The sequence below is a fragment of the Antedon mediterranea genome, chromosome 8 (assembly GCF_964355755.1).
Source record: "Antedon mediterranea chromosome 8, ecAntMedi1.1, whole genome shotgun sequence".
Taxonomy (NCBI): domain Eukaryota; kingdom Metazoa; phylum Echinodermata; class Crinoidea; order Comatulida; family Antedonidae; genus Antedon; species Antedon mediterranea.
Genome location: NC_092677.1, coordinates 18,477,197 through 18,533,838, shown reverse-complemented (window position 1 = coordinate 18,533,838; position 56,642 = coordinate 18,477,197). Strand labels below are relative to the sequence as shown.

The 56,642-nt window shown below is 32.7% G+C and overlaps 3 protein-coding genes, 2 long non-coding RNA genes and 1 pseudogene across 5 annotated transcripts; 3 read left to right on the top strand and 3 right to left on the bottom strand.

The window, feature by feature from the left end:
* Positions 1-3,712: 3,712 nt before the first annotated feature.
* On the top strand, positions 3,713-19,641 carry LOC140057680 (acid-sensing ion channel 5-like). The gene is made up of 11 exons (XM_072103399.1): positions 3,713-3,828; positions 4,975-5,142; positions 5,412-5,630; positions 5,715-5,830; positions 10,191-10,375; positions 10,911-11,037; positions 15,284-15,346; positions 15,651-15,825; positions 18,239-18,709; positions 19,159-19,250; positions 19,487-19,641. Exons 1-11 carry the CDS (start codon positions 3,713-3,715, stop codon positions 19,639-19,641), a joined length of 1,887 nt encoding a protein of 628 aa, XP_071959500.1.
* Positions 19,642-24,321: 4,680 nt separating this feature from the next.
* Positions 24,322-25,624, top strand: LOC140057073 (uncharacterized). The gene is made up of 3 exons (XR_011846866.1): positions 24,322-24,396; positions 25,003-25,170; positions 25,592-25,624. It is a non-coding gene; the product is annotated as an uncharacterized lncRNA (long non-coding RNA).
* LOC140057074 (uncharacterized) lies at positions 25,250-49,362 on the bottom strand. The gene is made up of 3 exons (XR_011846867.1): positions 49,335-49,362; positions 25,922-25,965; positions 25,250-25,403 (listed from the first exon to the last, which is right to left on the bottom strand). It is a non-coding gene; the product is annotated as an uncharacterized lncRNA (long non-coding RNA).
* LOC140057009 (uncharacterized) lies at positions 32,879-39,399 on the top strand. The gene is made up of 6 exons (XM_072102542.1): positions 32,879-32,918; positions 33,255-33,314; positions 33,547-33,721; positions 34,253-34,732; positions 38,889-38,980; positions 39,245-39,399. The coding sequence occupies exons 1-6, from the start codon at positions 32,879-32,881 to the stop codon at positions 39,397-39,399; spliced, it is 1,002 nt and encodes a 333-aa protein (XP_071958643.1).
* LOC140057064 (cytochrome b5-like) lies at positions 41,060-46,658 on the bottom strand. The gene is made up of 6 exons (XM_072102609.1): positions 46,449-46,658; positions 44,907-44,943; positions 43,914-44,005; positions 43,579-43,605; positions 42,847-42,887; positions 41,060-41,599 (listed from the first exon to the last, which is right to left on the bottom strand). The coding sequence occupies exons 1-6, from the start codon at positions 46,560-46,562 to the stop codon at positions 41,515-41,517; spliced, it is 396 nt and encodes a 131-aa protein (XP_071958710.1). The 5' UTR covers positions 46,563-46,658; the 3' UTR covers positions 41,060-41,514.
* A 3,480-nt stretch (positions 49,363-52,842) lies between the features above and the next one.
* Positions 52,843-53,359, bottom strand: LOC140057679 (uncharacterized; annotated as a pseudogene).
* Positions 53,360-56,642: the final 3,283 nt, after the last annotated feature.

Sequence of the window (56,642 nt, the reverse complement as noted above, 5' to 3'; positions counted from 1 at the left end):
ACTACGTCTTTTTTTATTCGTTTTGTTAGTGGGAATGTAGGTTAAATAGGGCAAGTGTTACTGTGATCTACACCAGTTTCTACCTGTGACCATAATATTTGTAATTTACAACCTCTAGCTTCTTTGGAAAGTACACGCCAAATAATGAATTCGGTCAATTGATAGCACTATTTGAGTGGTCCAGTATTTTTTTTTTCTCTTTTGTGGCGCAAACACCACTTTTATTCACATTCATATTATCTCATATTACATAAAATCGTATTATTTAACTTGTAAATGTCGTTACAGTTCATAAGTAACATTTTTACATATATGAATTCTGTATTACTCTTTTTTTCATTAATTTTCTTATATTTTGTTATACACTTGACAGGATCATCATTATCATCTATCCCGTTTTAAAATAGTAGTGGTCCAGTATTAAAAAAAACTTCCAGCAATATTGTTCTCAGTGGTTGTTGATACAATAGAGAAAAATGTTAATGTTACTTCAAATTATACAACTGTCAAACAATTATATTCCACTTTTACCGATGTAGCATATAAAGTGTGCATAACAAAAACAAAAAATAAATGGGAAAACCAACTTAAAAATTGTTTAATTAGAGACTGGAATCTATGTTGGAAAAACAAAAAAACACATAAAAAGGGTAGCTTTTTTAAATTTTAAGTTGCTATATAAAATTTTACCAACTAAGTGTAAGCTAAAATTATGGAATTTTTCCAAATGCAATTATTGTGAATATTGTAATGAGGAGGTTGAAAATGAAAAGCATATATTATTTACATGCAAAGAAATACAAAATTGCTGGGTAAAATGTTGCGCTATGCTGAAAACATGTTTTGCATTTACTCAGGAAATTATATGGGAGAAAATTGTACTGAAAATATGATGTCAGAGTTAATGAAATATTTTCCATTTTAACTTTCTGTATTTATAAAAGTAAAGTCAGTCATAGACTTGGTCTTGTAAAAGAATGTCCATGTTTACTGCTGAGTTAGAAGTTAGAATCAATAGTGAGTTGCTGATAAATAAAGAAAAGGCAAATAGAATGTGGTCAGATATGAACCGTAAACATTTAGCATGGTATTAAAAATAACGTTTATAAAATTGATATTTAGGTTAAGTAAAATATAACTATTTTTTGATTGCCTGAAAGAGATAAAAAGAGTTATAAAACAAAAGAATTCTGTGCTAGATTATACGTACATTGTCAAGGATTGAACACTGGGCATAGTTTACTTACTTGGTGCACAAACAGTAATGTAAACGTGTATAAAATAGAGGAAAATAATTGTTGTCTTCTCTCCTTACTATTATAATAAAAATACAATGGTAGGAGTGAGATATATGATGTATTGAAAGTTATTTAATGTCAGTTGTATTGTATAATAATACATTTAATCAAGTGCAATGCATTGTAAACGAACATTTTATTGATGAAGAAATAAAAGTGGGTCGAAACTACATAAGCCAAACAAAAAAATATTCATTTAGGACTATAATAAGAGGAAAAGTTGAACATTTAAAATGTAGGGTGCCCGGAAGATGCCATTATTCAGCAAATACCAAACCTCACTGGAACCAGAGAGGAATAGAATAAATAGTGACAATGAGTATAATGTTTCTGAAACCTTGGTGAAAATTATATCAGCTATCAAGTTCCTTATGAATGGAAATTCCATAGCCTGGATAACCTACAGGCAGAGCTGCACAGTTGTTCAAAGCACATTCGGAACGTACAGCTAAATTACTGAAACTATGCACAGCTATTTTTTAAAGAGAAGAAGATACGACTCAGGAGACACCATCATAATCAAAAAATTCATGCAATTTAGGAGAACGTACGATTTGGTGAGAAATCACCATCGTGTCGATACCAAGCAAGATATACAGAACCATTTTAACAAGACTAGAAATGCTATTTTCAGCTTGATGTATATTAGTCTTAGTTCCAGGTGAAGGTCTATTTAGGACTTATTTAAAGGGTTTTGCGTGTATCCTTTTGTGCATTATCGTAGTTACGTAAACAGTTTATTTAAACAGTTTTATTAAACAATTTGCATTTGTCACACAATGTTACATGCTTTCTCCTTTTCTAGATCTTCTATTTGTCAGTCTTCGATGGCTTTACGTTTTGTTTGCTTTTTCACGCTGCTGCTCTAGCCCGCTACGTCACACGAGATGACACATTTATTAGATGAAATCAAGCAGCAGTTATAGTACTACACTTTGACATTTTTGCTAAAATGGAAACTCGACTATAATTTCTAGGTACCAGCTGAATTTCTGGTATTTATGAGTCCCATGACAATACTGTATTTCGCTGTCAGATAATCATTGAATTATTATCAAAACAGTTCATGAAAGTTTTTGTTTGTAATAATGATACTTCAAACTTGAAGTATCTAAGGCGTGATGTAGTGACCCCAGACTTGACCTTAGCAATAAAATAAACTAAATTGAGTCTCATATCAAAGTTATTCACTTCTGTAACAACATTCACATTATAAAAAGAGAAAAGAAACGTTTAATTATAACTCAAAAACCATTGTCCGACAGACAATTGAAGTATTTTTTGTTTTTAATTACATTTTTTCAGGTAGAATAACTATAATGTGACACTATAAAATGACACATTCAAAAACAAATTTGAAATAAAAAATATTTTTCAGAGGGACAATATATCTTTAAAACTGTTACGTCAATAAGCGAGCAGCGTTTTTTGTAAGAAATATTTCTTGTTTATACTGCATTTTGTATCTACCACCATTAACCGTAAAACAAAATTAATGGCAAACATGATAACAGAGTAATGCAAGACGATGTGAAGAAGCACAGTTAAGCACAAACAAGTTTTTTTATGTTATTATGTTATTTTGTAGGAAAATTATGCTCACTATGTCGGTCGGTTGGTCGGTAAATTCCACAGGTTGTACGCACGCGCACCAGAGATCAAATTGATACGCCCTCATTTTCAGTATTTTTATTCACGAGGCGGGATCTCTTTTGTTTATATAAACATCACAGTCACAGAATAAACTCTAAACCGCTGAGATTTGTTATTATGCAGATATTGCCTGCTTAGAGTATAAATATAAGATTTGACATCCCCGAGGTAATGATATTTTGTTCGAGGGAATATTTTCACCGGATTTTCAGCGCGCCGCATACCAGGTTCCTACCGTTAGTATTGACTAATCACAAATGGTCTTTCATCGCGTCTAGAGAGGGAATAACAAATGAGGGGGCTATGTATGCATAGTTTAAGTAGTTTAGTTGATTAATTTCTTCAAACGTGGCAGTAGATGACTTTTGTTTCTTTATCGCCAAACGCGAGTGTTGCCACACGAAAATTACAGTTAATATCATCGTACTCGAGAATTTACTGGATTTTATATGTTTAATGATAGGGACACGATAATTATGTGAAAATTACTCGTCAATATCATCGTACTCGAGGATACGATTTACGATCCTCGCGTTAAATTCTCGAGTACGATGATATTGACATGGGATGCATGAGAACTATAGAGCCATTAAATAATAATAAATTTATTACGTCCAGCAATCACTTTGACAGATTATTGGCATTCTTGTAGGCGTAATTCACACAAATTAAACATTTTACCGATATTGATTTTATAATTAAAATTTCTGGTGTAAAGAAATTATACTTTGCATTTGGTTTTGCATTTAAGACGAAGAAACATGGTTTCACTGGCGACCACTGACAAAATATGGAAGAAAAATGTGAGTGAGTTCGGTGAAAATACAAATTTTCATGGTGTAAAACATCTAATAGAAGGAACATCTAAAATTAGAAGGTAAGATACATATAGTCTGATAGTTCTTGTAGTTATACATACGAAACATTGGCATATGTGTATACTGTCGCTTTTACGCTTGATGCAATACAATTTAAATTTATTTTAGGCATGATCACAACGCGAAGATCGTTTTTCTTTTGATATGACCATATATGTATTATCATGCTTGTCTGGTAATGAATACTTGTAATTGCGGTGTAGGGCTATTTGTCTTTATTTGGTATTTTTTTTAGCTAGCATTAGTATTGTGGAACTAAAACTCCAATTTGAGTATTGTAAGCACATTAATAATAAATTGCTCTCAAAATGCGGGGATGTATACAAACTTAAGTAATTAAAACAATGTGTTACTTTTATATGAAAATGTGGCGATACAAATCATTTATATTTAATGATATATTAAATTTAAACTTAATGCGTTTTCAAAGCCTAACTTGGAACAAGTACAATTCATTAGCCTCACTCATTCAATTAAACTGACGAACATTCATTATTTTAATAAGCTGCCGGTACTACTCTCTAGAGTAAACAATAGAATAATATAAACTAGATATAATATGTTCAATAGTTCAGTTCAATTCATGAACCCAGTCAAATGGATTTTGTGACCTTACTATCCTCTTTCTAATTAATACGTAAAAAAGATATATGATTCAAATTTGTTAAGATAGATAGATCATCCTGTTTCATGAAAATGTGCATATGCAAAGGAAAAGACTGTGCGATAAATTCATATTAACAATACATTTAATCTCCATTGAACAGTCCCTTAAGAACCCATTCTTACCTTGAGCTGACCATTAATATACCGACTGAGTATGTCGTGTATTGAAAAATTAATCAATGAAATGTCAAACTGATAACTCAACTATATTTGCCAGATTACAACTAAAAGTTATAGTCTCTCTCAGTAGTGGTAATAAATAAACATAATTAATTCAAATCATTTTATCTTGAATTTATCGTTAACAAATGTCAAATTTGAGAATACATAAATACGTTGGTGCTGGTCTGTACTGTGTGTTTGTCATGAGTCCTGTCGTATTAATAAAATAATGGTCCATTTAAAAATATGACAGTTGACCTACACATAACATATTTAAATATAGATACATGATAATTGTATTTACTTCTAATAATTAGGTTGTTATGGATTCTGCTAATTGGTTGTGCTTTTTGCGGGCTGCAATATCAGCTTTTTAAATGTATTACAAAATACAGAAGTCGACCAACTAATACTAAATTTTCGTACCAGAATAAAGATGAACTGGAATTTCCAGGAATCACTATTTGCAACATGAACATGTTTGCGTAAGTAAAAACAATGTATATTGTATAGTATAAATGGGCTTAAAGATATCTTCAAACAGTCTCCAGTTTGTTTTAATCAAATATGCCTAAACTATAACAACACAGTCGAATTCCTAGATTATGTCATGCTCTTTTTGGGCTGAAACCCCTCACTTTAGAATGTATGTATAGGATTATGAGCATTTAAAAAGTAGTGATATTAAGACATATTTCAAAATATGAATTTACAAATTAATATTTGGAAATGAATAGTTTATTTATTTTCTTAGTTTTGAAAAGATTTCCGAACAATTCGGAGGTATATTATACTTCATTGACCATGGCATAAGCTCACTTCGTGTGTTGTTTCCCGACGCTGGACTTACCGAAACTGGCAAAGAGGCAGGATACTCGATATTTGACGGGAATAGTTCAAACTACTTATTCAGTGACAATCTTATTGAGTTCATTGAAAACAACGCACCTGACATTAGCGATACGATAGTAATGTAAGTAAATGCAATAGAACACAATGAACTACAGTACAATGTTTTCCTTTTTTATATATTAATCGATTTATTTATGAATTTCAGGTGTCGATTTAAGCAAAGAGATTGCAATTTAACTAATTTCAAACCAATTTTAACAAGTTATGGATTCTGCTTTCAATTTGCTGTTGAAGATTCAGACCGATGGATCAAAGAAAGCGGTTGGTAAATTAATTTGTAGTTCGTTGGCCCTTTAGATTTTTGTTCCAATAATCGAACGATTGATTGATTGATTCCCTATGCTACTGTATGCGTGCGTTATAAATATCAACGTATATCGCGAGGTTTTCACACCGGTTGCATTTCTTATTTGTAATAGTAGTATTATATTTTTGTATATAAGATGATGTGATGTTTTTACATATTAAACAAACAAAACAAAATTACAAAAATACAATATATTTTGCTCGTATTCTAACTCGTATTGTAACCAACATTTTTAAAAACACAAGCTATTTTGTTTATAGACCATAGACCTTATTATTACATAATTAATTAATACACCGAATCATTGCACCAAATTAAACATTGATTTTCAATCAACTGTCGTGATAATTTGTCACCATCCGAGTTTTGATTATATTTAATTTATATACGGAAACTTTCAGCAGTTGAATAGCAGTTTATACAATCGATTAACTTTTTCTAATATGACATTTATTCGGCATACGTTAGAAATTAAAATGACCAAACATGATGGTATCAATATCGGGTTTTATACAATTTTTAAACTTACAATTTACTATTGAAAATAGTTCTTTATAATTATATATTTGCAGACACTAATACAACATATATGAACTATTTATTGACAAACTATTACAACATTACATTATTATTTTTACTGAAGCGCTGTGTTTTACTAGCTGCTATTATCTTGTTCAAAAACAGCCTAATTTGCTTTTTTAAATTTCTGCTACGCATATTGTTTTATTTTATAGTGTTTGTTCTTTATTTGTGAAGTTGTTGGTGGTCCTCAGATGTTTTGTTTCACATAAGTTTCTTACTTTTGAACGTTATTTTGCTAGGCCACATCCGGTCACTGGCCAGCTTATGCTGATACACAGAATCACCCCTTGGAAGCCTCCTTAGGCCTGGCAGTATTTTGTAAACAATGAGCCTAGGTCTAAGCCTACCACATATTTTCTTATGTTATTCAAAAATCCTGTTAATCGAAACATTCCTGATTCAGCATACTAGGCGATTAAAGAATGCGGCATTCTGCGACCCCGTCGTGGACATAGAGCTGGAAGGCGTGTAACAGTTCGTGAACGAATTCCTATCCTAACAAGGCCAACAGCCATAAGTCGCGTGCTAAAACGCATAGTGATACCGGACCAACAGACAGACCGACAGACCGACAGACCGACATAGTGAACTATAGAGTCGCGTCCGCGCGACTAGAAATTAAAAAACCATTACGTAAGGTTCCTAACCGTGGAGTAAATGAGAAAAATCTTCTTTTTCCTGTGGTCAACCAGTGCGTTACACCGTCATCACAAAAAAGAATCAACTTCGCGACATGGAACGCTAGATCCATTAGAGCCAAAAACAAGTCTCTGGCTCTCTGTGACTTTGTTATAGATAACCACCTGGATGTATTGGCCATTGTTGAGACGTGGATGACTGGTACCACCAAAGACGACCATGTCATCGCAGACATCAAAACGACTCTTCCGAATTATAGCTTCTTTCACTCGCCATGGACCCATGGAATAGGTGGTGGAATTGCGATCATCGTACGTGATGGAATCAAGTTCATATAAACAAATCAGTCCAGTTTCAGTCCATGGAATGCATGGACGTTACTATGTCATCTTATCACTTCCTGCTCACAAGATCCTCTACCACTTGCCATTTACCGTTCCTGCATCCAAACGCTCCTACCAGCCATAACAAAGATAGTGAACGCATCATTGATTGTTGGCGTCTTTCCATCATCTCTCAAACATGCTAGAATTATTCCATTGTTGAAGGGTCAATCCCTTAGCACTGAAGAGCTATCAAGCTATCGTCCAATATCAAACCTCCCTTTTCTGGGAAAGATCATTGAAAGGATTGTCACTAAACAGCCGCAATCGTATCTCGAGGAATATGATCTATTCGCTCCTAGACAGTCAGCTTACGACCGTCGAGGTAAACATTATTATTATTATTATCTTATTGATAAAAATATACCCACAACAAGTATTAAGCCTAACGCTAATCAAAAGAAAAAACCTTGGATTACAAAAGGAATTCTGAAAAGAAGAGAGAAAAAAACTTTATAAACAATATCTTATCATTCCAACACTTTTATTAAAAGAAAAATATAAAAAGTATAAAAATAAATTAACTAATTTAATTAGAATAAGTAAATAACAGTATTATTCAAATAAACTTGACGAGGTTCGACACGATTCAAAGCAAACATGGACTATAAATAAAGTTCTTAGTAGGAAAAAGCCAAGTGTTTTATCTAATGAAGTCATCAAAAGTAATAGTAGTAAAATCCAGGCAAAACATTATCTGCCCTTACTGGGTGCACATGTACAATTGACTAGAACTAAGCACAGCCATAAGGCAGCAGTAAACCACTTCTGGTTAAAATTATATGCAAAAGAAACTTACAAAGTACAAAAGTCCACATGAACTTGCTCAATCATTACTTGCACTTGTTTATTTAAGCTACAGTCTATCTAAACTACAGTTAAAAGCACATGAACTTGCTTTCTCTCTTCCCTCTCCACCCATAGGAATTATTCATAATAACATGAAGATGGCCAGAGTTTTCCAATATTTTAAAAAATCAGGTGATATAGACCAATCTCCATACTGCCTACCATAAATGTCAGGTTAGAGTTAATAATTATATCACAAAATGTGACGTACCTAATAATGCGCAATTTGGTTTCAGAAAAAATAGTTCCACTTTTATGGTTGTTATAGATCTCGTATAATAACGAATAACCGATGTGCATGAACAGAAATATTTATTGATTTGAAAAATTCTTTTGACACAATTAAAAATAGATAAAATTGGAACACAATGGAATTTAAAAATTGTTAGAAATTATTCAATGTATATTTATATTTATTCATTAAAAAAAATCATAGGCCTACAGGCAGTCTACTGTGACTACAATGACTGCCGTGCAATTTTATTTGTTTAGATATAACAAATTAATATAGACTACATTATACAGTAATTAAAAGCATAAAAAGACAACTAGGAAAGTTTTTTATAAAAAACATTCAACGACTGATTTATTATGTATCTACCATATATGGTAGGATTGTAAGAAAACCTATTGGTACATGCTTAAAGGGGTCAATATTTTCATTTGCTACCATCAATGTACTAGAAATGATTACCAAAAATTATTGTGCATTATTAGTATTCAACAACTGCTTATCAAAACGGTTAAAAAATGATTAGCATTCACCAACTTAACCATATATTATGGCATAGGATTGTTTTAGGTTTCAAATTACACAGTTTTCTATTGCACTTCTCCGAGTTGCCTACATAAATCTAGAGAAGAGTCTTCTGGAATATAGGCTCATTTATGAGTTTATTGGCGAATTGGAAGCGAAGTTTTCTCGACGAGTTTTAAGAGTTATAAATTACATTCATCCAAAGCATAACAATATAAGGTATATTTAACACCTAACATTATTTTAAAAGCTCCTTTTTTAATCTGTAGAATTTATATTGGTTTACGTTAAACGATTCATGAATACGTTTGAATGCGTTCAAGTGCATTATGTTGAATTTCAGTGAGGCCTGAATGACATGTATATAACGATATATTTAATTGCTCTAACTTGTACTATATTTGATTTGCTGACGACACTAAAATCTACATCTCACGAAAACTTAGATACACACATGTAGCTGGTTAATGCTGAATTAAAACACGTTATGGATTGGTTCATGAATAATAAACTATCAACCAACATTAATAAAAACCAATATTACACAATTTGTTCGTAACTAGTTAAATCTAGGCACTGTAACTTAGAGAATATAAATATTAATGTCAACAATAAAATGATAGACTAATTTTCTTAGAGTTTAGGCCCCATATCGATGAATTTATTATGATACTTGTTTTTTTTTCCTCGTAATAAATACAACTAAACTGGAAACAACAAATCTAATAAATGCACATTTTAGTAGAATAGAGTTAAGAATGATAACATTGTAATGTAATAGTAATAGTCATAAAAATACTGTACAACAAAGCATGTTATGCGATAACTAATAGCAAAAACAATAGCACGGTCTAATATATGCTTGAATGGCGCACCATAGTAATCTGTTGTGGCCAAAACTGTCTGTGGTCAAAACGGTCATATGCCGCATGGTATGTTTTGGGGGACAATACAACTTAGAGCTTAATAGAAACAATGTTTTCAAGAAATTTGGCTGACGATTTTCGTAGATACATTATTAATGGATTATCTTAATGTTTAAATATTAATGGTAGCTATTTTGTTATTGTGAATTTCATACAATATTGAGTTTGTTTTGTATAGGCAACGATCATGGACTGAATTTGATATTAAATGCTGAAGAATCTGAATACATTTCGGCACCACGAGAGAGCATTGGGTTTAACCTAATATTACATGCAGCAACTGCTCTACCTGACAGTCACACAGCAACACAAATTCAGTTATCACCTGGCTTCCGTACGGCCATAGCCGTAAGAAAACACAAGGTAATAGTTAGCTATTGGAACAATTTACTTGAACAGTACATTTTTTATTTTGATTAGGCCTACCACTTATAGAAGTACTACCTCTCAATAAAACGCTTCTTTTTCAAATAACAACCCGCTGTAACTATGTGGCGCGACCGTAACTTCCAATTAGAAAACTACGTTCTGATTGGTCCGATCCTCTTCGTCTGGGGAATTTGAATCTGTAAGCTATCCGACTTGTTGGACAATGATTGGCTTCTGTTTACTAGTCGCTAATGCAACGTTTATATATTATTTTACTGACACGAAAACCACTCATCGAAGAACCTTTTTTTTCCTTCTTTTTATTATTATTTTTTTCCATTCATATTTTTTTCTCATCAGTGTCTGAAGGTGAACAAAAATCGTTTAACCTATCCTTTTTGGAGTTCAGTATGCTATTTTGCATGCTATCGTTAGTCGTGAACACATTGGAAACGCTCCTTTTGACGTGTTTCTTGTTTCATCATTGAGTATTACTCACTACAGTAACTTTTTTTCCGATTGCTGACAGAAAGAAATACTCGAGCGATCAAATGACTGCAATCCTGATATCAACTATTCTCAGGCACAGTGCTTTCTAGATTGCGAAGCTGACGAAATGTATAAACGATGTGGTTGCAAGACATTCTATGTTTCTGGTAAAGTTGTTTCCGGGGCAGTTTCAGGGTGTTTTCTGCTTACAAACTCCCAAAACAAGTTCATTTAATTAATAAAAACTTGTTTCGGTTACAGAAACGAGCACCAATTTCCAGGCAGTAAAAACAAAGAATGATGGTTATTTTCATAATAATTATGATTATCACTTTTGTCATAAAACTCAATTTCAAACAAAGGCTACCTGAATTATAGAATAATAGTATTACACATTGTTTTTGTACATTTTATACAAGCTTGTTGATGATAATATATGTATTTTTATAGGCCCTATATAATTTATTTTTATTTTAACCATATTTAATAAGGGTGATCCTATCCAGAATTTGCTGATCATTTGGGACCCTCAGAACAGATAAAATATACAAAATATATAACAAAAACATAGAAGTAAAAGAAAAACAAAAATTAAAATTAATTACGTAAGACTAAAAATCTGAATAAGAAAATATGAAATATATAAAATAACTGATATGTTCAATTAAGCAAAAATATATAATATATATATATATATACATATACATATACATATACATATATATATATATATATATATATATATATATATATATATATATATATACATATACATATATATATATATATATATATATATATATATATATATATATAAATATATATATATAAGGCGTTTTGCCTGGAATTTGTATGTAATTTAAAATACATGCGTCGGCTCCTTCTTCGTGAGGGATATTAGTATACAATGATGAAACATCTAGTGTAGCCAGAACAGAATTATTAGGTAAATTTTGAATTTGGTTAATTTTGCGGATAAAGTCCGTGGAGTCCTGAATGTACTGTATGAAGGGAGATCAGTCACATATGGTCTTAGTAAATCATCCACATATTCAGAAATTTTCTCTGTAGCAGTGCCATTACCCGAAATAATGGGTCTACCAGGATTGCCTGCTTTGTGGATTTTAGGTAGGAAATAAAATCTGCCTGGAACTGGATTGACCTGTGCCAAATGAGGTCCAATCTTAGGATCGATGGAGTGTTTTTTTACCATCACAGAAACAGATTTGGCCACCTTATCCGCAAATTCCGGGGTGGGATCCGTTGTAAGTTCACGATAATGAAGAGGATTGTTTAGTTGTCTTAAGGACTCCTCTTCATAAAATTTGATGTCCATGGCAACAGTGGCAGAACCTTTATCAGCTGGTTTAATGATAATATCATTACGCTGACGCAATTTGGCAATGGCCTGCCTCTCTTGTTTTGAGAGATTGTCACGTTTATCTGGACTCGGGACGTAGTTTTGTACATCCTCCTCAATAGCCTGAATAAATGTTTCTAAAGCTGGACAACGATTTTTAGGTGGATTCCAGGAACTTTTTGGTTTAAATTTGTTAGCGTTGCCTTCGTTTTGCGTGGTGCTGCTGTCTGAATCAGCAAAATGTTCACGTAATCGTAATCTTCTGGAGAAAGACTCCATATCCAAAGATAGTTGTTGTGCGCCGACCTGCCTTGGTTTTGGGCAGAATTTAAGTCCTCGGGAAAGAAGTTTTTTCTCTCCTCCGAAAGTCGGCAATTAATTTCAACAACTGAATCAGAGGTGTTGCTCCGAACGAACCTTCTGCAGGGTTTCCTAAAAGCCCTAAAATCATCCGAAGGTAGAGTCATTTGTGTTGAAATGACCAAATCTGCAGGTAGACCAAATTTGTGATGTCCCCTTCGGGCCATTGCCGTTGATTGCTTACGGCAATCATTGGCGATAATCCTGAGTTTGTTTTGAAACTCGGATGCAGGAAGTTCTCTTTTCAACTTCTTAGTTCTAGAGTGAATTTCAACGTCAAACTCAGTGAGGATTTTGCGGCAATTGCCAATTTAGATCTCATTGAGTTGACAAGCATTTTTGTAAAGGACAGCGTTCCAACGAGAACGCATGTCATCATCTGCAAATCGAATACCAGTTGTGACATAAAATTGAAGTCCTTTAGGGGCCGAATGTTTAGAACGATGTAAAATAAAAGTATGTAAATGGTGACGATACCTGACACGTTTCTCGGACAGGCGACGTAATTTGGTAAAGTTATCCAAAGTACCCTCCATAATTACAGCAAACTCAGATCAAAATTGATACAAACAGTAGAAAATATATATAAATCCAAAGGCAAATTACTGAAAAAATGACAATGCTGTGGGTATCAGTGGCTGGATCTCAATGGAGATACAAAAATAAAAAGCGAAAAGCTAAATCAAAACGATAAAGTAAACAGCCAGAAAAGTTAGCAGAGCTTTCGGGCAACACTAGCCCTTCATCAGTGCAAGTGAAGGAATTTGGATAACGTCAGAGTATAAAGCTGGCAAGTGCTGCCTGGGTGGACAGGAATAAAATAAATATAACAAAGGGAGCCAGGGTGGAGTCTGAATAAGAGTGGAAAACAAAGAAGGTAGCTTGGTAGAGATATAAACAATTTTGGAATGAGACTAAAAAACAGCTTAAATGGTGGTTAATATTGAAACTTAAATTTTGGTAGTCAATGGAATAATTTTACCGATCTGGGAGTATGTTCCTAATGTTAAGTCCAAAAGGTTTTGTGGTTTTAAGTAGTAATTCCCAGTGGTTTTCTTTGTCTTTGCGAGTTTTGTCGCTCCATTTGACATCGTGGTCTATTGCAATAACTCTGAAATTTGCAATCGAGTGACCAGCTGAATTAAAATGTTCGGCTACAGGTTGATCAAGCTTTAATGTTTTGATAGCTGATCTATGTTGTGTCATTCTCATACGGAGAGTGTTTTTTGTTTCTCCGACGTACTGTTTGCCACAAATATTACAGTATATGAGATAAAATATTACAGTAAATGAGACAAATATTACAGTAAATGAGATATATATATAAATATTATATACTTTATCGTTTTGAATCGTGAATAAAAATACTGAAAGATGAGGGCGTATCAATTTGATCTCTGTTGCGCGTGCGTACAACCGAGGAATAGTGCTGTTCCGCCGTACCACGCCGAGAGTGTTAAAGAGTCGTTATCCAATCGAGTTCGAACAATACCATGAAAGCCCCAGTGGTCTAATGGTTAGGACATCTGCATATCAAGCAGGCGGTCCGAGTTCGAGCCTCGGTTGGGGCGACTTTTTCTCATTCTCACAGATTTCCTCATCTTTATCGTTTCAAATTAATTAATTAAATTTCAGTATATCACCGGGCGGTTTTGAATTAATGTTCTTTGCCTCTTGTGTTTATATATATAAAAGTATCTCTTCGGAGATCCCGTCTCGTGAATAAAAATACTGAAAGATGAGGGCGTATCAATTTGATCTCTGTTGCGCGTGCGTACAACCGAGGACTAGTGCTGTTCCGCCGTACCACGCCGGGAGTGTTAAAGAGTCGTTATCCAATCGAGTTCGAACAATACCATGAAAGCCCCAGTGGTCTAATGGTTAGGACATCTGCATATCAAGCAGGCGGTCCGAGTTCGAGCCTCGGTTGGGGCGACTTTTTCTCATTCTCACAGATTTCCTCATCTTTATCGTTTCAAATTAATTAATTAAATTTCAGTATATCACCGGGCGGTTTAGAATTAATGTTCTTTGCCTCTTGTGTTTATATGTATAAAAGTATATATATATATATATATAAATATTTAGATCTACTATTTTACAATTTAAAATCTGGAAAAGGATTACATAGTTTTAAGAAAGTCTAGTTTTGAATGAGGAAAAGGATAAGGAATTGCGGATAGATAGTGGAAGATCATTGTAGAAATGAGGGGCCTTGTAGCTGAAAGAGAGTTTACAAATTTCAAGAGAGGGTTTAGGAATGTGAAGATTTCTTTTTAAGATTTGACGAGTAGTCATCCTCCCATTGGCAATAATTTTAGTGAGGAGAAGGCATAAGCCTTGAGGAGCAAGAAGCGTTAGGGTTTTGAAAGTAAGACAACCAAGTTGGTTGGCAGTGGAGTCTTTTCTGAAGAGGAATGTATGGGCTAGTATAGAGTGATCATCAGAGAGGTGTGACATAGGATAAAGTTTGAGAATAATGCATAAAGCTCTGTTTTTTTTTAATTTTTTGTAGTTTACTCGGGATAATGATTTTGTGTTGCTTTTGTTTTATTGTTTCTGTATGCTTTTTAGTGAAATGAACGAGATATAAATAACAACAAGGTGTCAATACGATCTTTAATTGATGGTATTGAAACGCTGGTTTAGATATGTATTAGTTTAGCATATTATTTGTTTTTGTTTCTTGCCAGGTAAAGAAAATTATCCTCTTTGTAGTCCATACTCACTTACCAGATGTTACAATGAGCAATTCGGTTAGTACATTGTGTCAGTTGAATAGTTAGGATTGCATATAGTACCATTTCCAAGTCTGTATAGCTGCGCTAGAATAGTTTATTTACCATACACCCTCTAAAGCATATGTCTCTAGTGTGGCACAAGTCAAAATTATTCATTTCCCTATGATCCTCACTTCTTGTTTTCTAACATACATAATATAATATTTTGATATTATAAGATACTTTCTGTGACCAGATTCAAACATATGGTGTTATTATTAGTATTCTAAGTGTTTATTTCACTATTTTCAAGCTGTGTGATTTGTATTTCATATTCCAGTACATTTTACTGAGTCTAGATTTAAATTATGTCCATCATGTGTACAACCATGCACAACAGAAGAATTCAGTTACTCATCGTCATATTCAGTTTTTCCATCCGCAATAGTTCCATTAACGCTGGAGAATATGGAAAACTATGAATACTCAGCCCGTGGATTAGGTGATGAGATATGGTAAGTGAAAAATATTTATGATTTTATTGTTTCTTTCAACAAGGCAAATTTGAATTGAATAGAAAACCATCTTTCAACAAATCAAATAATTTATTCTATTAATAGTTGAATATTCCCTTATTTTGTAATTTAAAAACTTTAACAATCTATGATATTCATAAGTCACAAAAATGTTATGTTTAATTTTCTTAATAATAATCTACCAAGTAATTTCAATACATTTTGGTCTAAACACATAGTATAATATAAGAAGTCAACTGACTTGCGTTCACAGAATGTCAGGACAGACCCGGGTATGAATACCATTAAACGGCAAGGATATGTTATTGTAGAATGATATAAGCACTTTCATTGAGAATCAATGTGCCTTTTAAGTTTATTTAAGAATAAATATATTGATAGTTTGTTATCTACGTACCAGTAATAATCTATATATAAATTATGGTTAATTCTGACATAGGCGAGCACAATGCAAAAACTTCGGTACAAATCTCCGCCTTGGATACCTACCTTATCTATCTGAAATGTACCGCGAAACGTAGATTTGATAACATTAGTGTTCACAGTTACGCTATTGTTTCATATTTCTATCTTAAGAAGATATTATAAAGAGTTTTTTAACAAAATTTATGATTTCAACATTAGATTTTCCTCTCAATTTCAATTCTTCCCGGTCAAAGTAATTTCCGGGTTTAAGATAAGTTCACCTTGCAACAACCTGGTTTCAAATATTTTCTCTCTTTTATACACAAGGGAGCAGTTAAAATAATAGATTTGACCCTAAAGGTGACTGGAAACAGGCACTTTCCATCAATCTAAGCCATTTCAGTTTTTTGTTTATTTTAAAACATACCGCGCGTGTGTGAAGGTACAGTAGTTAAATAATAGAAATTATACTGCAAATTAATAAAGATCAAATTAAATATACGCCATAAAGAATCAGAATATATTGCGGGGAATAGTATTATAAAATTACATAGGGAGATTTGATGATAAGACATTTTTCGAGTGAAATCCCGATAGCTGAGTTTTATTGAGTAAGCTTGCAGGAATAACTGTAGGCTATCTTCCTGTGTCCCGTTAAGACCGAGATGTCTGCCCATGTTGCAAGCCGTAATGTCTTCTTTCTTTGGCCCACTCTGTCAATAAACGCCTCTCCAATAAAACATCACTTTGAATAATAACACCCCCCCCCCCCGCAACCCAACTATCTAATAAACGTCCATCCACATATTTATAATAACACAATTATGCTATTTTTAGTAGAATTCACCGCACTGTTATCTACAATTTACCAAGCATTTGTTATTCTCTTTTACCACTTTTCATCTATTAGAGGATTTCATTTGATTATAAATGTTACCATATTATTAAAACTAAAAAATTTAACATATATCCCTCGAATAAGCACCTCCCTCAAATGACCTCCGCTTCCCCAAAGGGCCCTACCAAACAATAAAAACTATACTTTAAAATGTTATTAATCATCTAAAACACTGTGAAACAAAGTAATTTAGTTTTACAAATGTCAAGCATGTTCAATAATGGTAAACGACAGAAAAATGTATAAGGAGAACATTATCATTCCGAGAACCATCGTCTACACTTCATAGAGGGGGAGCGAGCGAAGCGAGCTCACCCTCTAGTATTTTAAATTATTAAAATAGTGTAGTAACATTATTTAGGTTTAAAATATATATATTTTTTTCAATCAAACACTATACTATTAAATGTAAGAAATACAATACTCGCATACTTATTGTTTTATCTACACCACTTATTTGTTTTATTTATACCACTATGTTAAAATTACTTAAAGAAGTAATCGAAATTATTATTTTATATTTAAAAAGAAGTACTGTATAATCTAATTTTCCCATTTATGTAAAATATATTATTTAGTCCAATGGGTTGCCAACACAAGTGTTTGACATAGTTTAAGATGTCACATGTCTTGTTATGTATTACACCTGTGTCCTGTCTTTGTGTTGTATGTAATGTACTGCACTAATGGGTGACCCATATCAATACAAGCATTTGTTGTTTATCGTTATACAAAGTATTTGAAATGGTAAATAAAATTGCAATTGAAACTGAAATATGCATTGATTGGATGCCAAACGGTCAAACAAAATGCCAATTCATGCATCTATAAAGAGAAACTACCAACATTATTAATTTTAATATCACGGTGAATATACTTTTTTTGACTATAGTGAGACTAAAGTAAAATGATCATGTTTTAAAAATGTTCTACATTAACTGTGTATTGTCTGCATCTCATAATTGGACGATACCACATATTCCCGAATTGACTTGCGGACACCAGTACACAGTAAATGTAAATTAAATGAAAAAAACATTTTACATTATAAATAAGCCTAAACAATGCGATATTTCATTGGTTCTATAGGAAAGAGTTTCTCAAATCACTTGATACTATTTTTGCTCGTTTGACTGTTATTGATGTGGGTGTTCAGAAGATATTGGATTATCTAAATACCGACCTACCGATTTTCAAACAAATTTTTAAATCATTTGCAAAAGATACAGTAAGTGCTATTGTCCGTCTGCTATCCAACAAGGTATACTACGAATTATATCACATTAATGACATAACAGCGGAATGGGGATCAGCAATTAGCATCGATGTGGCGGCTGAAATTAAGAACATGTCTCTGTTAAGTGGTTCGGATGTTCAGTATTGGAACAGCCTTGATGAATCTATCCAATTTGACCAACAAACTCTTACTGATACCATCATATTTACAACTTCGACATTTTTAAACCTGTTTTATAACGATACACGCGATGTCACCTTGGCTACTGCAGAGAATATTCTGAGTTTTCGACGTGGAACTGATTTAGCAGTTGATTACATGAGGTGAAGATGATAAATATGTTTGTAAATTTAATTATTGCAAATTTCCGCATTTTTTATGTTCAGGTATTCAATAAGGTATTGAGTTGAAGATGTTTAACTTATAATAGTACGAAGAACAAAATATTAAATAACATAATGAAATAATAAAATAATAGCTGTTATTTTATGAGGATTTATTTAATAAAACACATTCATTATTTGGTTTTATAACACCCACTGTCAATCCGGCTAGACGATTAAAAAGAAAAAAAAAACAGCTCCGTATTTTTTCCGGAGATAGACGGCTCTCAGTGCTTGCACACAATTGTCAATCGTTTTCAAAACGCAATATATATTTAATTGAATTCTAACCTGCTGTTGAACTATTAAATGGCACGTGATACGAAATTAACCAATTCATTGGCAAGTATATATGGCAAGTTATAAAAGCAGTGATATTTATTTTGTAGATCAAATCTCGTTAAGGTTGAGGTGTTTTACAAAAAGTTGGAATTAGAAACAATAACGGAACAAGAAGACTACGATGTATTCTCGTTTATTTGTGAGTTATTTAAAATGTGTTAAGGGCCTCTAAAACTAGATACATGTATTAGGTTCTTTCTTTAATAAAGTTGTTAATAATATTGCTGCGAAGTTAATCTCAATATTCATAGTGCTGCATTTAGTAGATCTCTGTTAATTACAAGTTTGTTCTGATTTTGTTTAAATTGAAATGATAAATAAATACTATTATATATTGTATTTCATATAAAGTTTGTTTTTTTTTGTTTTCAACAGGTGATATAGGTGGTGCCCTAGGACTGTTCTTTGGTGCAAGTTTGTTAACATTTTTAGAAGCCCTCGACTTTTGGTGTAAAAAATGGCAGGAGTCAAAAAGATCATCACAAATTGCTGCTGTGGTTGAACCAGCAAAACAAGATGAAACGATATAAACCCAACAGCTAAATTTAGTTACGGGTTAAGTTGTAACACTTTTTCTTATGAGAAAATATAACAAAGCTTCATTAGAAAACTAAATTTGTATGACTTTGCTTTTGATAAGAGTATTTTTTGTAGAAAGTAAAATAATAGGTTCCAACAATAAGCTTAAACAAGGATAAATCTCCTATGCCTTACCGTACAGAACATTTGCACTCTATTCTGTTTGTTTACATCTATATATAGTTTATGGTTAATTCTGACATAGGCGAGCACAATGTAAAAACTTTGGGACAAATCTCCGCCTTGGATACCTACCTTATCTATTTTAGATGTACCGCGAAACGTAGATTTGATTAATTTTCACTATTTCTATCTTAGGAAGATATTATAAAAGGTTTTAAATAAAACTTCTGATTTCATCGGTAGATTTTCAACTCTGCGTGGTAGAAGTAATTTCCGGGTTCACGGTGAGTCAACGGGTTCACCTTGCAACTTCCTGGTTTCAACTAAGTTGACCGTTGGTGGTGAAAGTCATTTTACTTTTTTGTTTATTTTCGGACGGCCCGTGTGAATGTGCAGTAGCAAAAAAAAATATACTGCAAATTAATAAAGATGAAATTAAATAGTCATCATAAAGCATCCGAGTATATTGTGGGGAATAGTATAACAAATTACATTGGGAGAACTGATGATAAGACATTTTGTTTAAAATCGAGTGAAACCCCGATAGCCGAGTTATTGAATAAGCTGGCAGGAATAACTGTGGGCTATCTTTGTCCCGTTAAGACCATGAGATACTTCTGCCCATGTTGCAAGCTGTCTAAAACGCCATTCTTAGACCGAAACGGCCCACTCTATCACAGAAGTTAGTTTTTAAAAGATGTTTTATTATCTTTGATTATATTTATAACACAAATTATTATACTATTTAAGAGTGTGTGGCGCAGTGTGTTGGACTACTGATCGTGAGATCACGGTTCGAATCCAACTCTGCCGCATTGCTTGTATCCTTAGGCAAGATAATTTACTTACGTTTGCCTCTCTCCACCCAGGTGTATAAATGGGTACCCGGTTAGATCAAGAATTAACTGATTAATAGCTGCATTATGGGAGTATGTTTCCATACGTGCAAAAATGACCGGGGCTATAATGTTCAGTGCTACGAGGTTCACAACATAAGGCGCTATATACATCCAGGAAATTATTATTATTGTAGTATTCATCGGATTGTTATCTACAATTGACCAAGCATTTGTTATTCTTTTTTACCACTTTTCATATCTATTAGAAGATTTTATTTGATTATAAAAGTTACCATATTATTAAAACTAAAAATTAAACATAACCTTCGATTAAGCACCTCCCTCAAATGAACTCCGCTTCCCACTTCCGCCCTACCAAGGCCCTACCAAACAATAAACACTATAGTTTAAAATGTTATTAATCATCTAAGACAATGTGAAACAGAGTAGGTTTAGTTTTACGAATATCAAGCATTTCAATAATGGTAACCGACAGAAAACGTCCAAGCCAGAATCTTTTTACCAGAGTCATTATCAATCCGAGAACCATCGTCTACACTTCCAAGAGGGGGAGCGAGCGAAGCGAGCTCAACCTCTAGTCATTTTAATTAATACTATTTTTATGGCAGGTTTTATATTAGTTATGTTCAAAAGTCTATATATTTCTTATAAATATGTAACGTATTTTAAAATAAAATTGATGTTTTAGAGTCAGAGAACATTCAGCTGTTCAATCTTGGTGTTTTGAATTATGGAGTTGTTTAAAAATGTCATTCTTCCCTGATTTGGGAATTTTAGAACTATAGGATACCAATTTATACTGTCTTTGATAAAAATAATATTTTTTTTATAGTTTAAATACGTTGCTAATGGATTTGATGTGTTATAAAATTCTAAGAAATCTATTGGAATGTCTCAATAGTAGAAAACTTGATGGTAGTTTTGTAATTTAATTTTGTAAATTTAAACTTTCAATATTGAAAGAAAAAGTGTAACTTTATTTTTAGTGGTTGTATTAAACGAACATTTATCATGGAAAATCATCATTACGTATTATTAGCAAAATATCAAAATGTATAGGTATCTTTAATAAGCTCAAATATTCTTTTACCCAACGTATTTTAATTAATGTTTATAACTCATTAGTACTTCCCCATCTGCAATATTGTAAATTAATTTAGGAAGCAGGCTAACGAAGTAACATTGTATCCTTATTGAAATTACAAAAGCGTATAGTTCGCATTTTTTTTAGCACCATTTGATTCACCTTCTGTACCTTTTTTTAAAACATTAAATATTTGATCTTCACAAAATTCAAATTTTACACTTTTATGTTTAAATATATTAATGGTTTGCTGCCCTCATTAATTTATAATATTTTGTTTACCAAATATCAGCCAAATCTCAAATATAATTTAAAGAATCCACGCACACTTCATGTTCCATTTACCAAACTTACGAAGATTCAATTATTTATAAGTGTTGCTGGTCCTAAACTATGGAATGAGCTTGATGCAAATTTACTTATATAAAGAAATATTCTAATTTTTAAAAAAGTATGTTAAACGTCACATTTTATCTAAGTATAATTAATATTATTGAGGTTATAGTTTTTGCGCAAAAATTCTTTTTATTAAATCTTTTTTTATTCATTCGTTGAATTATACGTCAATCACATAAACATCAAATTAGTATTATATTGTATCCGTCCCTGTGTCATTTTGAGAAAGTTCATTGAACTTCTAATTACGATCCAGACCGATAAGAACATTTTATTTTATCCAAATGTATTATTATTTATGTTGTTATTATTGACAATTATTATTATCATTATGTTTATAATTGGTCAAATAAATTTTACCAAACGAAACGAAGTAATTAGTAATGATACTAGAGATAGATCATTTACATAGATGCATAGATAATTACATGCGTAGAGAATTACCTCTGCATGATTGATATTGAGCCAAAAACGACAAGTTTACGTAATTAACCGGTAAATTAATTTGATTACATTTTGCTGGAAAATCGTCGCGAGCAAAAGTAAACAAAGATTTCAAACCATGAGTATGTGTGCATGATGCTAATTAGGATTGTTTGAGAAGGTTTTTTTCACACAGATCGCAAGGAAGTTTTATGATTATGCATACAGAGTAGCCAAACAAGTGCGTTGAATTATGAGATATGTTTTGATCGAAAACTTTGACTGGAAGTCAAAGTTATTTTTTGAACAAAAAAAAATGTCTGTATTTCAGTTAAATGATTTTCTTTTCGACTAATTTTTTGTGAAAGACTATTATGATACTTCAAAATGACCCACTTTTTTTTCGAAATATTAAATTATTTTTTTTTTAATTAGTCAAAGGGACAATACATTTTATTTTATTGTTTAAGTCATACTGTCTTTATTCCGCCAGCAAAAATTCGGAGTTGATCCGTAATTGTATAACCCGAGTCGTACATGGGACGTAGAAATGTAGGCCGGTGTTAACGATGTAAAAAGTTACCCGGGTCGCTGAAGTACTCGGGTAATACCCATTTTATACCCGTGTCGTGTCCGGATACGTTTACATTTACGCTGCAAAATACCAACCCGTGTAAATGTTCTAGATTAATCAAAATATCGCCTTCCCTATTCTTAAAAAATGAATAAAAGATAGGCCTAATCAGGTTTTATTTATAGAACCAATGAACAAACAAACTCAGTATCTTTTTTTAAATATAAATTAAATACAATAATGAGCGAGGATTAGCAACCAACCTGGTAAATTTACGCGAGACAGTTTACAAAAAAGTCACTAATTAATTAACCCCAGTTAACCCAATGTTTACAAATTCTGACAGGATTTGCTAAATTTATTTAAATAACAAAAAATATTGTAATAATTGTCCAAATTCACCAACTTTAAGAAGCAATTGCTTCAGATGTACTGTTTTTATTTCTTATCATTATTATTTTTTTTTATTATTCAATTTTAGGCAAATTGCCAAGGATAACCACAAGTTAACTCAATCACTGTCCTTCTCTAGAAGGTGGCTCTCCTGTTCACACGACAAACATATATACAAGATGCTCTACATAAACAAAGACTTATTACAAGTCTTTGAGAGTGGGGTTGCAAATTGCCATGAGAAAAAATCCTGACATATGACAGGACTTGAACCCAGGACCCTTAGATTAGTAGCCAAGCATCATAACCACCAAGCCACAACTCCACTCCATAACCACCAAGCCACAACTCCACTCCATAACCACCAAGCCACAACTCCACTTATATTATGTGTCCTGACATAATACAGTATAAATATTGTAATATTGAACCATGGAATACATCAATTTAGTTGAGACGATGAGATAATCATTTTACAATGTCAACAAGAGCCATTGTATTCAGAAGCAATTAATATAATCAATATGGAAACGTTTGCGAAATCAAATAGATTGTTGGTTTTCACAACAAACCCAAGACAGCGCTGAATAGGAAACGACTATGGAAACAAATATCACACTTTTACAGGCTCCTGTCAAGTTCTAATTCTATTTATATTAAACCTCTGCCGATATTGATTTAATAAACGTCATTTAGGTTGCTGATTCTGCTACTTAACTTGCATTAGACTGGCAATGGATACGCAGGTGAATTCCGCGGGTACTTTTTGGAAAAATAATGTCAATGAGTTTGGTGACAATACTAATTTTCATGGGGTAAAACACCTAATCAAAGGAACATCTAAAGTTAGAAGGTAAGGCATGCAATAAGGTACTTACATTTCATATAAGAAATAAAACTCGCATAGATTTTTAAATTTCCAATGATTTTAATCAATTTGTAAAGGCATATCATTCAGTTTAAGAAACTAAATTTATTACAAGAGGCAAATTATAAAAACGCGTGCCAAATAAAGAACCATACTTTTAAGCGAATATGTAACCTTAGAAAAATAAAATATAGCAAATATGTATTACAACTAGTATATACATAATTATCCTAAAAGTATTTGTATGGAAGAAACTTTGATTTAGGCCTAACAATAAGCAAACATGTGAGAGGGAGAGTGGAGAGAGAGGGAGATTAAGTAATTTAAAATGATCTGTTAATTCATTATTTTCTATAGAAATTGCTTTTAACTAGGACTAGAGAAGACTGAATGTCACTCTTCATGCTGCTAGGACATTGATTGTAATCTTGTATTGTTCTTTTTATTCTAATTTTAATGTTTCATTCTCTCTATTTATGGAGGCATCTTTGCTTAAATAGAAAATAAATTTGACTGCTTAAAATGTCCACCGGTATGTATAGGAATGTATTGACATTAAAAAAATATATATTTGTCTATCATTTTGATTAGGTTGGTTTGGATTTTCCTTATTGGATGTGCCTTTGTTGGACTACATTTCCAGCTTTATAAATGTGTTACCAAGTTTATAAGTCGACCAACTAATACAAAAGTTGAATATCGGATTGAAAAGCAGCTTGAATTTCCAGGAATCACCATTTGCAACAAGAACATGTTTGCGTAAGTAAAAATACAAAAGTATCCCAAAACGAGGCTAGTGGGTAACAATTAGGGCCTATGTTATAAATCTGTCAGTTCTACAGTAAGTTGAACCTTAAGGAATAATCAATCGCAAAACAAACATTAAAATACCTCACTAAACTCTTCTAAAACTAAATTAAAAGTTGAAAGAGAGTATTATTCTCCTCCGAAGCTATAAAGATGTTTGCTGGTCTAACCTTCCACATTCAAATCTGGTGGCGAAAATACAGATACAACAATTTGAAATAGGAGAAGACGAATTTGAGAATTTAGTAATAGTGATTAAAGTTTATTTGTAATGCATGCACTTTTCTTATTTATTTTTTGTGTTGTGAATAATTGATGTCACATTTAGCCACCGGGGTTGGACTAATGTACGGCATACGATTTTTTTTTTCAGTTTTGACAAAATTTCCAAAGAATATGGTGGCATATTATACTTCGTTAATGAAGGAGTTTACTCACTTCGTTTATTGATTCCCGAGTCTGGACTTACAGAAACCGACACACAGGTTTACAATGTGTTTACAGGCAATCGTTCTAACTACTTGACAAGTGACAACCTCACAGAATTTATTACAAATAACGCACATGAAATTAAAGATATGCTAGTAATGTAAGTAAACATAAACCGAATTATTTATTTATTCCCGTAATATATTATGTTGATTAAAAATCAGATTATTCATAATTCTTTGTTCTGGCCAAATCACTCTAATTTTATGCACACCTTTAATGCGAATCTTTATTGTCATCCATTCATAAACCGATTAACTGAAACAACAAAATATCTCCTATGAGTACAGTAATAAGACAATAGCAAATGATACTAGTAAAGTTATACAAATTAAACAATGATAATCTCTCAAATAATTAAACACCAAGTAGTTCAGGCTAGAATAAAACCAAAGACAGTTTAAATATATAACAGATGAGTATACTTATAGCCAATAGCAAATTAAGGTGTGGCCCAAATGGCTCAACCACCATAAACATAAATACAGTATAAATCACGAATTAATAGACGCTTACTATATAACTTTACAATAAAATTTAATGACAAAAAAACAAGAAGATCGACGTTTCGGAACCATCATGGACCATTTTCAAGATCAAGTGATCAAATTATAAAAAAACAAACAACCATGGTACAACAAACACCAATGAGTGACATGAAATACTAATTGATTGGTTAATTAACATCAAAGAAGGCCTAAAATACTAAGACATTTTAATAAACAATTTAGCTTTGACTGAATCGGTTTGTTTATTATGTGTATCAATCCATCAATAAAGGTAATATAAACTTAAAACTCACCAAAGATTGTGCTAACTACTTTGTACCAGAACATATAGCCTATATTGCCGCATACTATAGTTTAACATAGCTATTACTTCATTGCAATAATATACATCCACCTTGCATGGCTTTTCAACTACAAATGGCCTTCAAGGCTAAGGTCCAGCTCCAAAGTGAGCCACCTGGAATATCTATTACTTGTAACCAAAAAGATTAGCCAAATTGGTCCCTAGACTTGCTAGGGACATAAAGTTACCAAATTGGACCTTACATACTTTATTTTATACTATAATTTTTAATAAATTATTGTATAAAATGTCATAGAAAAGCACAGGTATTTTAAGAGGTTTATGATATAAAATATAATTTACTATTTGTCTTTTAGGCTATGCAATATGTCTTTTAAAAAAAAGCCCAAAGTGAATCAAATTGCAAACAGGGACTTTTCGTTTTTAAATGGCCGGTCACATATGATGAGGAGATTAAAAAGTTGAGCGTCACACTATACATCTGTCAATCATCCCGATGATATGCAAATTAACTTAAATATGCAAATTAGGGTGAAATTACAGCGTTACTATATCTCAGAGAGAGTTGATTTATTCAGAATGCAAATACAAATATGTACATTCTGAACAAATCTGTGATAAAATCCTGTAATTTCACCCTAATTTGCATATCTAATCTAATTTGAGCTAAGATGAGTGACAGAGGTGTGATGCTTAATTTGTTATCTCCGCATCACTATGTGACCATTTGTGAATGAATCACTATGTGATCATTTAAAAAAGAAAAATCTTTGCAATTTGTTTCTCTTAAAATGCTAGATTATCTACCCTATTTGTTTTAATATACCTAGGCCAACTCTGACATCGTCGTACGACGAGGCCCGACAAACCGTTCACTTAAGACGAGTCGTAATCGTGAGAAAATTAAACATGTTTAAAGTTCTCACGACGACAAGATTCATCTCAGACAGCGCCGACGAGTCAAGACGTTTTGTCGGGCGTCATCGTACGATGCTCTCTGATTTGGCCTTAAGAATAACACAAACTATACGAATTCTAGGTGTCGATTTAAAAATAAAGAGTGCAATTTAAGCAATTTTAAGCCCGTTATAACAAGTTACGGGTTCTGTTTTCAATTTACTGTGGACGAGTCTGATCAGCGATGGATCAAAGATAGAGGTGAGTTATTTTTTATTATATTGAACTATCATGTTTGAATTTTATTTCGTTTATTGTACACCGAATCTGTATTTTTATATTTTAATCAGTTTGTCTAAATACTAACAACGTGTTTTTATTTTGTATTATAATTATTTTCTTTGTCGGTATGCTATTATTTTACTTTTATTATATTTTGGGCGAAATTGATAAACAATATTATTACTGCCCTCTTACTATAGTGACTTAACTTAACTAAATATTATAAGAAGAATTAAAATCATGAAAACACTGTACATAAAACAAAACCTTGTCAAAAAAGACAATGCCACCAATAGCCAGAAGGCTGAAACCGTAAAATTTTACAATACAAAAATTATAAATCGTAAGAAAATGTATGAATACATGTAAAAATGTATTAAATTAAAAAAAAACTGATCTTAGAAATTCTCTATGAATGTTCTCTATGATTCTCATTTGTCTGCATGCACTATGGTAGGTACTATACTATACAATAAAACAAATTTTAAAAAGTACCGTACTATACATCGGTTTACTCATTCATACTGAAAGTCCGTTTTAGATTTAGGCCTAATAAGGGTACCCGTGTTTTCGAATGTAAATTGTCAGACTTTAATACAGTACTATAATTAGCTATTGATTCTGTGACTGTCATGTGACAATTGTGACAAGCTACTGGATCTTGGCATTGCACTTTAATAAATATCGAATTTCAATTAACATTACAAGTTGTGTAATAGACTTCACTTATCATCATTTACCAAACAATAAAGCTTGATTGTCAGAAATTGCATTACTGTATATATAGTGTAGGCCACAATGTAATTTCGTGTAATTTTTTTTGTTAAAAGCAAAATTCCAGCTGATTTAGTGTCTTTAGGATGTAAAGTAATGAAAAAAATATGTTGCCATTTTTTTTTAAAAGCTTAAGGGTGTCAAATCCAAGATGGCCGCCAATACGTAAAATATCCAATAAATGTACCATATTGGGCAAAGTAACACCCATTATGAATAATATTTTAAGTTCATATGGGTTCTCTGCTATATAAGAATTATTATAAATCTATATTCATTAGTATTCTGACATTTTGAATTTCAAAATGGCCGCCATTTTTAAAAAATGGATTAAATTTCTTATTAAAACATGTGCAAGTTATGACGTTGATTGAAATCACATAAAATGATAGGCCTATGACAACAACATTGGTGATTAACACAAAATGGCGGCCATTTTGAATTTTAAAATGGCCGCCATTTTTTAAAAATGGGTTAAATTTCTTAAAACTTGTATAAGTTAAATAAAATTAGATTGAAATACACAAAATGATATGCTTATAACAACAACATGGTGATTAACACAACATGTTGACCATCAGGAGGTCTACAGTACTGACAGTACACTTCTTCATATTAAAACATCTCATAAACTTCTTCAGTTAAATGACAACTAAACTAACTCTGCCAAAGTCCTTCAATGAAATATTTCTAATCTTGAATGCGATACAGTAAGTTGACCTTCCTTCGTTCTCTACTACTGTATCCATCAAACTTCCACAGACTGATCTGCGTTCCCAACAACCTTGTTCAGAAACAAATTGGAAAAATAACTGAAATATCTCATTTCACCGGCAAATAATCTCTATAGGAGTCCTCTTTTACTTTGATCAGTTTGTCACCTGTATTCACCGTCATATATATTTTTTTTGCCAATATTCGTCTTTTTCTTAGGATCCCATATAGACAGTTTGCCTTCTACAAGACTTTTACCAATGCCTCAAACATTTCCTGTCCAATTTCATCATGCCATGGCCAACCTTTGTGCGAATTGCAGCATTCTTCATTAATCGGGATATCATCTCTCTTTAAATGTTAACTAGATTTGCCAACTCTGATGAAATCATTAATTTGTGTTATTCCAATGATACCACGCTCAATGACCCTGATAAATAGATGTAAATCCAGCAAGTCCCACATATACATGTCCTCTCATATACATATATAGGGATATAGTTTAACCACATCATTTAGATTTCGTCGACTCTCTGTATTCAAGTTAATATCTTTATGATCAGCCTCATTCAAACAAAATGATACTTAACTTAGAATCTCTTTCTCTGTCTGCATTTGTAGAAGCAAGTTGTAGAGAGAAAGCAGAATTAGTGTGCTTCTGTCCTTTAGAGATGTTTTCCATTTAAGATATTTGTGTCACTGGTTGTATAGGTAATACAAGTTCAGTTTCAACACGAAAGCACTTGCCTCAACACTATTTTCACAATGATACATGTCCAAAAGCCATATAGTTCACCGGGTCGACATAATAATTGCTTTTTGATGTCATCTCTGTCCACCTCAACTCATCTCGGGCAAGAGTCATCACCAAGCATTCTTGTCTTTCCCTAGTACATGAGTTTTTATACCACAACCATGTTCACTCATCAAACCAGTGTATAATGCTGGTCTGTCTGTAGGGGGTACATATCTAATGAAATTGGTTGAGATTGTAGAAGATGAGAAGTAAGAGTTCATTCATTTACAAGGTTATTTATAGGCAGAGCTGTATCTGTATTTCCTTCAAGCTTCTGCCAAAAGTTGACAGGTTGAAAACTTACCAACCATACTGGTGACTATGGCCCTGAAGGTTCAGACATTGAATTACATAGCAATAACGCATTTATTATTTAACATATTTATACAGGATTTCACAATAAAGTATAAATGTTTATATTGTGGTCCTGTCTCCTGTCAAGTTTCAGTTTCATGAAAAGAAATGAGATCTGTAATTTAGAATCTATATATAAATTATGGTTAATTCTGACATAGGCGAGCACAATGGAAAAACTTTGAAACAAATTTCTGCCTTGGATACCTACCTGAACTATCTTAGGTGTACCGCGAAATGTAAAACAGTTTTCACTATTACGATTTTGTTCCATATTTCTATCTTAGGAATATAATATATTATAAAGAGTTTTAAAACAAAATTTCTGATTCATCGGTAGATTTTCAAGTCAATTTCAATTGTACGCGGTCAAAGTAATTTCCGAGTTCACGATTAGTTCACAGCTTCACCTTGCTATTTTAGTTTTTTGTTTATTTTCGGATCGGACCGCGCGTGTGAAGGTACAGTAGTTAAAAAATAAAATCCCGATAGCCGAGTTTTATTGAGTAAGCTGGCAGGAATAACTGCAGGCTATCTGTGTCCCATTAGGGCCCATATTGCAAGCCGTCTAAAACATCTTCCTTCTTATTAAAACTAAAAAATACCTCGAATAAGCATCTCCCTCAAATGAACTCTGCCTCCCCACCTCCGCCCTATAAAACAATAAACACTATACTTTAAAATGTTATTAATCATCTAAGACACTGTGAAACAGAGTAGGTTTAGTTTTTCGAATGCCAAGCATTTTCAATAATGGTAACCGACAGAAAACGTACAAGGAGAACGTCCTTCTAAAACCTTTTTACCCGAGTCATCATTCCGAGAACCTTCGTTTACACTTCCGAGAGGGGAGCAAGCGAACTAGAGGTCTAACCCTCTAGTTAGACGTAATTGTTGTTGAATATTTGATATAAATTGTTAAGTTGTTCCATACTTTTGCAACTCCAACTTTGAACGATTATTTAATCTAATAGTCATAGTGGGGTATTATATATCTGTTATATAGAGGACATTGACAACCTTAGACAGCCTTATATTTACAATTTACAATCCTGTGAGAAGTGACAATTTTAGAACATTGTGTACAAACAACAATTTATGCACACATATTTAAAAAAAATTATTTAAAGAATTTAATTTTTAGTGGTGGCCATTTTGAAATCCAAGATGGCCGACAGATTATCGCTTTACATAGTTAGTATTGTATAATGGGTACAGTAATACCATCAAAACAGACTTGTTCCACATTCATAATTTGTATTATTGGTGATATTCTGATTTTTAATAGGGTTATTTGAATGTTGGCGGCCATCTTGAATTTGGTCCTTTAAATGTCTTTTGAAAAAATGGCAACATATTTTTTTTCATTCCTTATATTATCAAGATATGAAATAAAGTCAAAGTTTGCTTTTAACAAAAAATATACACGACATTCATATAAACGACATACCAGCCTACACTAATACAGGCATAGTGAATGTGAAGTGTTGATTCAATCGACTATGCATAATCTTGTGTTGTTCACATTAGAATCCGTTCTCGAAGAAGGACGAAATAAATTAGCATGTATTTAAGAGCTTTACAATTAATATTTGAGAGAAAATACTAGGTTTGTTAGGCCTTATTATTAGGGAATATTCTGACGTATTTGTAATTATTTCATCAGGTGCTGGGCATGGTTTAAAGTTAATACTAAATGCTCAAGCAGCCCAATATGTTTCTGCCCCACGAGAAAGCATCGGCTTTGCCGTTATGATTCATCCACTGAACGTGTTACCGGACTGTCAGACCGCAACAAGGATCCAATTGGCTCCTGGAATGCATTCGGCCATAGCCATAACAAAACACAAGGTATACCCATGCTTCATTTTGTTTAAATAATTAATTAGTAGTAGGCCTAATCATTCTTTATTTATCCCTCATTTTTTATTGACATTTCCGTTTTATCGAGATTGTGATTATAATTATCATCATTGCTCTTTCATTTCTCATTCCTCATCTTTGTTAAGTTTTAAAGTATTTATGGCCTTACATCTGCATTTCTATTCTACTTTGTGTGATCGTGTACTTTCTGGTCCACTTAGTTACTGACAATGCATACCTCTGATTAGTAAACCCATGTGTTAAATAGCATATTAAACTTCAAATAGTTCCTCTGGTGCCACCAATTGTCCTGTAAAGATTTTTTTTTTTTTTATGAATTGGACACGATGTAACCACCTCTACCATGAACCACATGTGTATACTGGACCTCCACTTTAAGTTTTTATCCAAGAAGATCTGTTTTCTACCGGAATCATGGCTGAGGGGAGCATTGGAAAATGTTCAATTGTTCCTCTTGCCTCAACCACGGGGCCAATCGACATTATATTTGGAGATCTTGTAAATAACAATGCTTTCTTAATTCCTGAGTTTTGTCACAGCATTATCCATTTTCTAAATTTTGAATTTCAGAAAACAATACTAGAGCGATCGAATGACTGTAATCCAGATATGAACTATTCTCAATCTAAATGCTTTCTTGACTGCGAAGCTGAAGAAATGTATCGACGTTGCCATTGCAAGACATACTATACCTCGAGTAGGACAACGTTTTTGTTTTCATTCACTGTATTCATTCAGAGTAACGACGGCTTGAAATTTGAATCTTCTATAATTAGAACAAGAAATATTTCTTACAAAAAACGCTGCTCGCTTATTGAAAAATATTTTTTATTACAAATGTTTTTGAATGTGTCATTTTATTGTCACATAATAGTTATTTTACTGTCTGTCCTTAGAACTATAACTGCTGCTTGCTTTAGCTTCTGATTGAGTAGTCCTAATGGGACGTAGCGGGCTAGAGCAGCAGCGTGAAAAATGAAGTATTCTTTATAACTTCGTTTGCATTTATAATTATACCTGTTTTCTCTTTCAGAAAATAATTATTCTCTTTGTAGTCCGTTTGCACTAACAAATTGTTACCAAGTGGAGTATGGTAAATATTATATCTATGATTATCTACCAATCAATCAATCAATCAACTAACTAAATAAACATGCCTGATAATTAATCTACCAATTCACTAACATAGTCAAAATAAACGATATCCTCTAAAGTAAATACTTCGCTTTCCTTAATTCAACCAAGCATCATTCAATTATACCGAAAGTAATCCACGAATCAGCCGATATTTAGGTATTTGTTCAATGGTTTTATTTTTATTTCAGAAAAATTTATTGAGTCGAGATTTCAAGTATGCAATTCCTGTACTTACCCATGTACATCAGAACAATATAGTTACGCATCGTCGTATTCCGTTTTTCCGTCAGCAGTAGTTCCGTTGACCCTCGAAATCATGAAAAAATATGAATATTCTGCCCGTGGATTAGGTGATGAGATATGGTAAGTTAATAGTGGACTGTCGAGACAAGAACACAATATTATCGTAACGTATCTACGCTTGCTTACAAATCAGAAATCTGGGTTCAGTGTGCTGAAAGATCAGTGACAGTTCAGTGTCTTTCTGAATTCATGATTGCATGAGGGTAGGCCTAGACCAGCATCATTCTCCAGTTAGTAGAAACAGATCCAATGTCCGGGTTCTGTCTCTTCGATGTGTTAACTGGGATATTGATAAATTTAGCCAAATCTATCTTATTATTTGTAATGCAAATACGTTTCGCTAAGTCCCGCGTTGTTCGATTAAGCAACACAGATGAACAAGCTCTCTACTCAAGACTTAGTCTGGCTGTTTTATTTTATCCTTTTAATTTAGCCTTTCGCTTTTTTTTTATCTCTATTGAGATCCAGCCACATACACCCATCATTGTCATTTTTTTTCAGAATTTTGCCTTTGGATTTATATACAATTATATATAATTAATTATGATATTAATGACAAATTAGATGTATTTTTCACTTGGTATTATTCAGGAAAGAATTTTTGAGATCAATTGACACTGGTTTTGATGGTATCACTTTACTTGACATGGCAGTTCAGAAGATTTTGAATTACTTAAGTACGGATGGGAATAGTTTCAAAAAGTATCTAACACAATTGGCGGAAGATATAGTAGCAGGCATAGTACGCTCGATATGCAATGAGGTATACTACGAATTGAATCACATTGATAACATAACAACGGAATGGGGATCAGCAATTAGCATAATGGTGAAGACTGACATTGTCAATGTTATGGCATTGACTGGCAATAGTGATGTGAACTTTAGGTTTTGGAACAGTCTTGATGAGCTCATCCAGTTTGACAGAAAGAATCTTACTGGATTTCTTAATTTTACGTCGTCGACATATGTTAGCCTGTTTTACAACGACACTCGCAACCTTACATTTATGATTGCGGAGAAAGTATTGACTTTTCGACAAGGAACTGAACTGGCAGTTGATTACATGAGGTAAGGTACCTACAAAAGTAAATCGTATTAAATTATTACTGCAAATCACTAAATTAGAGTTTATTGATCACAATCGAAAGACTTTATTATCTCATCAGTGCTTAATTCTATATTCTATATATAAGTTCATCGAGTTAAACTTGTTTTTCTTTTACATTTCAACCTTTTATCAATGCATTGATATGTTTTAATGTATTATGCTATAACAATAAATTAAATTAATAAAAGTATTTTTAAGCATAAACCGCAAAAATCATACCATAGTATTATGGTGCATAGCCATTTTAAAGTAATTTTAAAAACTTTAAAGAAAAATACCGTTTAAAGATCACAGTATTGAAACCATAAGGTTTGTAGTATGTACAGTATGAGTGTTCCATAGCAAAATGTTAGAGTGGCGTTCGTTTGGGATTGAGATATCTAAGTCAAATTGAAATCGTGACTGTTAATTGCGAATACACTAAAAAAACATGTTTAATTGTGATAGAAATCGGAATCATTTACTTAAATGAACACGAGTTTAAGATTAATTATCTCAATATTTATTTTTTAAATAATTTTGATATTAAAAATGTGTGTAGTTGGTCGCTTTCTTGTCGATGCTTTTATTGTAGAACGTAATTTATTTAATTTTCTCTGTTCTGGGTTGACCAACTAGCATAGGTGTTTAGCACCTGTTTGGTCTTTCCGTGCCTCCTTTTATAATTGTTTTGTCTTCTTTATTTATGTATATGGCAGAAATTGAATAAATACAAAATAAATTTAAAAAAAATATTTTTGTATTAACAAGAAAATACTGTAGTTATAAAATATATACAATATCTACTTAATAAATTGTCTTATTCATGACAGTCATAATCATTTTCTCAACGTGTATATTCCAATCTTCATAATCAGTAAATGTACATAATGGAGCACACTCTGCATTTTATTTGTCTTGCAAAATGAGATCGTGACTGCGAAATTGCAATTAAACATTGATCCACAAAAAAAACATTTCTGAAAATGGTCTTTGATCGATCGCTACCGAAAATGGATTTTTAAAAACATACCGTAAATATTGATTCTATTGAATCATTTTGTCTTCAATAGCAATGTTCCCTGTACCTGTGATGGTCAACTATGATTATTATTTTATAACACACTACAATAGAATATCAACTATAACTAAAATAAAGCTAAAAACTAACTTATAAGTGGTTCGACATTGCCTATGCTGCTAGTCAAAGAAATGATATTTCTAAGCAAGTACAACAATACATTCAAATAATTCCAAATTGGACTTAACTAATGTGATGATTGTCCCAAATCGTTTGCTCAAGCAGTTGCTAAGCAACATATTGGTAGTAAGGCGGTCATGAGCAGACGAAAGGGAGAATACTCCCTTCAACCAAAAGATTCAATAGCCTCCTATCGGCGGATGAAATTACACGTAATGAGTGTTAATAATGCTTCTGCTGTACTGCCAGATAGAAACCGGAATCATGCATCGATACTGCAAGATGACAGATGGAAATCGTGCTGATTCTCAGGATGAAGATGGGTTTAGATTCCAACGTCATTCCCAGCGCCAAAGTAAAAACAAACGCGGAACTGGTGTAAATATTGCACTCAAGGGTAGACCACCTCCTCCATGCAAGTTTTACTTGGGTAACATGTCTCCTGATACCATCACTGATGATATTAAATTGCATTTAAAAACCACTAAGGACATTGATGCCGATGAATGAAAAGCTGTGGTGTGTTACCTATAACTGCAAGTTCTTTAAATCTCGCAAAAAAAAGAGATTTACGATTTATGCAATGATTTTGTAGCCATGCATACAAGAGCATTGGCTTACTGATGATGAATTGTTTATTTATGTCTTTTCATGTGTTGATTTTGATTGTGTTAGTGTCTGACAGGTCTGCAGCTCTGATGGATTACTATTGAGACGTCCTTATGGTGGGGTAGCCATTTTTACAGAAAGAAGTTATCGAATGTTATCTCTTGCATTGATTTTAATGATAAAATATTGATTGGGGTCACAATAGGAAAAGGAGCACATGTATCCCTTCTTATTAATGTGTATCTTCCCTATGACAATAATGCTGATAATTTCATTGAGTTTGTTGATTATCTATGTAAAATTCAAACGATTATTAATGAATTTCACAGCACCAAAAAGCTGATAAAGTTTGTCTCTGAAAACGATTTGATACTGTCAGATTTATCTTACTTAGGTTTTGATTCAGATAACTGTGCATTAATGTTTAAGTCAATCTCAATGAATCACAAGTTGGTTGGATCATATTGTGTGCACTTATGGAGCTAATGCTTGTGTAACTAAAGTAGATATTTTTGGGGGATCTGATCATTTTCCCTTATTATTTGAATATGCTATCTCTTTTAAAGGTTCCAATGAAAGTGAATCTAAAGCGTGATTCCCACTAGCGACGCAACACAAGGACGTATTGACCAATCACAAGCGATGGCTTATTCGCTTGTGATTGTTAACTGTCTATAACTTCGCTTGTCATTGGTTAAAACGCTTGCGTTGCGTTTACGTACTTGCGTTACGTTCTAGTGGGAACCAAGCTTAAACATGAATACGTTAACTGGGCTAAAGTTAAAGGTGCTGATATTGATTATTATGCCTCAATTACTGAATATTTACTTAGTAATGTTAAAATTTGTACTGATGCACTAACATGTATCAATGTTAATTGTAGCAAATGAGTGTCACCGTCTTGCTATTGATTACCGGTATAACAATATTGTTGCTTGCCTTAAACGTGCATCTAGTGAATGTTTGAAGCCATCTAGGTCTAAGTTATTGTGCCGGGCCGGCTAGAATGATTATGTTTCTGATCTGCATTCTGTTGCTCGTGAAGCCTTTTTATTATGGATAACAACGAAAACCCCAGAAATGGGCCTGTGTTTCATTGTATGAAAATTTCTCGTTCTCATTTTAAGTTGGCGTTACGCACATGTAAACAGAATCAATAAATGAGGGCTGATTAGCTCAATCTTTCAGTGATAGGGACTACCAAGGTTTTTGGGAAGGTGTAGCATATGTTTGACACTAGTGCTAATAATGAAGGTATTGATAATGTTAGTGGTGACTATGTAATCATTAGGCCAAACAATATGAGCATTTGTTTAACTGTGTGGATAACACAACTCATAAAGATTTTTAGAGGAGACTCTAGAATACTGTCCGCCTGAGATTGGTATAAATGTCACTTCTAATCTTGTATCTAATTGCATTGATAAACTCTCTGGAAAATGGAAATCACCCGGACTTGATGGTTTGGCTGGTGAACATCTTAAATATGCTAGAAAACGAAAACAATATCTTATTGAGTATATGCTTTAATGCTATGCCGTGTCATGGTCATGTAACTAAAGATCTTGTTATTCTAGTGCCTATTTTTAATGTTAAAGCCCCATTCCCTACGTTTTTTAGATCTAATTTAAGATCACAAACTATATTTAATGTAAAAATAATACTATATGGTCCTATTGCGATAACTTTTTTCGTCTTTAAACGGTTAAAAATGTGAAAAATAAATCAATTTTAATAATTATAGCGGCCCGCTATAAATCCCAAAATGCATTGCGCGCGGATTGATATTGTTGTTTTTCACCTGTAATTCGCCCACTTTTCGATCGATCGTGAAGCCAAAACAAATGGAAGACTCCTAACTTTTCAGCGAAAATACTGGGTTTTCCCCAATTTGTATCAACGGAGTCTGGCAAAAATAGAAAGACAATTAATGCAGCAACTATACAACGTCAGACTAGGTATATAGCTAGCGTACGATGTTCGTACGTTACCGATGTTTACCAGCTAGGCCTACAAAACTAAGCCTAGCTAGGCTAGGCCTGAGACCGTCCACGAGAGGTCGATCGCCGCGAGCTACTTAGGTAGTGCATTGTTTCTCACTTTTTATCATAATTTACCATAAAACGTACATTTAAGACAAGGAATGACATGGTTTAATGTTTTTAAAGTGATATATTTGTATTATTTTCCAAAAAACGTCCAAAATTGCAGGGAAGGGGTCTTTAAGAGTAAATCAGGTGATTATATTAAGAACAACTATAGACCAATAACTATAGTGAAATATTAATTCCCGTTTAATTCTTGTTACTTTTGATTTGATTTTCTAGGTCAAATCTGGTTAACATGGAGGTGTACTACAAAACGTTGGAATTAGAAACAATCACAGAACAAGAAGATTATGATGTGTTTTCGTTGATTTGTAAGCCATTTTTTTTTTTAGTAAATTAATTTTTCTAACACTATATTAATTCTAAATTAAATTTATTATTTATTTATGTAAACAATTATCGCAATTCAATTTTACTGTATAGATGACTTTTGTTTATTAAATATACCATGAGAAATAAATAACTGTAATTTCATATAATGTTGAAGTGGAAATTCTTAAACGAAGTTAAATCTATTGAGACTCCGAAGCTCGAAAACAATCAATTTGATTTCACAATGTCTTTGTTTTCAATAGGTGATATTGGTGGCGCCTTAGGACTTTTCTTTGGTGCAAGTTTGTTAACATTTTTGGAAGCCCTCGACTTTTGGTTCAGAAAATGGCAAGAGTCAAAAAGATCACCATCACGCGTTAGTGATATTGCAAAAAAGCAGGAAAAAACAATAACATAAAAATATATATTGCTTGAATGTTTGTATGGTGGTTATGAGTTTCTCGACGTTTCGATAAATATAACTTTGATCGTCCTCATGATATATACATAATATAACTTCTACCAATTACTGCTTTATCTATGTTCACTTTAATATCTTTTTTCTATTTTGTATATATTCATTCATTATTATCTAAATAAATATTATCTGAATATCTGAATATATCACCATAAACAATGTATAATATTCCAGCATGACTAAGCCGACGTCTATTGCTACCTATAAGAATCGTTAGGTGCAATAGTGGGCTTATCTGGATGGTAAAGACCATGGGGTTGGGAGTAAAGTGCATTTTAATACTGTACAGTATTATAAAACCAGATACCGTATTTATTCGAATAAACGTTTTGTTCAGAAGAGTTTTTAGGGAAACGTTTATTCGGGGGAGACGATTATTTCTTTGGATGTAATATAGTAACGTGTATAATCAAATAAATACATAAATATATATGACAAAATACAACAGTATTAATATGAAGAAATTGAGAAAAAAAAATTGTAACAAAATGCTTGGTCAATTTTAGAGCATAGAAGTCAATGAATTCTACTGCTGATCAAAGTGTGTTGTAATACAATACTGTGTATATATATGGGGCGTTTGTTTAAAAGAAAAAAAAAACGGTATGTCATAGTAGTCTTAGCAATAGTCTTAGTAAAATGCGAACTGTCCTGGTTCGTTTCCAGAGTGTTGTGAAAGGGTTTTTCTGTGAACATGGTTTTTATTTAAAGATGTATTGTCCTCCTGAAAAAATAATTCTTAAATTGTTTTTGTTGAATATGCTATTTCAATGTCACCTAATTGTTATCTACTTTGACCAAAAATTGGATTTAAAATAAAATGTATTTACCTAAAAAACTGTATTTCAAAACAAAATATAGTCAAAATGGCTGCCAGCCAATGGGTTTTTAGTTGAATTTAACCATTTATTTTGTCATTTTATAAGTGAAAACCTTATTTTTTTCCCAGGTTTTTTTTCTACGGAAGTTGATTAAAACTACAACAAATATATTCAAAGTCTAATTTTATTAATATTTATTTTTCATGTTTTAATAAATAATGGCCCTTTTAAAAGTAAATTACAAGAATATTGCTAATAAGTTCTCTGTCCCGTTTCACAAATCCTGGATTCGACCCTGGTTTATCCTGAGGGTGGGGTGTAAAATCTTGACTCCGACAGATTGTTTCTTTAAAAAACAAAATTCATATTTTATAGTGTATAGCCCCAAAATAATGCAATAAAATATGGCCTACCGTATTTCTTGCTTATTTTTGTTAAATTCTGTAACTGTCTATTGTATTGGAACATAGGTGGAGGGCTTGTTATCAGCTAAGCTGTCAATTTTGTATTCTGTTCTAATGTAGGTATATTTTGATGCCATCAGACCAATTATTGAAGATGGTCTATTTCAAACAAAATAAAGATGTAGCAATTCCACTTGTATGAAAGCAATAATCCGATCATCTTTTGTTGGTTCAGTGATATACCGAATCAGCTGCCGAGATATTTCATTTATTTATCATAGATTTATGGAAATACAAAAATAGTTAAAATATAGTTAGTAAGTGAATGTAAATAAACCATACCCAATGGTGTATTGTTTTAATACAACAAACACATTTTTTTCTGTCAAATATCGTAAATTTTATTAACATGACAAGGAATTATTGTAATAAGGATAAAAATAGAATATATAATTATTCAATGGTTATTTAATAAATTACCGATTAAAAAAAAAAAGCAATCCGCATCTCATTATAATAGCTACGCATCCAATATCTTAAATTTGAGCAGGTGGAATTTGAATTACATAATCATTCAATCAGTGCTAATCTATAACTAAAAATATCATGATTTGTATTACGACGTATAGGATTAAAAGTACAGTAATAATTGATATAAATAATTAATTTTCATAGTGCATAGTTTGAAAATATTGTATTTTAACTAAAACAAAATCTACTGTTGGAATATATATCGGACGAACATTGTTAGACATTACATGACATGTTTTGGGTCGAGCTTAGCAGGTTCTCTTGAAAGCTGTGGTAGTCTATCTTCATTCAGCTATCAATTAGGATGATGTAAGATAATAACGATAAGCAAGTGCTACCAGCAAGGCTACACCAACTGGGAACAACCAAGACCATATACTTGTACTGTAGATAAAATGAAGATTTGTGTTTAGTACTATGCTGAGCTATGTGTGCTAGTAAATTAACATTATTTTTGGGTATAAATTGAAATCACCTCCCACACCTTAACAGGGATGTCACCAGCTTTTTGGAGTAGACACTACGACCACTAAGGCCTAGCCAAGGCTCAGATAGATGCCCCAAAACCCAAAATCTGAATTCCACAAAAACGGGCGCTTCTTTATTTAGGCCTAATCCCTAATCAAATAATGTAGATAAATGATTAGCCTAGTATAGACCTTACTACTTGTTGCTCGATATAATGTTCGTGTTCTTTTGCGCGAGAGTTTTTTAGCGTATTCGCGAATTCCGGATTTTTTGTTTCACAACTGTGCGGCAAGCATGTAGTGCATGGCCGGCAAGAACAGAGACACGTGTTTATGGGTTAACTGAAGTTCAGCAACCTGAAGTTATCCCAGGGACGTGTAATTATTGTACCATGCTCGGCGATCATAAACGAACAAACTTGCCCGGTCTCACTAAACCATGCGCATGTTTTTTTATTTTTTTTAATAGTTCGTAGAGTACAAAAATGTAAAACTAGAAGTAACATAATATAATTAAAGCAGGGTGACAAAACATTCAGCAATTAAAAATGATTTTGTTTGGGTCTATGTAGTTGTACATTTTTAATTACTGCGTACTTGTTTGTATTTTTAATCTGTGCAAAATAAAACGCTTGAATGGTCACTATGTGAACTTTAAACTTGTACACTGTGCTGTGTAGCACGTTGTTCGCCATGACTCACAAGCTGTAACAATGAATACCAGGGCAGGGTAGGCCTGGTATTGTGTTACAAATAAAGTAACGTACGTAACCACGGGAACATTTGCTGTAGTCTTTTGTCTTATCTATATGAGGGTAGCTTGTCTGTTATTAACGATGTGCTAGGTAAAATGTTTTAGTACGAATTTTAGTTAGGCCTAGGCCTAAGAAATATCGTAATGATTAATAAATAATAGTGGTGGTCGGCAGCCTGTTAATCCTGGTCGGAAATGTTGAGTGCTGGTCGGGGCCGACCAGCACCGACCAGCGTGGTGACATCCCTGCCTTAAGAAAATTTAAAATCTCAGAATTGGCTGTATATGACAAGAGTGTGGGCTAAAATGATAATAATAATAATAAAGGATTTATACATTAATCCTACAAACATTTTTAAAAACATTAAAATTTGATGTACAAAGAAAACAAAAATAATATGACAACATACGGTTTATCGTCAGAACTTTCAGAACTGCTTGAAAACACTGGCTGTTAATTAAAAAAACATATGGTGAAGATGAATTATGCACACATCCAATATGAAGGTTATTTGATAGCAAATATAGCATGCTTTTATATTAAACATATTAGGCTGTATTGCAAGAATGTGTGTTAAATGTTATACATTTTTCACAATCTCCATGACCCTTGGAAAAAAACTTGATAGTAGACATATTAGCAACAAATTAATTAACTATAAATATAAGAATTAGCTTTTTAAATCAAAGATTTGACATACCCAAGAGAATGATATTATGTTCGAGGGAATATATATTTCCCGAAGTGCTAGCTGAGGGAAATATAATTCTTAAAGGCATAATATCATTCCCGAGTGGATGTCAAATCTTATATTTTACCGATATAAAAGGCGATATCTGTTATATTATATAGCCAACAACAAGTAGAATATCTACTGGGTCAGGTGTAGCTAGGCCTCCTTTTATGTAATAAGCCTGCCTACAGTTAGGCGTTGCATTCACCTTACCTTGCGAAGAATAATATACAGATAATTACTAATTAATGATTCCTTGGCAAAAATTACTCCGTCAATATCATCGTGCTCAAGGAAATCTACAATTTACGATCCTCGCAGAAGTAGTCATGTGATGCAGTTTCAACCAATCATGTTCACATATTTACATACGGTAGGCTATGTAATATAAAGATTTAATATACATACCTTGAATGAACTTTTGCCTTTATCAGCCTAGATATAAAATAAAAAATTACATCAAAGATACTGAATGACTATAGAGAAAAAAAACGAAACTAATATTTTAATGTCACACGGTCAAGTCAGGTGGCGACAAAAACCATAGCTACTTGGATAAGGACTTAAAACTGGAGGTACAGCATACACATCAGAATTGTGTACACTTCGGAGAACCCAGTTCATCTTTCGGAAAAGAAAAAGATTACTGGTTCATCTCAGCCCCTATTGTTGTGGACATTCAACATTTTGTGTCAGATTTTGTCAACACCTGTGTGCAATTCAACCCAGTAAAATTAACTTACATCAACTAGTTCTCCTATGAAGTAATCTTCCATCAACTCTCTTGCATCTGATGAGTGCCCTACATCTTCAAACGATTCTGAGCCATCTTTGCCTATTTGATGAAATTAATGAATAATTAATTACTAAATAATGCCAATTTAAAGTCAAACTAAAAATCCGACCAACTTTCATCAAGTCCTAAATTTTTTGGACTACTACTTTATAAATGGTATACAAAAATATTTCTGGAACCTGATATTTTTAACTAGCTTAAACATGCCTGCTTTAGGGAGAGCTAAAGTGTAATACAGTTTAAAAACATTAAATCATCAAACAAACAATCATCTGTTATAACAAAAACAAATTAGGATTTCAAAATCTATTAAAACATTTTAAATACAGTACATGACAACACTTCCGTTTTGGGCGCGAATAGTTTTCACATTTTCTATATAAGTATAACTAATTTTCTCCAATAAACAAAAAGCTCACGCAATATTTACTATATTTAAATCATTGTAGTTTCATCTGCGGCCATAATTTTTTTACAAACTAAAGAGCAAAACCCTCACATAGCAACCACCGCTTTTCAGGTGCTGTGCTTTTTCCAGGCTCACCTGGTCTCAATGATAATAGCTCAGAGGTTGTCATTCACACAGATATCTTTTTATATCTGCTTCGAGAGCTCAAATAGACCAGCCTCCAAATTTCAACTTCAGATTTTGGCATGTAGGCCTACTGTATAATATATTTGATCAAATTGTTTTTTGATAGACATACTTATAAGTGGAGGGTCCAACATTTTAAAATTGGGAGCCCATGGCTTAAAAAATGTAAAATAATTTGGTGAACTTTTAATTTTAAATCTAATGTTTCTAATTTTTTATATTTGTTGTTTTATAAAAGTAAGTAGAGAGGAGGCGGGTTAAGTGAGCTCTCACTTTTTAAAAACTTAATTACAGTACAGTTTATAACTCCGCTAAAATTTAGTGTAATTACTGGTTCAACCGTACCTGCTTGCTCGAGTAAAACTTCTTCTCCTCCAGGATGCTATAATAATTGGAAAATTCAAATATTAGTTGATACAATGAAATTCTTAGAAATAAAACAGCTAGCTAACTTTTGGGCATACTTTACTTCAGGTTCAATTCATTAAATTTGTATCAGTTTTAATTATTATACATTAACAATTATTTTGTGTGTTTTAAACTATCTTTAAACTTACGACTTGTCGTAAGCATAGCCACGGCATATAATCAATCCTTTAAAATAGTCATCACATTATTAATAAGCAATTCCTAGCAGATGGAGGTATATTATTAAATAATAATAATAATATGCCTAGGCCTAGTTTAGGACAGGTGTTTAGGCTAGATAGGTGTGCAGCTCACTTTTACTTTTTTTAGGGCCTAGGCTATGCCTACTATGGCTAGCCTGCAGTAAGTAGGCCTAGCCTAGCCCAGCTAGGTCTAGGCCTACATACAGTAGTTCTAGCTAGGGACCCAGGCCCCTAGATATGCGTAGGCTAAGCCTAACTAAGCAAGCCTGAGCCTAGGCTAGGTAGGTTAGGCGGCGCTAGTTCCGTTTCGCACCTGTTTTTATTTCGACTTCCTTTTGACTCCAAATTGTTAAGCAACTTATTGTGAATACCACACCTTAAAATTGGGCCTCATAAGTACTTTATGAAGAAGAATCACATAAAAAGTAACAAATAAATCCTTAAATTGATGATTTTACAGACATGTTTCTCGCATACCGTTCGCGAATTTAGCATACTCGAAGTTCAATATTTTCGTTTCTATGGAGCGCCAAAAGAGCAACAACAATAGATGGTTAAAACCTCAGTGGAATGCGTCTTCTTTTAATGCATTTATTATTGAATACACGTTTAATTTTAATATATTTTGTCAATAAAAATGCTGTAACATTTTACTGCTAATAATTTGCTGTTTTCAAATAGCAACCAACCCTAGGCCTAAGGGTAAGACTAAGAGGCATATTATTTAGATTAAGGTATACCCCTACACTACAGTACATGTATATGATAATGAATTTGTTGATTTTCATTCCTAAACGTTCCTGCAAAAACCATGTACAGTATCAACAGTAATATTTTTGTTGAATTGACATTGACAAAATATGATAAAATTGAACGTAATTTTCACCAATAAATGCATTAAATATACGCAATTTACTGAGTTTTTAGCCCTCTACTATTATGATTGCTCTTTTGGCGCTCCATAGAAACAACAACATTGAACATGGAGTGTTCGAAATTCACCCAATGTGCGAGAAACACGTCTGCAAATTCATCAATTTAAAGGATTTATTTTTTACTTTTTGTGTGATCTCCTTCGTAAAAGTATTTTTGAGGGCTAATTCTAAAGTGTGGTACTCACGATAAAGTTACTTAATCAATTTTGAGTCGAAATAAACGACAGGTGCGAAACGGAACTAGCCTAGCCTAGGCCTACTACCTACCTAGCTAGGCCTAGCTAGCTAGCTAGTAGGATTTAGTTACGATGAATGATGGACCCTTCTTCTTATTATCTTACCTCATCAATAAACTTGGTTACGTCATAAACTTTATCATGAATTACAAGCCACAGCGAATTACCATTGTTATGTTCTTTGACTTCTTCTAAGGTATATTTTTTAGTTTCACTCATTGTAGGTTATTTTGTAAAGAAAATTGACACAGTATTCTTCCCAGCGCCAACACACGATTTGGTCCACTTTGATCTCTCTCTTTCTCTCTCTGCAGTTCAGAGGTCATCAGAACCAGTTGGAGCGCCCCACCAACGTTAACTTCTCATCACACGTACGTCGTGTAACCGATAAAAATTTTAATTTTAATGTTTAAAAACAGATAAAGGTCCTGTGGATATTGGAGTTTTAACCGATTCCGTTCCAGAAAAATGAGTCGATAATAGAACCCATGGGATGGTGGGGGGGGGGGGGGCTGGGGGGAGGTTACTATTAGAGTCACAACAACTTATGATGCAGCCGTATTTTGAAAATAAAGAGATAATGCATGTTGATAAGGTTTAAAAGTTAATAAACCTAACATAAAGTTAGACGGTTCAGCCAAATTTGTTTATTCGTACTGTTTTATTATTTTACCATGAGTTGCTGACCGGAAAAGTTGGGGGTGGCTAAGAACTATTTTCAGGTACCTAATTTAAGATTAGTAGGTTAATAGAACCCACTACTCTAGGCCCTTACCACTTCTAATAGCAATCCACCCTAAAAAAAACAATCAAAGAATAATAACCCAGGGTTACAATTAGAAGATTTACGGTAACTATAGGTCCTACATGAAATAACTGACAAGTGATTTGTTATCGTGATATCCAGTAGGCCTAATGTATCAATATGATTGTGTACGTTTGAATCCGCATGCTTTTAAGTTACAGGTTACTTGACGATAAGATGATAACAGTTTCCACTTTACAAGAAAGGTTTTCATTTGATGCCATGTAATGATAGACTACCGAGCTGAGCTGCACTGACGAGATCTAATAAGATCGAAACAGTAGGCCTACTGTCTGCAGATTGTATATTCGAATTAATGTTCATTGCCTAATGTGTTTATAATATATATAGGCCTACAGTATATATATATCACGTCATTATTTTCACAACATTAAATTACATTTTTATCTTCAACCAACTATAAACTTTAAATGGTCCACTTGATTAATTAAGATTAAATATCAAAATGCCAATTAAGTAAAATCTATCAAGTGTGTTCTTATAATGCTTATCGGATTAATTCGTCAACTATGGTGATATATTGATTATCATTAAAACATTACAGTTCAAACATTAAAAAATAGTTGTTTTAATACTGAATAAGTGGCTAGTCTAATCACTTCAAATCCATTGCCTAAAAGATTTTAGACCAACTGCAATTACTTCAAATATAATGAAATGCTTAGAAAGGTTGATTGTATCTAGACTTAAGGAAAATATTGGTAATGCAGATACGAATCAATTTGCATAAGAAAAATAGAGAGGTTGACGATGCTGTAAATTCTTATCTCCATGATACATATCATCAACTTGATTCAAAAAGAAATACGTACGGTCTATATTTTTCGATTTCTCTAGTGCTTTTAATACTATTTTACCACATGTTTTAATTGATAGATTATTAAGTTTTAATTTATCACCTCAGCTCGCCAAAGTTATATATAGTTTTTTGATTAATAGACCGCAGATGGTTAAGTGCAATGGTATCCTATCCAACAAAGAATCTATCAGTGTTGGATCCTCAGGGATGTGTTATTTCCCCAATTTTGTTTTCTCTTTATTCAAGTAGTTTTAAAGATTGCAATATTGTAAAAATACGCTGACGATACTGTAATTAGTGGTTTTCTTTGCGATAGTAAGCATAATGTAAATTAATTTGTTAATGAAGTTGGAAGATTTGTTAATTGGTGTGAGGATATGAACTTAATACTTAATATTACTAAAACCAAAGAGATGATAATAGATTTTCGTAAAACCGCAGTTGAACATAATGTAATAACTATTAAAGAAACCGAGGTTGAAAGAGTAACCCAATACAAATACTTAGGTACTATAATTGACAACAAATTAAAATGGGAGTCAAACTCTCTCATGATTTCCAAGAAGGCATCTCAAAGGCTTTTCTTTCTCAGAAAACTCAAGCAAATTAGAGTTGATAACACTATTTTAATTCTATCAAAGTATTATTCAAAGTATTTTATCTTTTAGCATTGGATGTTTTTATGGTAACTATACTGATAATGATAAGAAAAATATTGAGGACCACGTAAAATTGCACAACGTATTATTAAAGCTGATCTAACGCCTTGTTCATTTATCTATGAAAAGAGTATTTAAAAAAAAGTAAACAATATTATGAAAGACCCCACTCATCCGTTACATTACTGTTATAACTTAAATAGATCAGGGAGGCTACGACCTCCAAGAGCAAATCTTTGTAGAACTAGAAAATCCTTCGTTGTAAATAGCATTCATATTTTTAATTCTAATGTAAGACGATAATGCAATTTTTAAATAGTTTTACATTTTTAACAGTTTTTTTATTTTCAACTTTTTATCTTGTATTTTATCTGTTATAATACTGCACGTTTTAAATTGTTGCAACATTTGTTATGTTTGTTTTTTTATTGTTGTTTTAATCTACCAAGCAAAGTGAATTTCCATTTTTATGGACAAATAAAATGTCTTGAATCTTGAATCTTGAATCTAGTCTGACCCACTGCTTGATAAACAGAATTGTACAAATGTAGGCCTAACTGGTAGTAACTGTACATGAGTTAAGAAGATTAGCATTATGCTTGGCGTTGGCACACTCAGGCTAATACTAAAGTGGGCCTAGCCTAGAAGTAGGCCTACAGATGAGACTCCTCACCAAATAAATACAATTACAGTAGGCTATTTCTTACCTGTTACATAATGTTGAGCCATTTTACCAAGAAATTTCAGCTTATAGCCTTCCAATTCTAGCTTCAGAGCCTCGCATTCAAACGCCGCACAGAATGTATTGCTTTTAACACAGCCATTTTAACCCAATGACAATATTATTTCGTTAAACAATTAAATTAGAGTTTTAAAATGTCCATGGTTAAGTGTAATTTGAACTGTATATTCAAGGTTATATGTACATTATTTCTAGTCGTTAAGACTAGTTCGAGTAAATGGCAGGTGATACTGATCTTTTTGTCTTGTTTGGTGAGTGTGGTATTGTTTATTTTGAGTGAATTTACTGGATATTATAGGTGGTAAGTGTCCGGCGGTTAATTGAAACATGATGACACCAACATTAAATCTATAGAGGTCCTCAATTTTTAATATTTTATTTTTTTGAAAGAGATCTTGGGTGTGAGCACGAAAAGTTACCCTTGAGATAATTCTGACAGCTCGTTTCTGGATTAATAAAATTTTAGTAATAATTGATTTTGAAGCATTTCCCCAAGCAAGAACACCATAATTTAAGTATGATAAAATAAGAGTAGAATATAAAATATTTAATACTTTTTGAGGAAATATTGATTTCAATTTATACATCATGCCAACATTTTTTGATAATAATTTGCAAAGGTAATTAACATGGGCTTTCCAGTCAAGTCTGTCGTCAATAAATATACCTATATAAATATTGAAAATATTGCCAAACGTTCTTTAAAGTGAGCCAACGATTGGGGATTAAAAGATTACAATGTCTTATTACAATGACAGTTACAATGTTGATTAACCGTTAGCGAGGTTTTTGCTAATATCGGAAAATGATCCGATATATCGGATACAATAATTCCCGAGACCGCCGGGAAAGGGTGGATATTGCTAAATATATTGTCAAGTAACGTAGATGAAATATCAGTTACACGTGTAGGTTTGGTAATAAGTGGAATAAGTGAAAATGAAATTAATGTATCTAGAAATTCACTAATGCGTGCATTTTCATCGTGATGTAGTAAATTTAAATTTAAATCGCCCATAATAAACACATTTTTATTTGTTAATGCTTGATGTGAGAGAATGTTTTCAATTTCAGTGTTAAATAATGATATGTTACTTTGTGGTGGTCTGTACACGACTCCAACGACAATATTTTTTTTATTAGGACATCTAATTTCTACAAAAATAGATTCCAATATGTCATTCATAAATTGTAATTCAGATAATGCTTGGCAATCGAAGACAGAAGGCAAGTATTGCTACACCACCTCCACGTTGATCGCCAGGTTTACTGTTTGTTAACAAATTATAGCCGGGGAGTGGGTAAAGGTTATGTGAAGAATCAGATAGGCAAGTCTCTGTGAGACCAACAATTGTAGGAGCAGAATCAATATGTGATGAAAAAGAATTATAGAGGTGGTCAAAATTTGTATTCATGCTACGGATATTAAAGTGTAGTAATGAAAATTGGTTTGTATCCGATGCAAAATGTTCATGAAATTTGTGTTCAGTGTGTGAGGTATTCACAATTTAAAGGAAAAAACCCTTGATCATCAAATGCGTCATAGTCAAGGTATGAATTAGTAATGTTAAAATCAATTATAATATATATGCATAGTAATATTAATATTTAAGATATTTATAATACTTTGTGTTAGCATTTTTGTGGAGTAAATAATAAATAGATAACAAATAATAATAAATAAAATAAGATATATAATAAAGTATTTTCTTTCCGACATTAAATAGTAGCATGCTCCGCCAATTAAACAATTTAAGAAATTAAAAGAAAGCAGTTACAAAATATGTGCAATTAAAGTTGGTTGCCATACAACAAACCATTAACATTCATAGAGGTTACCATTTCTGAAAGTTGGTTGCTTCCCCTTTTCATAGGCCGTGATCATTACTCCTCAGGATAATGTATACAATTAAAGTTGGCCATACAACTGACCATTGCTATAGAGGTTACCATTTCTGAAAGTAGGTCACTTCCCTTCTACATAGGCCTTGGTCATTTCTTCTCTCAAGTCTCTTTTTTTCTTTAAGTCTGATTCACTGAGATCATCAATGACAAATTTACTTGTATTTTTAAATAGTGACCTCGCTTGTGTAAAGACTTGATTACGTTGAGAACGATATACGAACCGTACGATAATATGTCTTGATGTTTCATTCAGTGTACGGGGCCTTCCTATACGATGAGCGTTTTCAATTTTGATGTCTGGTATATTTAGTTATTTTTCAATCAAATCTGTAATTTTCACTATAGCATTTTCATGATCATCTTCTGGAAGACCGCCGAATCGCAAGTTGTAAGATCTTGAGTGCCGTTCGAGCTTATTCAGCTGTTTTTGCATCGTTGGCAACTTCAAATTTTCATTTCCAACATCAGCCGAAACATCTTTAATGTTCGCATCTAAAGTAGCAGTTTTATTTTTTAAATCCGATATTGAAGCACATGTGAATTCAATTGATTTTTCAAACTCAGACTGTTTGTTTCAAGTGTGTCCACCCTCGTAAGCATGGTTTGTTGGTTACGCAAGACCGAATCCAGCTGGTCACGAATACCGCACAGATCTGTTCAAGCCTCAATAGCTCTGTGTCGGTTTCGGCGACAGCGGCTTCCAGTATTGGTGGCTCAGGTGATGTTGGGGCTAGGACTATTTCCTTCTTTTTTGGCATTTTGACTTAAAATTTCACCGTGTAATTAAGATGTGGTATACTACAAATGAAATACTCACAGTTCAAATATACTTAGACTTGATGGTAGTTAAATATTAGTAACGTTTTAGAGGATATTTAGCGGAGCTGCTACGACTAACCGTTCATTCACATGCCATGCTTATCGGGTTTATGTCTTCGTTCCTTGCTTCTTGAGCCTCTTCGCTTATCCTACCTATCGGTAATGCAGTACAACTCGAAATGATTGTGAATAAATGAACTAGAAAAACAATGTTACATGTACACTCACTGGCATTTTATAACATGGATAGAGTTGTATATAACTAAACACGATTTGCATGATATTGCTACTAAATCATATGGATACGGTGTACTAGATTTACATCCAACCCGCAAATTTCAGCGAAAGTCTCCTTTTTCCCGGAAAGCTCTCTGCAAGCTGTGTTGCCATCGTTTTCCTTGGTTAGGTTAATCTACTGTCAGCCCTATCTCTTCTTTAAACCGATCGTGTAATTTTTTATTTATATCGACAACGATAGCTTTTTCACTATCAGACGAAATACGCCACTGTTTTACTGGCATTCTGTACCCAATATGAATTATCATTTCGAAGCACCTACACTGTGTAGTGGCGAGAGCCCATAGCTGTAGGCTTCTTCACTTGACGATGGGAGTTTTTCCAAATCAATCAACTGTTTTGGAGTAGCTCCACATATATAACATCGCATTGATTACTTACTACGACATTTTGGTCAACCATGGTGAATTGTAAATTGTAGTTTATTTAGGCCTAGATGTTGTCTTTTCTGTTTATTCTGCAGCCAGTTCATAGTTAATATCAAATAATATTTTCGTTGGTTGCTGCTTTTTTATCTCATCTTGAACATACTCATTGTCTGTCTGTTATAGTTGAGTCGTTTCTTTCTTGAATTGCAGGTCTAAGGTCGGCAAAATCGATAGGAAGTATCTTTCAAAATGTTCTACTACTTCTATAATTTCTTCTTTTTTTTCCTGAACAATTCGAAATGCTGTATGGTCCAGCAAGCTTTGAAGGGGTACTCTTGCCAAATCTTCTTTAACCGTTATATTGTTTGGGTAGCATCTATGCTTAGCTTCCCTCACGTTGTTATATGATGGGTAAATATCTGCATGGTTGCCTTTTTCAGCAAACCTGTTTGGTATGACTGTTTTGTCATATCAGTTTCAACTAAAAGTGGCAAAGCTTCTTCACTTGTAAACTTGATCGGTTCTGGGTTTTTTTTTGGTATATTAACTTTCTTATTTTAGCTGGTCTTGATGGTTTTAGCATTGCAAACTTCAGCACATATTTTACATGTTAATTTCTGGTTCTTTGACTACTAATAGCTGATGAAATGATTGTGACGGCCATACTTGTACCATCTTCTTCGTAAACAATAAAGAAATGCTTTGATAGTTTAGTAGTTTACTGCAAAAGGTTGTTTGGTATGTTCTCGTCATTCCTTACATTGTAATGTAAATGCAATCCACGTAAACATACATCGCAGGCTAGGTCAATATTGGTAATTTAAACAGCCGAATGGACAGCTTCAGAAGTTTTATTTTGATATGGAGGCCATGTTACATGTACCTACATTTACGAATGCTTATTCTCACACTGGTAGCATTCCCTTTTCCAATACAGACGCGTCGTGGAAAGGTTTTTTCTTCGTCAAGTTCGTGCGATTGTGGTACATCAATGTGTCAATGAATGCATTATACATTTATTTTTAAACGACACGCATATGGACATTTAAATCGCTTCCTATATGCAATGTCGCAAATTGTCGCAGCCAAATTTGGTATTAAAGTAAGTAAAGCTTTAGCTTTGCTCGAAATATTAATGTCAAAATTAGCGCGCGAATCGACGTAAATCCAAACTATTTTAGTGGTTTTACTTTAAAAATACGATTTATTGGTATTTGGGGCTATATTTGGTGCCTTTTAACCCCAAAATAAAGCAATAATGGAAATTTTATTTTTACTTCCTAATATGATTAATAACAGACAACAATTCCATGCAGTATCAAATCCATTGCTTTTTTTCTAGAAAAAATAACAGCGAATTTATCAAAACATTTGTTTTTGCTCATTTTAAGTGAAATATCATGGTTTCTTCCAGTTTCCATGGTTACAGGACACTATTAAAATTGACAAAATATAAAATTATTAGTGGATTTATATAATTTAAGATATCTTCTTCCTAATACAATATTAAACAGTTTGGATTGCCACATTTACCATTTTGGACTTTTGGCACACTGTGCGTCGTGTGGTTACCCGTCGTGTTTCCCTTTTGATTTTCGGAGTACTAGCCGTTGAAATGAACAACCGTGCATTGAATAGGTCATAATTTATGCCACAGGACCTTTTATAACGAAGACTTATAAAAAAAGGCAACATTGCTATCACACCATAGAGAACGGAACACGAGTCTGTTTTGGTAAGCAATGGAAAATCATAAAAATAATTGAACGTCTTCCATTCCGTGAAACGGAACAAGTGTGAGTGTAGCTTTCTAACCATATCAAGGTTCTTTTATGCAATCATGGTCAGTATAAGAAAATGATGGAATTGCGAGTATATGAAAATAAAGACAGGCACACTGTGGCTAAATAAACATTTAGATTTCCAAAAATAAAATAACCTTATAAATAAAAACAACAGCAAGCATGATAAATATGTGTTATTATTTCTAGTGGCTTTGGCAAAACCTAAATATTAAAATACATTGGTTGAATCCACAAGAATGAACGAACGCTCAAAAAGTTATACCCACTGTAAAAGCGCTATATATGTCGCAAACAAAGTACATATAGGCCTAAACCATTGGTTTTTTTTAGAATTTAAATGTTGAATAGGAATTTAAAGAACTACTATTGTACTCTGACCAACATTAATGAGGTTACAGCTAGGGATGCGCATAACTGCACAGAGCAAATACAGAGAGACACAAGTGTTGATAGAGAAGTGGTTAAAATAGCCAGACAGTAGTATGTTCTCGCAATATCCATCTTTTTTCATAGTTTTCTTTTATTTTCTACTTTGCTCTACATCTAAAACTGGAATTTACCTTAAAAATGTTTCTATTGTAATTTTTCGTAATTATTTTTCACGTTTTCCTTGCTTTATATTTATCTCTTAACAATATGTATTTATAGAAATATTCTTGTGAAAGAAATACTTTATATATATATATGTTGTTGATACAAATAAATGGTACGTATAGTACCGCGAATGATGAATATGTTCCTGTACATGTAGGCTACACAAAAACACACAAGTGTTTATATTCGCCAATTGTTTACATAAGGATAAAGAGATGTATCTATGGCTGATCAATGTAATTCCTTAGTAACCATCTAAAAATACAATTGAAACATTAATAATTAATTACATTAAAATGTATATACAATAATGATATAATAGTTAATAATAATAATTAATCACACTGTACAGTTTAAGAAAATTGTGAACATTTATTTGTAGCTTATTGTTGACAATTTGTATCCTTTTTTTATCAATTTTATGATATAGTAGACACACAAATACAGATATAACCTCTGACCGACGACCAACCTACGTCATATTTATTCATTGCAATATTGGGACTTGTTTCCTCGCTCCTCGACACAGATAAGTTGATCCACCGCGCCGTGATTGGTCAATTTACTTGTGGCGACCACGCGTTTTGTCCAAGTGGGGAGTGGAAGCTTTAATAAGTTAACGACTGTGATGAATGATGTTGTATGTAAAAGTATTCGATATTAATTATATTCTCCTTTGTCTTTAACACTAAAACATAACTTTGATGCTAAGCTTTTAACTTGTTGTTAAATGTAATTTGTATATCGATGGTATTTAGTTGTGAATTTTAGTTTAAACATTTTATTTTATGTAGAACAATTCTGGTCGGGACACTTGTAAATTGTCCAGTTTGCACAATATTTTGTATCATATCTATTTTGGTTAATAATTTGAAGAATTAGAATAAATAAATCAACAAAATTGGTTTATCATTTATAATATAAGCCTATATTATATGCCTAATACAACCATTTCAACATAGTTTTATGTTTATCAAGTAAATAAATAATAGTATTTTGGGAAAACTAAAAAATATTGTATATAAAACACTTTCAACTCACCACCACGGCCTTCAGCGGGTTGTATTCCTATAGAGAAACAAGCATCACAATGTTTTAACTATACATGTATAAAAGCAATGAAGCATGTCATTATTCAATCCTTCTTTGAAATACTAATATGCCTCAATGCAATCAAGAAATATGAACAATGAATGATTTTTATAGTTTGATATTTAATCTTTCTTTCACTTACTTCCTCCTCCTCTTCCTCCTCCTCTTCCTCCTGGAAATGTGATCTCTGTAAAGATAAAAAATGGAAGACGTTTTCACTGTAATTGAAACACTTAGTATCAGTATTTTAATGGCATACACTTTTCCCATATTATGTCATAATTATTCTATAATGAATTATTCAATGATTTCTGCCTTAATTGCATAGAAAAAAAATAATGCGGACCGCCGACAAGTTGAGCCGCCGGTGATTTCTATGAAACGCCCAGTGTG

Coding starts and splice junctions, on each gene's coding strand:
- LOC140057680 (XM_072103399.1), top strand. CDS start 3,713: ATGGTTTCACTGGCGACCACTGACAAAATATGGAAGAAAAATGTGAGT. Junction 5,143..5,411: donor TGCAACATGAACATGTTTGC/GTAAGTAAAAAC, acceptor TTATTTTCTTAG/TTTTGAAAAGATTTCCGAAC. Junction 10,376..10,910: donor TAGCCGTAAGAAAACACAAG/GTAATAGTTAGC, acceptor GATTGCTGACAG/AAAGAAATACTCGAGCGATC.
- LOC140057009 (XM_072102542.1), top strand. CDS start 32,879: ATGTATCGACGTTGCCATTGCAAGACATACTATACCTCGA. Junction 32,919..33,254: donor CAAGACATACTATACCTCGA/GTAGGACAACGT, acceptor TTTCTCTTTCAG/AAAATAATTATTCTCTTTGT. Junction 33,315..33,546: donor TTGTTACCAAGTGGAGTATG/GTAAATATTATA, acceptor TTTTTATTTCAG/AAAAATTTATTGAGTCGAGA.
- LOC140057064 (XM_072102609.1), bottom strand. CDS start 46,562: ATGAGTGAAACTAAAAAATATACCTTAGAAGAAGTCAAAGAACATAAC. Junction 44,006..44,906: donor AGTTTTACTCGAGCAAGCAG/GTACGGTTGAAC, acceptor TTCATCAAATAG/GCAAAGATGGCTCAGAATCG. Junction 41,600..42,846: donor GAAAGTTCTGACGATAAACC/GTATGTTGTCAT, acceptor TTTTATCTACAG/TACAAGTATATGGTCTTGGT.